Source organism: Triticum urartu, chromosome 1A (assembly GCF_056163025.1).
Source record: "Triticum urartu cultivar PI428250 chromosome 1A, HENAU_Tu73, whole genome shotgun sequence".
In the NCBI taxonomy this organism is placed as follows: Eukaryota; Viridiplantae; Streptophyta; class Magnoliopsida; order Poales; family Poaceae; genus Triticum; species Triticum urartu.
In genome coordinates this window covers 396,429,984-396,502,072 of record NC_141873.1, presented here as the reverse complement: position 1 = coordinate 396,502,072, position 72,089 = coordinate 396,429,984, and positions in this window count along the sequence as shown.

The window sequence follows — 72,089 nt, the reverse complement described above, 5'->3', positions numbered from 1 at the left end:
TGCGATTATGCAACTCCCGTTTACCAGAGGAACACTTTGTGTGCCACCAAACGTCACAACGTAACTAGGTGATTATAAAGGTACTCTACAGGTGTCTCCGAAGGTACTTGTTGGGTTGGCGTATTTCGAGATTAGGATTTGTCAATCCGATTGTCGGAGAGGTATCTCTGGGCCCTCTCGGTAAAGCACATCACCTAAAGCCTTGCAAGCATTGCAACTAATGAGTTAGTTGCGAGATGATGTATTACGGAACGAGTAAAGAGACTTGCCGGTAACGAGATTGAACTAGGTATTGAGATACCGACGATCGAATCTCGGGCAAGTAACATACCGATGACAAAGGGAACAACGTATGTTGTTATGCGGTCTGACCGATAAAGATCTTCGTAGAATATGTGGGAGCCAATATGAGCATCCAGGTTCCGCTATTGGTTATTGACCGTAGACGTGTCTCGGTCATGTCTACATTGTTCTCGAACCCGTAGGGTCCGCACGCTTAAGGTTTCGATGACAGTTATATTATGAGTTTATGAGTTTTGATGTACCGAAGGAGTTTGGAGTCCCGGATGAGATCGGGGACATGACGAGGAGTCTCGAAATGGTCGAGACATAAAGATCGATATATTAGATGACTATATTCGGACATTGGAAAGGTTCCGAGTGATTCGGGTATTTTTCGGAGTACTGGAGAGTTACGGGAATACGTATTGGGCCTTATTGGGCCATACGGGAAAGAAGGAAAAGGGCCTCAAGGGTGGCCGCACCCCTCCCCTTGGTCTGGTCCGAATTGGACTAGGGAAGGGGGGCACCCCCTTCCTTCCTTCTCCTTTTCCCTTCCCTTTCCTTCCCTCCTACTCCTACTACTTGGAAGGGCTCCTAGTTCTACTAGGAAAGGGGGAATCCTACTCCCGGTGGGATTAGGACTCCCCTAGGGCGCGGCATAGAGAGGGCCGGCCCCTCCCCTCCTCCACTCCTTTATATACGTGGCCAGGGGGCACCCCATAGACACACAAGTTGATCTTCGTGATCGTTCTCTTAGCCGTGTGCGGTGCCCCCCTCCACCATAATCCTCGATAATATTGTAGCGGTGCTTAGGCGAAGCCCTGCGACGGTAGAACATCAAGATCGTCACCACGCCGTCGTGCTGACGAAACTCTTCCCCAACACTTTGCTGGATCGGAGTCCGGGGATCGTCATCGAGCTGAACGTGTGCTAGAACTCGGAGGTGCCGTAGTTTCAGTGCTTGATCGGTCGGGCCGTGAAGACGTATGACTACATCAACCGCGTTGTGCTAACGCTTCCGCTTCCGGTCTATGAGGGTACGTAGACAACACTCTCCCCTCTCGTTGCTATGCATCACCATGATCTTGCGTGTGCGTAGGATTTTTTTTAAATTACTATGTTCCCCAATAGTGGCATCCGAGCCTAGGTTTTATGTGTTGATGTTATATGCACGAGTAGAACACAAGTGAGTTGTGGGCAATATAAGTCATACTGCTTACCAGCATGTCATACTTTGGTTCGGCGGTATTGTTGGATGAAGCGGCCCGAACCGACATTACGCGTACGCTTACGCGAGACTGGTTCTACCAACGTGCTTTGCACACAGGTGGCTGGCGGGTGTCAGTTTCTCCAACTTTAGTTGAACTGAGTGTGGCTACGCCCGGTCCTTGTGAAGGTTAAAACAGCACCAACTTGACAAACTATCATTGTGGTTTTGATGCGTAGGTAAGATTGGTTCTTGCTTAAGCCCGTAGCAGCCACGTAAAACTTGCAACAAACAAAGTAGAGGACGTCTAACTTGTTTTTGCAGGGCATGTTGTGATGTGATATGGTCAAGACATGATGCTAAATTTTATTGTATGAGATGATCATGTTTTGTAACCGAGTTATCGGCAACTGGCAGGAGCCATATGGTTGTCGCTTTATTGTATGCAATGCAATCACCCTGTAATGCTTTACTTTATCACTGAGCGGTAGCGATAGTCGTAGAAGCATAAGATTGGCGAGACGACAACGATGCTACAATGGAGATCATGGTGTCACACCGGTGACGATGGTAATCATGACGATGCTTCGGAGATGGAGATCACAAGCACAAGATGATGATGGCCATATCATATCACTTATATTGATTGCATGTGATGTTTATCTTTTATGCATCTTATCTTGCTTTGATTGATGGTAGCATTATAAGATGATCTCTCACTAAATTTCAAGATAAAAGTGTTCTCCCTAAGTATGCACCGTTGCCAAATTTCGTCATGCCCAGACACCACATGATGATCGAGTGTGATAAGTTCTACGTCCATCTACAATGGGTGCAAGCCAATTTTGCACACGCAGAATACTCAGGTTAAACTTGACGAGCCTAGCATATGCAGATATGGCCTCGGAACACTGAGACCGAAAGTTCGAGCGTGAATCATATAGTAGATATGATCAACATAATGATGTTCACCATTGAAAGCTACTCCATTTCAAGTGATGATCGGTTATGGTTTAGTTGATTTGGATCACGTGATCACTTAGATGATTAGAGGGATGTCTATCTAAGTGGGAGTTCTTAAGTAATATGATTAATTGAACTTTAATTTATCATGAACTTAGTCCTGGTAGTATTAGCATATCTATGTTGTAGATCAATAGCTCGCGTTTAGCTCCCCTGTTTTATTTTTGATATGTTCCTAGAGAAAACTAAGTTGAAAGATGTTAGTAGCAATGATGCGGATTGGATCCGTGATCTGAGGTTTATCCTCATTGCTGCATAGAAGAATTATGTCTTTGATGCACCGCTAGGTGACAAACCTATTGCAGGAGCAGATGCAGATGTTATGAACATTTGGCTAGCTCAATATGATGACTACTTGATAGTTTAGTGCACCCTGCTTAAACGGCTTAGAATCGGGACTTCAAAGACGTTTTGAACGTCATGGACCATATGAGATGTTCCAGGAGTTGAAGTTAATATTTCAAGCAAATACCCGAGTTGAGAGATATGAAGTCTCCAACAAGTTCTATAGCTAAAAGATGGAGGAGAATAGCTCAAGCAGTGAGCATGTGCTCAGATTGTCTGGGTACTACAATCGCTTGAATCAAGTGGGAGTTAATCTTCCAGATAAAATAGTGATTGACAGAATTCTCTAGTCACCATCACCAAGTTAGTAGAACTTCGTGATGAACTATAATATGCAAGGGATAACGGAAACGATTCCAAGCTCTTTGTGATGCTGAAATCAACGAAGGTAGAAATCAAGAAAAGCATCAAGTGTTGATGGTAAACAAAACCACTAGTTTCAAGTAAAGGGACAAAGGGAAGAAAGGGGATCTTCAAGAAGAACGACAAGCAAGTTGCTGCTCAAGTGAAAAACCCAAGTCTGGACCTAAGCCTGAAACTGAGTGCTTCTACTGCAAAGGGACTGGTCACTGGAAGCGGAACTACCCCAAGTAATTGGCGGATAAGAAGGATGGCAAAGTGAACATAGGTATATTTGATATACATGTTATTGATGTGTACTTTACTAGTGTTTATAGCAACCCCTCAGTATTTGATACTAGTTCAGTTGCTAAGAGTGGTAACTCAAAACGGGAGTTGCAGAATGAACAGAGACTAGTTAAGGGTGAAGTGATGATGTGTGTTGGAAGTGGTTCCAAGATTGATTTGATCATCATCGCATAGTCCCTATACTTTCGGGATTAGTGTTGAACCTAAATAAGTGTTATTTGGTGTTTGCGTTGAGCATACATATGATTGGATCATGTTTATTGCAATACGGTTATTCATGTAAGTTATAGAATAATTGTTGTTCTGTTTACATGAATAAAACCTTCTATGGTCATACACCCAATGAAAATGGTTTGTTGGATCTCGATCGTGGTGATACACATATTCATAATATTGAAGCCAAAAGATGCAAAGTTAATAATGATAGTGTAACTTATTTGTGGCACTGCCGTTTAGGTCATATTGGTGTAAAGCGCTTGAAGAAAATCCATGCTGATGGGTTTTTGGAATCACTTGATTATGAATCAGTTGATGCTTGCGAACCATGCCTCATGGGCAAGATGACTAAGACTCCGTTCTACAGAACAATGGAGCGAGCAACAAATTTGTTGGAAATCATACATACTGATGTATGTGGTCCGATGAATATTGAGGCTCGTGGCAGGTATCATTATTTTCTGATCTTCACAAATGATTTGAGCAGATATGAGTATATCTTCTTGATGAAACACAAGTCTGAAATATTTGAAAAGTTCAAAGAATTTCAGAGTGAAGTGGAGAATCATCGTAACAAAAATAAAAGTTTCTACGATAGGATCGCAGAAGTAAAATATTTGAGTTACGAGTTCGGCCTTTAGTTAAAACAATGTGAAATAGTTTCACTACTCACGCCACCTGGAACACCACAGTGTAATGGTGTGTCCGAACATCATAACCGTACTTTATTAGATATGGTGCGATCTATGATGTCTCTTACCGATCTACCACTATCATTTTAGGGTTATGCATTAGAGACAGCTGCATTCACGTTAAATAGGGCACCATCTAAATCCGTTGAGACGACACTGTATGAACTATGGTTTGGCAAGAAACCTAAGCCGTCGTTTCTTAAAGTTTGAGGTTGCAATGCTTATGTGAAAAAGTTTCAACCTGATAAGCTCTAACCCAAATCGGAGAAGTGCGTCTTCATAGGATACCCAAAAGAAAATGTTGGGTACACCTTCTATCACAGATCCGAAGGCAATATATTCGTTGCTTTGAACGGATCCTTTCTGGAAAAGGAGTTTCTCTCGAAAGAAGTGAGTGGGAGGAAAGTAGAACTTGATGAGGTAACTGTACCTGCTCCCTTATTGGAAAGTAGTTCATCACAGAAATCTGTTCCTGTGACTACTACACCGATTAGTGAAGAAGCTAATGATGATGATCATGTAACTTCAGATCAAGTTACTACCGAACCTTGTAGGTAAACCAGAGTGAGATCCACACCAGAGTGGTACGGTAATCCTGTTCTGGAGGTCATGTTACTTGACCATGACGAGCCTACGAACTATGAGGAAACGATGATGAGCCCAGATTCCGTGAAATGGCTTGAGGCCATGAAATCTGAGATGAGATCCATGTATGAGAACAATGTATGGACTTTGATTCACTTACCCATTGATCGGCGAGCCATTGAGATTAAATGGATCTTCAGAGGAAGACGGACGCTGATAGTAGTGTTACTATCTACAAAGCTAGAATTGTCGCAAAAAGGTTTTCGACAAGTTCAAGGTGTTGACTACGATGAGAGTTTCTCACTCGTATCTATGCTTAAGTCTGGCCGAATCATGTTAGCAATTGCCGCATTTTTTGAAATCTGGCAAATGGATAAACAAAACTGCATTCCTTAATGGATTTATTAAATAAGAGTTGTATATGATGCAACCAGAAGGTTTTGTCAATCCTAAAGGTACTAACAAAATATGCAAGCTCCAACGATCCATCTATGGACTGGTGCAAACATCTCAGAGTTGGAATATACGCTTTGATAAGTTGATCATGTTGGGGAACGTAGCAATAATTCAAAATTTTCCTACGTGTCACCAAGATCAATCTATGGACTCATCTAGCAACGAGGGAGGAGTGGATCTACATACCCTTGTAGATCGCGCGCGGAAGCGTTCAAGAGAACGGGGTTGATGGAGTCGTACTCGTCGTGATCCAAATCACCGATGATCCTAGCGCCGAACGGACGGCACCTCCGCGTTCAACACACGTACGGAGCAGCAACGTCTCCTCCTTCTTGATCCAGCAATGGGGGAGGAGAGGTTGATGGAGATCCAGCAGCACGACGGCGTGGTGGTGGAAGTAGCGGGATTCCAACAGGGCTTCGCCAAGCGCTACGGGAGGAGGGAGATGTGTCATGGGAGGGAGAGGGAGGCGCCAGGGCTTAGGTATGGTTGCCCTCCCTTCCCCCCACTATATATAGGGCCAAGGGAGAGGGGGGAGGCGCAGCCTTGGCCCTTCCTCCAAGGAAGGGTGCGGCCAGGGAGGAGTCCCTCCTCCCCAAGGCACCTCGGAGGTGCCTTCCCCCTTTAGGACTCTTCCTCTCCCTTGATTCTTGGCGCATGGGCCTCTTGGGGCTGGTGCCCTTGGCCCATATAGGCCAAGGCGCACCCCCTACAGCCCATGTGGCCCCCCGGGGCAGGTGGCCCCACCCGGTGGACCCCCGGGACCCTTCCGGTGGTCTCGGTACAATACCGGTGACCCCGAAACTTGTCCCGATGGCCGATACAGCACTTCCTATATATAATTCTTTACCTCCGGACCATTCCTAAACTCCTCGTGACGTCCGGGATCTCATCCGGGACTCCGAACAACTTTCGGGTTACCGCATACTAATATCTCTATAATCGTAGCGTCACCGAACCTTAAGTGTGTAGACCCTACGGGTTTGGGAGACATGCAGACATGACCGAGATGACTCTCCGGTCAATAACCAACAGCGGGATCTGGATACCCATGTTGGCTCCCAAATGTTCCACGATTATCTCATCGGATGAACCACGATGTCAAGGACTTAATCAATCCCGTATACAATTCCCTTTGTCTATCGGTACGACACTTGCCCGAGATTCGATCGTCGGTATCCCGATACCTTGTTCAATCTCGTTACCGGCAAGTCTCTTTACTCGTTTCGTAACACATCATCCCGTGATCAACTCCTTGATCACATTGTGCACATTATGATGATGTCTACCGAGTGGGCCCAGAGATACCTCTCCGTTTACACGGAGTGACAAATCCCAGTCTCGATTCGTGCCAACCCAACAGACACTTTCGGAGATACCTGTAGTGTACCTTTATAGCCACCCAGTTACGTTGTGACATTTGGCACACCCAAAGCACTCCTACGGTATCCGGGAGTTGCACAATCTCATGGTCTAAGGAAATGATACTTGACATTAGAAAAGCTTTAGCATACGAACTACACGATCTTGTGCTAGGCTTAGGATTGGGTCTTGTCCATCACATCATTCTCCTAATGATGTGATCCCGTTATCAATGACATCCAATGTCCATGGTCAGGAAACCGTAACCATCTATTGATCAACGAGCTAGTCAACTAGAGGCTTACTAGGGACATGGTGTTGTCTATGTATCCACACATGTATCTGAGTTTCCTATCAATACAATTCTAGCATGGATAATAAACGATTATCATGAACAAGGAAATATAATAATAACTAATTTATTATTGCCTCTAGGGCATATTTCCAACAGTCTCCCACTTGCACTAGAGTCAATAATCCAGTTCACATCGATATGTGATTAACACTCAAGGTCACATCCCCATGTGACTAACACCCAAAGAGTTTACTAGAGTCAATAATCTAGTTCACATTACCATGTGATTAACACTCGATGAGTTCTGGGTTTGAACATGTTATGCTTGTGAGAGATGTTATAGTCAACGGGTCTGAATCTTTCAGATCCGTATGTACTTCGCAAATCTCTATGTCATCTTGTAGATGCAGCTACTACGCTATATTTGGAGCCATTTCAAATAACTGTTCTACTTGGAGCTATTCTAAATTGTTGCTCCATTATACGTATCCGGTATCTCTACTCAGAGCTATCCGGATAGGTGTTAAGCTTGCATCGACGTAACCCTTTACGACGAACTCTTTTACCACCTCCATAATCAAGAAAATTCCTTATTCCTCTAAGGATAATTTAGACCGCTATCTGGTGATATACTCCTAGATTACCTTTGTACCCTCTTGCCAGATATGTGGCAAGGCGCACATCAGGTGCGGTACTCAGCATGGCATATCGTATAGAGCCTATGACAAAAGCATAGGGGACGACCTTCGTCCTTCCTCTTTCTTCTACCGTGGTCGAGCTTTAAGTCTTAACTTCATACCTTACAACTCAGGTAAGAACTCCTTATTTGACTGATCCATCTTGAACACCTTCAAGATCATGTCAAGGTATGTGCTCATTTGAAAGCACTATTAAGCGTTTTGATCTATCCTTATAAATCTTGATGCTCAATGTTCAAGTAGCTTAATCCAGGCTTTCCATTGAAAAACACTTTCAAATAACCCTATATGCTTTCCAGAAATTCTACGTCATTTATGATCCATAATATGTCAACAACATATACTCATCAGAAATTCTATAGTGCTCCCACTCACTTCTTTGGAAATACAAGTTTCTCATAAACTTTGTATACACCCAAAATCTTTGATCATCTCATCAAAGCATACATTCCAACTCCGAGATGCTTACTCCAGTCCTTAGAAGGATTGCTGGAGCTTTGCATACTTATTAGCATCTTTCAGGATTGACAAAACCTTCCGGTTGTATCACATACAACCTTTCCTCAAGAAAATCGTCGAGGAAACAATGTTTTGACATCCTATCTGCAAGATTTCATAAATAATGGAGTAATTGCTAATATAATTCCAACAGACTCTTAGCATCGCTACGAGTGATAAAGTCTCACGTAGTCAACTCCTTGAACTTGTCAGAAACTTCTTAACGACAAGTCGAGCTTTCTTAATGGTGATACTTACCATCATTGCCTGTCTTCCTTTTAAAATCCATATGTACCTAACAGCCTTACGACCATCAAGTAGTTCTTCCAAAGTCTACACTTTGTTTTCATACATGGATCCTCTCTCGGATTTTATGGCCTCGAGCCATTTATCAGAATCCGGGCCCACCATCGCTTCTCCATAGCTCGTAGGTTCATTGTTGTCTAGCAACATGACTTCCAAGACAGGATTACGTACCACTTTGAAGTAGTACGCATCCTTGTCGACCTACGAGGTTTGGTAGTGACTTGATCCGAAGTTTCATGATCACTATCATAAGCTTCCACTTCAGTTGGTGTAGGTGCCACAGGAACAACTTCCCATGCCCTGTCACACACTAATTGAAGAGACGGTTCAATAACCTCATCAAGTCTCCACCATCCTCCCACTCAATTCTTTCGAGAGAAACTTTTCCCCGAGAAAGAACCCGATTCTAGAAACAATCCCTTATTGCTTTCGAATCTGAGACAGGAGGTATACCCAACTGTTTTGGGTGTCCTATGAAGATGCATTTATCCGCTTTGGGTTCGAGCTTATCATCCTGTAACTTTTTCACATAAGCGTCGCAGCCCCAAACTTTTAAGAAATGACAGCTTAGGTTTCCCTAAACCATAGTTCATACGGTGTCATCTCATCGGAATTACGTGGTGCCCTATTTAAAGTGAATGTGGTTGTCTTTAATGCCTAACCCATAAACTATCATGGTAATTCGATAAGAGACATCATGGTTTGCATCATATCCAATAGGGTGCAGTTATGATGTTCGAACACACCATCACACTATGGTGTTCCAGGCTGTATTAGTTGTGAAACAATTTCCACAATGTCTTAATTCTGTGCCAAACTCGTAATTCAGATATTCATCTCTATGATCATATCATAGATATTTTATCCTCTTGTCACGACGATCTTTCAACTTCACCCTGAAATTACTTGAACCTTTCAATAATTCAGACTCATGATTCATCAAGTAAATATACTCAACATCTACTCAAATCAACTGTGAAGTAAGAACACAACGATATCCACTACACGCCTCAGCACTCATTGGACTGCACACATCAAAATGTATTACTTCCAACAAGTTGCTTTCTAGTTCCATTTTACTGAAAACGAGGCTTTCAGTCATCTTGCCCATGTGGTATGATTTGCATGTCTCAAGTGATTCAAAATCAAGTGAGTCCAAACAGTCCCTTTGCATGGAGTTTCTTCATGCATATACACCAATAGACATGGTTCGCATGTCTCAAACTTTTCAAAAACGAGTGAGTCCAAAGATCCATCAACATGGAGCTTCTTCATGCGTTTTATACCGATATGACTTACGTGGCAGTGCCACAAGTAGGTGGTACTATCATTACTATCTTTTGGTATGAACATGTGTATCATTACGATCGAGATTCAATAAACCATTCATTTTAGGTGTAAGACCATTGAAGGTATTATTCAAATAAACAGAGTAACCATTATTCTCTTTAAATGAATAACCGTATTGCGATAGACATAATCCAATCATGTCTATGCTCAACACAAACACCAAATAACAATTATTTAGGTTTTAATACCAATCTCGATGGTAGAGGGAGCGTGCGATGCTTGATCATATCAACCTTGGAAACACTTCCAACACATATCGTCAGCTCACCTTTAGCTAGTCTCCGTTTATTCCGTAGCCTTTTGTTTCGAGTTACTAACACTTAGCAACCGAACCGGTATCTAATACCCTGGTGCTACTAGGAGTACTAGTAAAGTACACATCAACACAATGTATATCCAATATACTTCTATCGACCTTGCCAGCCTTCTCATCTACCAAGTATCTAGGGTAATTCTGCTCCAGTGGCTGTTCCCCTTATTACAGAAACACTCAGTCTCGGGTTTGGGTTCAACCTTGGGTTTCTTCACTAGAGCAGCAGCTGAATTGTCATTTCATGAAGTATCCCTTTGTTCCCTTGCCCTTCTTGAAACTAGTGGTTTCACCAACCATCAACAATTGATGCTCCTTCTTGATTTCTACTTTCGCGGTGTCAAACATCACGAATATCTCAAGGATCATCATATATGTCCCTGATATCATAGTTCATCACGAAGCTCTAGCAGCTTGGTGGTAATGACTTCGGAGAACCATCACTATTTCATCTGGAAGATCAACTCCCACTCGATTCAAGCGATTGTTGTACTTAGACAATCTGAGCAAAATCTCAACAATTGAGCTTTTCTCCCTTAGTTTGCAGGCTAAGAAAATCGTCGGAGGTCTTATACCTCTTGACGTGGGCACGAGCCTGAAATCCCAATTTCAGCCCTCGAAACATCTCATATGTTTCGCGACGTTTCAAAACCGTCTTCGGTGCCTCAACTCTAAACCGTTTAACTGAACTATCACGTAGTTATCAAAATGTGTATGTCAGATGTTCGCAACATCCACAGACAACGTTCGAGGTTCAGCACACTGAGCGGTGCATTAAGGACATAAGCCTTCTATGAAGCAATGAGGACAATCCTCAGTTTACGGACCTAGTCCGCATAATTGCTACTATCAACTTTCAACTAAATTTTCTCTAGGAACATAACTAAACAGTAGAACTGAAGCTCAAGCTACGACATAATTTGCGAAGACCTTTTGACTATGTTCAGGATAATTAAGTTCATCTTATGAACTCCCACTCAGATAGACATCCCTCTAGTCATCTAAGTGATTACATGATCCGAGTCAACTAGGCCGTGTCCGATCATCACGTGAGACGGACTAGTCAACATCGGTGAACATCTTCATGTTGATCGTATCTACCATACGACTCATGCTCGACCTTTCGGTCTCTTGTGTTTCGAGGCCATGTCTGTACATGCTAGGCTCGTCAAGTCAACCTAAGTGTTTCGCGTGTGTAAATCTGGCTTACACCCGTTGTATGTGAACGTAAGAATCTATCACACCCGATCATCACATGGTGCTTCGAAACGACGAACTTTCGCAACCGTGCACAGTTAGGGGGAACACCTTCTTGAAATTTTAGTGAGGGATCATCTTATTTACTACCGTCGTTCTAAGTAAACAAGATGTATAAACATGATAAACATCACATGCAATCAAATAATAGTGACATGATATGGCCAATATCATATAGCTCCTTTGATCTCCATCTTGGGGCTCCATGATCATCTTGTCACCGGCATGACACCATGATCTCCATCATCATGATCTCTATCATCGTGTCTTCATGAAGTTGTCTCGTCAACTATTACTTCTACTACTATAGCTAACGGTTAGCAATAAAGTAAAGTAATTACATGACGTTTATGTTGACACGCAGGTCATAAATAAATTAAGACAACTCCTATGGCTCCTGCCGGTTGTCATACTCATCGACATGCAAGTCGTGATTCCTATTACAAGAACATGATCAATCTCATACATCACATATATCATTCATCACATCCTTTTGGCCATATCACATCACATAGCATACCCTGCAAAAACAAGTTAGACGTCCTCTAATTGTTGTTTGCATGTTTTACGTGGCTGCTATGGGTTTCTAGCAAGAACGTTTCTTACCTACGCAAAAACCACAACATGATATGCCAATTGCTATTTACCCTTCATAAGGACCCTTTTCATCGAATCCGATCCGACTAAAGTGGGAGAGACAGACACCCGCTAGCCACCTTATGCAACTAGTGCATGTCAGTCGGTGGAACCAGTCTCACGTAAGAGTACGTGTAAGGTCGGTCCAGGCCGCTTCATCCCACAATGCCGCCGAATCAAGATTGGACTAGTAATGGTAAGCATATTGAACAAAATCAACGCCCACAACTACTTTGTGTTCTACTCGTGCATAGAAACTACGCATAGACCTAGCTCATGATGCCACTGTTGGGGAACGTAGCAATAATTCAAAATTTTCCTACGTGTCACCAAGATCAATCTATGGAGTCATCTAGCAACGAGGGAGGAGTGGATCTACATACCCTTGTAGATTGCACGCGGAAGCGTTCAAGAGAACGGGGTTGATGGAGTCGTACTCGTCGTGATCCAAATCACCGATGATCCTAGCGCCGAACGGACGGCACCTCCGCGTTCAACACACGTACGGAGCAGCGACGTCTCCTCCTTCTTGATCCAGCAAGGGGGGAGGAGAGGTTGATGGAGATCCAGCAGCACGACGGCGTGGTGGTGGAAGTAGCGGGATTCCAACAGGGCTTCGCCAAGCGCTACGGGAGGAGGGATATGTGTCATGGGAGGGAGAGGGAGGCGCCAGGGCTTAGGTATGGTTGCCCTCCCTTCCCCCCACTATATATAGGGCCAAGGGAGAGGGGGGAGGCGCAGCCTTGGCCCTTCCTCCAAGGAAGGGTGCGGCCAGGGAGGAGTCCCTCCTCCCCAAGGCACCTCGGAGGTGCCTTCCCCCTTTAGGACTCTTCCTCTCCCTTGATTCTTGGCGCATGGGCCTCTTGGGGCTGGTGCCCTTGGCCCATATAGGCCAAGGCGCACCCCCTACAGCCCATGTGGCCCCCCAGGGCAGGTGGCCCCACTCGGTGGACCCCCGGGACCCTTCCGGTGGTCTCGGTACAATACCGGTGACCCCGAAACTTGTCCCGATGGCCGAAACAGCACTTCCTATATATAATTCTTTACCTTTGGACCATTCCGGAACTCCTCGTGACGTCTGGGATCTCATCCGGGACTCTGAACAACTTTCGGGTTACCGCATACTAATATCTCTATAATCCTAGTGTCACCGAACCTTAAGTGTGTAGACCCTACGGGTTCGGGAGACATGCAGACATGACCGAGATGACTCTTCGGTCAATAACCAACAGCGGGATCTGGATACCCATGTTGGCTCCCACATGTTCCACGATGATCTCATCGGATGAACCACGATGTCAAGGACTTAATCAATCCTGTATACAATTCCCTTTGTCTATCGGTACGACACTTGCCCGAGATTCGATCGTCGGTATCCCGATACCTTGTTCAATCTCGTTACCGGCAAGTCTCTTTACTCGTTTCGTAACACATCATCCCGTGATCAAATCCTTGATCACATTGTGCACATTATGATGATGTCTACCGAGTGGGCCCAGAGATACCTCTCCGTTTACACGGAGTGACAAATCTCAGTCTTGATTCGTGCCAACCCAATAGACACTTTCGGAGATACCTGTAGTGTACCTTTATAGCCACCCAGTTACGTTGTGACGTTTGGCACACCCAAAGCACTCCTACGGTATCCGAGAGTTGCCCAATCTCATGGTCTAAGGAAATGATACTTGACATTAGAAAAGCTTTAGCATACGAACTACACGATCTTGTGCTAGGCTTAGGATTGGGTCTTGTCCATCACATCATTCTCCTAATGATGTGATCCCGTTATCAATGACATCCAATGTCCATGGTCAGGAAACTGTAACCATCTATTGATCAACGAGCTAGTCAACTAGAGGCTTACTAGGGACATGGTGTTGTCTATGTATCCACACATGTATCTGAGTTTCCTATCAATACAATTCTAGCATGGATAATAAACGATTATCATGAACAAGGAAATATAATAATAACTAATTTATTATTGCCTCTAGGGCATATTTCCAACAGATCAAGCATATAGTTTTATACAGACTTGCGGTGAAGCCTGTATTTACAAGAAAGTGAGTGGGAGCACTACAACATTTCTGATAAGTATATGTGAATGACATATTATTGATCGGAGATAATGTAGAATTATTCTGCAAAGCATAAAGGAATGTTTGAAAGGAGTTTTTCAAAGAAAGACCTCGGTGAAGCTGCTTACATATTGAGCATCAAGATCTATAGAGATAGATCAAAACGCTTGATAAGTTTTTCAATGAGTACATACCTTGACAAGATTTTGAAGTAGTTCAAAATGGAACAGTCAAAGAAAGAGTTCTTGCCTGTGTTACAAGGTGTGAAACTGAGTAAGACTCAAAACCCGACCACAGCAGAAGATGGAGAGAGAATGAAAGTCATTCCCTATGCCTCAACCATAGGTTCTATAAAGTATGCCATGCTGTGTACCAGACCTATTGTATACCCTGCCCTGTGTTTGGCAAGGGAGTACAACAGTGATCTAGGAGTAGATCACTGGACATTGGTCAAAATTATCCTTAGTGGAATAAGGATATGTTTCTCGATTATGGAGGTGACAAAAGGTTCGTCGTAAAGGGTTACATCGATGCAAGTTTTGACACTGATCCAGATGACTCAAAGTCTCAATCTGGATACATATTGAAAGTGGGAGCAATTAGCTAGAGTAGCTCCGTGCAGAGCATTGTTAACATACAAATTTGCAAAATACTTACGGATCTGAATGTGGCAGACCCGTTGACTAAAATTCTCTCACAAGCAAAACATGATCACACCTCAGTACTCTTTGGGTGTTAATCACATAGCGATGTGAACTAGATTATTGACTCTAGTAGACCCTTTGGGTGTTGGTCACATGTCGATGTGAACTATGGGTGTTAATCACATGGTGATGTAAACTATTGATGTTAAATCACATGGTGATGTGAACTAGATTATTGACTCTACTGCAAGTGGGAGACTGAAGGAAATATGCCCTAGAGGCAATAAGAAAGTTATTATATATTTCCTTATATCATTATTGTTGGGGAACGTAGTAATTTCAAAAAATTTCCTACGCACACGCAAGATCATGGTGATGCATAGCAACGAGGGGAGAGTATGATCTACGTACCCTTGTAGATCGCAACGGAAGTGTTGACATAACGTAGAGGAAGTAGTCATACGTATTCTTCTCGATCCGACCGATCCAAGCACCGTTACTCCGGCACCTCCGAGTTCTTAGCACACGTACAGCTCGATGACGATCCCCGGGCTCCGATCCAGCAAAGCGTCGGGGAAGAGTTCCGTCAGCACGACGGCGTGGTGACGATCTTGATGTTCTACCGACGTAGGGCTTCGCCTAAGCACTACAACGATATGATCGAGGTGGAATATGGTGGCAGGGGGCACCGCACACGGCTAAGGAACGATCTCAATGATCAACTTGTGTGTCTATGGGGTGCCCCCTGCCCCGGTATATAAAGGAGTGGAGGAGGGGAGGGCCGTCCCTCTCTATGGCGCGCCCTAGGGGAGTCCTACTCCCACCGGGAGTAGGATTCCCCCTTTCCTAGTCCAACCAGGAGTCCTTCCATGTATTAGGAGTAGGAGTCAAGGCAAGGGAAAAGAGGAGAGAAGGAAGGAGGGGGCGCAGCCCTTCCCCCTAGTCCAATTCGGACTAGGCCTTGGGGGGCGCCCAACCTATCCTATCTCTTTCCCCTAAAGCCCAATAAGGCCCATATACTCCCCGGCGAATTCCCGTAACTCTCCGGTACTCCGAAAAATACTCGGATCACTCGGAACCTTTCCGATGTCCGAATATAGTCGTCCAATATATCGATTTTTACGTCTCGACCATTTCGAGACTCCTCGTCATGTCCCCGATCTCATCTGGGACTCCGAACTCCTTCGGTACATCAAAACTCATAAACTCATAATATAACTGTCATCGAAACCTTAAGCGTGCGGACCCTACGGTTCGAGAACAATGTAGACATGACCGAGACACGTCTCCGGTCAATAACCAATAGCGGGACCTGGATGCCCATATTGGCTCCTACATATTCTACGAAGATCTTTATCGGTCAGACCGCATAACAACATACGTTGTTCCCTTTGTCATCGGTATGTTACTTGCCCGAGATTCGATCGTTGGTATCCAATACCTAGTTCAATCTCGTTACCGGCAAGTCTCTTTACTCGTTCCGTAATACATCATCTCACAACTAACATCTTAGTTGCAATGCTTGCAAGGCTTATGTGATGTGCATTACCGAGAGGGCCCAGAGATACCTCTCCGACAATCGGAGTGACAAATCCTAATCTCGAAATACGCCAACCCAACATCTACCTTTGGAGACACCTGTAATGCTCCTTTATAATCACCCAGTTACGTTGTGACGTTTGGTAGCACCCAAAGTGTTCCTCCGGTAAACGGGAGTTGCATAATCTCATAGTTACAGGAACATGTATAAGTCATGAAGAAAGCAATAGCAACATACTGAACGATTGGGTGCTAAGCCAATGGAATGGGTCATGTCAATCAGATCATTCACCTAATGATGTGATCCCGCTAATCAAATAACAACTCATTGTTCATGGTTAGTAAACATAACCATCTTTGATTAACGGGCTAGTCAAGTAGAGGCATACTAGTGACACTTTGTTTGTCTATGTATTCACACATGTATTATGTTTCCGGTTAATACAATTCTAGCATGAATAATAAACATTTATCATGATATAAGGAAATAAATAATAACTTTATTATTGCCTCTAGGGCATATTTCCTTCAGTCTCCCACTTGCACTAGAGTCAATAATCTAGTTCACATCGCTATGTGATTAACACCAATAGTTCACATCTTTATGTGATTGGTTCACATCTCCATGTGACTAACACCCAAAGGGTTTACTAGATTCAATAATCTAGTTCACATCGCTATGTGATTAACACCCAAAGAGTGATCATGTTTTGCTTGTGAGAGAAATTTAGTCAGCGGGCCTGCCAAATTCAGATCCGTATGTATTTTGCAAAATTCTATGTCTACAATGCTCTGCACGGAGCTACTCTAGCTAATTGCTCCCACTTTCAATATGTATCCAGATTGAGACTTAGAATCATCTGGATTAGTGTCAAAAACTTGCATCGACGTAACCCTTTACGACGAACCTTTTTGTCACGTCCATAATCGAGAAACATATCCTTTATTTTACTAAGGATAATTCTGACCGTTGTCCAGTGATCTACTCCTAGATCACTATTGTACTCCCTTGCCAAATCAGTGCAGGGTATACAATAGATCTGGTATACAGTATGACATACTTTATAGAACCTATGGCCAAGGCATAGGGAATGACTTTCATTCTCTTTCTATCTTCTGCCGTGGTCGGGCTTTGAGTCTTACTCAACTTCACACCTTGTAATACAGGCAAGAACTCTTTCTTTGACTGCTCCATTTTGAACTACTTCAAAATCTTGTCAAGGTATGTACTCATTGAAAAAACTTATCAAGCGTCTTGATCTATCTCTATAGATCTTGAAGCTCAATATGTAAGCAGCTTTACCGAGGTCTTTCTTTGAAAAACTCCTTTCAAACACTCCTTTATGCTTTGCAGAATAATTCTACATTATTTCCGATCAACAATATGTCATACACATATACTTATCAGAAATGATGTAGTGCTCCGACTCACTTTCTTGTAAATACAGGCTTCACCGCAAGTCTGTATAAAACTATATGCTTTGATCAACTTATCAAAGTGTATATTCCAACTCCGAGATTCTTGCACCAGTCCATAGATGGATCGCTGGAGCTTGCATATTTAGTTAACACCTTTAGGATCGACAAAACCTTCTAGTTGCATCGTATACAACTCTTCTTTAATAAATCCATTAAGGAATGCAGTTTTGTTTATCCATTTGCCAGATTTCATAAAATGTGGCAATTGCTAACATGATTCGGACAGACTTAAGCATAGATACGAGTGAGAAAATCTCATCGTAGTCAACACCTTGAACTTGTCGAAAACCTTTTGCGACAATTCTAGCTTTGTAGATAGTAACACTACTATCAGCGTCCGTCTTCCTCTTGAAGATCCATTTATTTTCTATGGCTTGCCGATCATCGGGCAAGTCAACCAAAGTCCATACTTTGTTCTCATACATGGATCATATCTCAGATTTCATGGCCTCAAACCATTTCGCGGAATCTGGGCTCATCATCGCTTCCTCATAGTTCGCAAGTTTTCATGGTCTAGTAACATGACTTCCAGAACAGGATTACCGTACCACTCTGGTGCGGATCTCACTCTGGTTTACCTACGAGATTTGGTAGTAACTTGATCTGAAGTTACATGATCATCATCATTAGCTTCCTCACTAATTGGTGTAGTAGTCACAGGAACAGATTTCTATGATGAACTACTTTCCAATAAGGGAGCAGGTACAGTTACCTCATCAAGTTCTACTTTCCTCCCACTCACTTCTTTCGAGAGAAACTCCTTCTCTAGAAAAGCTCCGAATTTAGCAACAAAAGTTTTGCCTTCGGATTTGTGATAGAAGGTGTACCCAACAGTCTCCTTTGGGTATCCTATGAAGACATATTTCTCTGATTTGGGTTTGAGCTTATTAGGATGAAACCTTTTCATATAAGCATCACAACCCCAAACTTTAAGAAACGACAACTTTGGTTTCTTGCCAAACCACAGTTCAGATTGTGTCGTCTCAACGGACTTAGATGGTGCCCTATTTAACGTGAATGCAGCTGTCTCTAATGCATAACCCCAAAACGATAATGGTAGATCGGTAAGAGACATCATAGATCACACCATATCTAATAAAGTACGGTTATGACGTTCGGACACACCATTACATTGTGGTGTTCCAGGTGGCGTGAGTAGTGAAACTATTTCACATTGTTTTAACTGAAGGCCAAACTCGTAACTCAAATATTTTACCTCTGCGATCATATCGTAGAAACTTTTATTTTCTTGTTACGATTATTCTCCACTTCACTCTGAAATTCTTTGAACTTTTCAAATGTTTCAGACCTTTGTTTCATCAAGTAGATATACTCATATCTGCTCAAATCATCTGTGAAGATCAGAAAATAATGATATCTATCGCGAGCCTCAATATTCATCGGACCACATACATCAGTATGTATGATTTCCAACAAATCTGTTGCTTGCTTCATTGTTCCGGAGAACAGCGTTTTAGTCATCTTGCCCATGAGGCATGGTTCGCAAGCATCAAGTGATTCATAATCAAGTGATTCCAAAATCCCATCAGCATGGAGTTTCTTCATGCGCTTTACTCCAATATGACCTAAACGGCAGTGCTACAAATAAGTTGCACTATCATTATTAACTTTGCATCTTTTGGTTTCAATATTATGATTATGTGTATCACTACGATCGAGATCCAACGAACTATTTTCATTGGGTGTGTAACCATATAAGGTTTTATTCATGTAAACAGAACAACAATTTATTCTCTTACTTAAATGAATAACCGTATTACAATAAACATGATCAAATCATATTCATGCTTAACGCAAACACCAAATAACACTTATTCAGGTTCAACACTAATCCCGAAAGTATAGGGAGTGTGCGATGATGATCATATCAATCTTGGAACCACTTCCAACACACATCGTCACTTCACCCTTAACTAGTCTATGTTTATTCTGCAACTCCCGTTTTGAGTTACTAATCTTAGCAACTGATCCAGTATCAAATACTGTGGGGTTGCTGTAAACACTAGTAAACTACACATCAATAACATGTATATCAAATATACTTATGTTTACTTTGCCATCCTTCTTATCTGCCAATCACTTGGGGTAGTTCCGCTTCCAGTGACCAGTCCCTTTGAAGTAGAAGCACTTAGTCTCAGGCTTAGGATCAGACTTGGGCTTCTTCACTTGAGCAGCAACTTGCTTGCCGTTCTTCTTGAAGTTCCCCTTCTTCCCTTTGCCCTTTTCTTGAAACTAGTGGTCTTGTCAACCATCAACACTTGATGTTTTTCTTGATTTCTACCTTCATTGATTTCAGCATCACGAAGAGCTTGGGAGTTGTTTCCGTTATCCCTTGCATATTATAGTTCATCACGAAGTTCTACTAACTTGGTGATGGTGACTAGAGAATTCTGTCAATCACTATCTTATCTGGAAGATTAACTCCCACTTGATTCAAGCGATTGTTGTACTCAGAGAATCTAGGCACATGCTCACTAGTTGAGCGATTCTCCTCCATCTTTTAGCTATAGAACTTGTTGGAGACTTCATATCTCTCAACTCGGGTATTTGCTTGAAATATTAACTTCAACTCCAGGAACATCTCATATGGTCCATGACGTTCAAAACGTCTTTGAAGTCCCGATTCTAAGCTGTTAAGCATGGTGCACTAAACTATCAAGTAGTCATCATATTGAGCTAGCCAAACGTTCATAACGTCTGCATCTGCTCCTGTAATAGGTCTGTCACCTAGCGGTGCATCAAGGACATAATTCTTCTGTGCAGCAATGAGGATAAACCTCAGATCACGGATCCAATCCGCATCTTTGCTACTAACATCTTTCAACACAATTTTTTCTAGGAACATATCAAAATAAACACATGAAAGCAACAATGCGAGCTATTGATCCACAACATAGATATGCTAATACTACCAGGACTAAGTTCATGATAAATTAAAGTTCAATTAATCATATTACTTAAGAACTCCCACTTAGATAGACATCCCTCTAATCTTCTAAGTGATCACGTGATCCAAATCAACTAAACCATGTCCGATCATCACGTGAGATGGAGTAGTTTCATCGGTGAACATCATTATGTTGATCATATCTACTATATGATTCACGCTCGACCTTTCGGTCTCCGTGTTCCGAGGCCATATCTGCATATGCTAGGCTCATCAAGTATAACCCGAGTATTCTGCGTGTGCAAAACTGGCTTGCACCCGTTGTAAATGGACGTAGAGCTTATCACACCCGATCATCACGTGGTGTCTGGGCACGATGAACTTTGGCAACGGTGCATACTCACTAAATTTCAAGATAAAAGTGTTCTCCCTGAGTATGCACCGTAGCCAAAGTTCGTCATGCCCAGACACCACGTGATGATCGGGTGTGATAAGCTCTACGTCCATCTACAATGGGTGCAAGCCAGTTTTGCACACGCAGAATACTCAGGTTAAACTTGACGAGCCTAGCATATGCAGATATGGCCTCGGAACACTGAGACCGAAAGGTCGAGCGTGAATCATATAGTAGATATGATCAACATAATGATGTTCACCATTGAAAGCTGCTCCATTTCACGTGATGATCGGTTATGGTTTAGTTGATTTGGATCACGTGATCACTTAGATGATTAGAGGGATGTCTATCTAAGTGGGAGTTCTTAAGTAATATGATTAATTGAACTTTAATTTATCATGAACTTAGTCCTGGTAGTATTAGCATATCTATGTTGTAGATCAATAGCTCGCGTTTAGCTCCCCTGTTTTATTTTTGATATGTTCCTAGAGAAAACTAAGTTGAAAGATGTTAGTAGCAATGATGCGGATTGGATCCGTGATCTGAGGTTTATCCTCATTGCTGCATAGAAGAATTATGTCTTTGATGCACCGCTAGGTGACAAACCTATTGCAGGAGCAGATGCAGATGTTATGAACATTTGGCTAGCTCAATATGATGACTACTTGATAGTTTAGTGCACCCTGCTTAAACGGCTTAGAATCGGGACTTCAAAGACGTTTTGAACGTCATGGACCGTATGAGATGTTCCAGGAGTTGAAGTTAATATTTCAAGCAAATACCCGAGTTGAGAGATATGAAGTCTCCAACAAGTTAATATTTCAAGCAAATAGTTCTCCAACAAGTTGAGCAGATGCATTGCAACTAATGAGTTAGTTGCGAGATGATGTATTACGGAACGAGTAAAGAGACTTGCCGGTAACGAGATTGAACTAGGTATTGAGATACCGACGATCGAATCTCGGGCAAGTAACATACCGATGACAAAGGGAACAACGTATGTTGTTATGCGGTCTGACCGATAAAGATCTTCGTAGAATATGTGGGAGCCAATATGAGCATCCAGGTTCTGCTATTGGTTATTGACCGGAGACGTGTCTCAGTCATGTCTACATTGTTCTCGAACCCGTAGGGTCCGCACGCTTAAGGTTTGGATGACAGTTATATTATGAGTTTATGAGTTTTGATGTACCGAAGGAGTTTGGAGTCCCGAATGAGATCGGGGACATGACGAGGAGTCTCGAAATGGTCGAGTTGTGAAGATCGATATATTGGACGACTATATTCGGACATTGGAAAGGTTCCGAGTGATTCGGGTATTTTTCGGAGTACCGGAGAGTTACGGGAATACGTATTGGGCCTTATTGGGCCATACGGGAAAGAAGGAAAAGGGCCTCAAGGGTGGCCGCACACCTCCCCTTGTCTGGTCCGAATTGGACTAGGGAAGGGGGCGCCCCCTTCCTTCCTTCTCCTTTTCCCTTCCCTTTCCTTCCCTCCTACTCCTACTACTTGGAAGGGCTCCTAGTTCTACTAGGAAAGGGGGAATCCTACTCCCAGTGGGAGTAGGTGTGACACCCCGAGACCGATGTGCCAGGTGTCGTCCAGTTATTCACTGTCGTTGCCATGTCATTTTCTTGCGTGTTGCATTTCATCATGTCATTATGTGCATTGCATCATCATGTTTTCAAAACCTGCATCCGTCCGGGTTCCCCCAGTTCCTTCTGTTGTCTGTTCTGAGCCCAGCCACACTTGCACGCGCCCGCGGCACGTCCAAAATATTATTTTATAAGTGGTCGCAAAATGTTCTCGGAATGGGATGAAAGTTGGCATGCGGTGTTTTTATGTTGTAGGTAGGCCGCCTGCCAAGTTTCATCGCGTTCGGAGTCCGTTTGACGCCCCAACGGATAAGTATAGCGGTAGTATAGCCGGTCTAACGTCGGACGTTTTCGGTCTCCGAAAACTGTTGCCGGGCTTTCCCTCTCTTTCCTCTCTAGAACGTCTACACAGCCCACTACCTACCGCCATGTCCAACCTAACCTCTCTCGTCAGCCCGCGGCCCTCCTTGCGTGCGCGCCCGAAAGCTGTCCCGGACCCGACCCGGACTGTCGCTACCGTCACGTCCGGATCATCCCCAAACATCTACAGAACGTCTCCGTTTTGTTAATTGGACTTCCTAATATATTTTTCGTGATCATCCGATTACGATCGGAGGGACAAGTTAGCCCCTAACCCAAAACTCATTTGATATAAATATCAGATCAAACCCTAGCCTATCCTGTCCAATCCACCAATCCTCCTCGCGGCCGCCACTCTCTTCATCGGGATCCTCCCATATCCATCCACCCTTTCCCAGCCAATCCTGACCAACTCCCTCTTTTTCAGCACCGGTCCAACCTCCTCCTCTCGAGAGCCCCGACCAGAGCACCACCGAGCAGAGCATCGGCCAACCCCCGAGCGCCGCCCTCACCCAACCAGCTCTCAGCCGCCTCCCCTTCCCTGCTCCCGTGCGTGTCCAGCACCAAAGGAGAGGTGCTCCTCGAGCCCTCGATCCAGCGCGCAGGCGCCTGAGCGCCTCCTCACCTTGTCCCCGCACCGCTCGTCGGAAGATCCACCTGGTCTCCTGCCTCACCGGAGGTCGACTATGGTCGCCCAGGCCAGTGCTCTGCCGTTCCTCTCCGCCTTCTCCTCCCTTCCCTTTCCCCGTTCTCTTCCTCACGCCCTCTCTGTCTCCCTCGCAGGGAGTAACCCTGGCCGCCAGGGCTCGAACTCACACCGCCGGCGTCCTGCGCACCCCGTGCTCCGTTCCTCGCGCCATCGCTCGGATCCGGTGACCCTGCCCCGGATCCACCCGTCCCTGGCCTCGCCGCATGACGCCATGCCCTCGCCTTGCCGGAGTTCCAGCCAGCGCACCTCCAGGGCCTTGCCTCGCCGTGGCTCCCGCTGAACCTCCGCGTAGCTTGCGTTTTTCTTCAGAGACGAGCAGTGCAGCTCGCCCGATGCCTGTTGACGCGTCGCCCTCCCGTGTGGGCTGCCACATCGCTTGCAGGCCTCGCAGCACTCAAGGCCCATCTGAGATCCAGCAAGGCCCAGCTCCCTTGGCCCATGGTGAGGCGCCCCCAGCAGCGCCTCGTTTGTTTTGTTTTTTTCTTCTTCTACTCATTTGGCCCAACTTGCACCATATTTGGCCCATAGATGTTTTTTTAGTTCTGTGAATTTACTAATTTTCCTTCACATGCATAATTACAAAATATGCCATCATTTTAAAAATGCTCACACCTAAATAACCGTGCATCGGTTTCAAACAAACTTAACATGAAAGTTGCTTAGATTTTCGTCTAGTTTCATAATATGCAACTTTCATGCATGTTTGAAATGGTTAAAATGCTGTTTGGTTAAATTTGCTCCTATGCCATGTTAAAAAGATTTATTTCATAACTTATTAACCGTAGCTCCAAATTTAATAAACTTTATATGTAAATGGGGTAGAAAAATGCCTATATTATCATGATGGCTTTACTTTGCATGTTTAACAACTCTAAAATTATGTTTAGGGCAGAACAGTACCAAACCTAATATATGCATATGAGGAGTTTCCGGACTTGTTGTTTTGTTGTTTCGGCCTCATTTAAACTTGCCTAGATTAGATAGTTTCATCATGCTTCCCCTCTTGCCATTGTTTAACAACATTTAATATTGTTGGGTACATAAACGAGATCGAACTAAATAACTTGAATGTGGTGTTTCGTCAATATGCAGCGGAGTTGCATATTGAGCTCCACTTAATTTGTAGGGTTGTTTGTGCACTTTGCCATGCCATGCTTCATTAAACCGGACATGCATCATACTTGTTTGTGCATCATGCCATGATTATGTGGTGGTTGTTTACTATGTTGTTTGCTCTTTTCCGGTGTTGTTTCTTTGGGTTGGTTCCGATAACGTCGCGTTTGTGAGGACCCGTTCGACTACGCCCGTTTGTCTTTTTCATGGACTCGTTCTTCTTCCTTGCGGGATTTCAGGCAAGATGACCATACCCTCAAAATCACTTCTATCTTTGCTCGCTAGTTGCTCGATCTTTTGCTATGCCTATGCTACGATACCTACTACTTGCTTATCATGCCTCCCATATTGTTGAACCAAGCCTCTAACCCACCTTGTTCTAGCAATTGTTTGGCTATGTTACCGCTTTGCTCAGCCCCTCTTATAGCGTTGTTAGTTGCAGGTGAAAATTAAAGTTTGTTCCTTGTTGGAACATGGAGATGTTGTTCCTTGTTGGAACATGTTTACTTGTTGGGATATCACAATATCTCTTATTTAATTAATGCATCTATATACTTGGTAAAGGGTGGAAGGCTCGGCCTTATGCCTGGTGTTTTGTTCCACTCTTGCCGCCCTAGTTTCCGTCATATCGGTGTTATGTTCCCGGATTTTGCGTTCCTTACGCGGTTGGGTTATAATGGGAACCCCTTGACAGTTCGCCTTGAATAAAACTCCTCCAGCAATGCCCAACATTGGTTTTACCATTCGCCACCTAGACTTTTCTTTTCCCTTGGGAGTTGCGCTCCTGAGGGTCATCTTTATTTTAACCCCCCCGGGCCAGTGCTCCTCTGAGTGTTGGTCCGAACTGAGCTGCCTGCGGGGCCACCTCGGGGAAACTTGAGGGTTGGTTTTACTCGTAGCTAGTCTCATCTGAGTGTGCCCTGAGAACGAGATATGTGCAGCTCCTATCGGGATTTGTCGGCACATTCGGGCGGTGTTGCTGGACTTGTTTTACAATTTTTGAAATGTCTTGTAACCGGGATTCCGAGTCTGATCGGGTCTTCTCGCTAGAAGGAATATCCTTCGTTGATCGTGAGAGCTTGTGATGGGCTAAGTTGGGACACCCCTGCAGGGATTTGAACTTTCAAAAGCCGTGCCCGCGGTTATGGGCAGATGGGAATTTGTTAATGTCTGGTTGTAGAAAACCTGAAGTTGACCTTAATTAAAATACATCAACCGCGTGTGTAACCGTGATGGTCTCTTTCCGGCGGAGTCCGGGAAGTGAACACGGTGTTGAAGTTATGCTTGACGTAGGTTGTTCTAGGATCACTTCTTGATCATAGTTGTTCGATCGTGCTTTGCCTTCTCTTCTCGCTCTCTTTTGCGTATGTTAGCCACCATATATGCTAGTCGCTTGCTGCAGCTCCACCTCATACTTTTACCTTACCCTTAAGCTTAAATAGTCTTGATCGCGAGGGTGTGAGATTGCTGAGTCCCCGTGACTCATAGATACTTCCAAAACCAGCTTGCAGGTGCCGATGAGTCCGTGCAGATGACGCAACCAAGCCCAGGAGGAGCTCGATGAAGATCTTGTCCCTTGTGTTGTTTCGTTCTAGTTGATCGGTAGTGGAGCCCAGTTGGGGTCGATCGGGGATCTGTGTAGCATTTGGGGTAGTCTTCTTTTATTTTGGTTCCGTAGTCGGACCTTGATTGTATTTGGATGATGTAATGCTTTATTCATGTAATTGTGTGAAGTGGCGATTGTAAGCCAACTATGTATCTCTGTTCCTTATGTATTACATGGGTTGTGTGAAGATTACCTCACTTGCGACATTGCTTTCAATGCGGTTATGCCTCTAAGTCGTGCTTCGACACGTGGGAGATATAGCCGCATCGAGGGCGTTACAAGTTGGTATCAGAGCCTTCCCCGACCTTAGGATCCCCCTGGTTGATCGAATAGCTGGCGTTGTTGAGTCGAGAAAAAAATGTTTTGAGTCATTTAGGATTATATATGTCGGAGAGTTAGGAATTCTTTTTACTCCTCAGTCCCTTCGTCGCTCTGGTGAGGCATCCCGACGTAGAGTTTTGACTCTTCTCTTCTCAAATTTCACTAAATTTTTTTTAGGATCACGCGGGTATCTTGTAATCGTTCCGATGGTTTTGTGACGAGAACATTGTTCTTGGTGCCTCCTAACATTTAGGGGTTGTGGCAGTGTCCCGGGGAGTTGAGCTCCGAGGTGTTGTCGTCACAATTTTATCGTTGCAGTTCTGGAATACCTGAGTTCGCCAACATCGAAAATCTCTTTTATGCAGTTGTTGGTGAGATAACCTCGACGCCACCCAGTACTGGGGCGGGAGTTCGGGAGTATTGCCATAACTCGTATAACGGATGCTTTTCGAAGGTTGAGGTAGACGATTTCCGAAGGTTTCTTGGTTATGTGTTGAATGATGGATACAGCTGGATGTAGGATTTGCTAGATTTGGGTGAGATATTATGCTTCCCCTGTATCCCCAACACCTGATTGCATAACCGGAAAATTTCGGGAGTTTATAAGTGGTATTCAAGTAGATCTTAGGATATCTTTCCGACAGATGTATGATATGAAATTGGGGTTCGACGTCTAGTGGCCCGCCTATCCACGGTTGGTTTAAAGTGGTCTCGTTGTGTCTTAAAGAGTCCTTGGCTATGCCGACTCGGGGATGCTTCATATGTCATGTGCACTGCCTTGTACATGATGGTGCTGTACGATCGAGCCCGTGTAGGCCCCACCACGAAAACTTCGGACGAAATCTCTATCATATGTTTGTTCCGGCTTATTCTGCAAGCCAATCCTTTGTTTTGTTTTCAGTTGTGGTATTCGAGTTGCTTCAATGTCAAATGTTGATTCCATACCTTTCCTAAGTGGTGTTCTCGTACTCCGATGCGAATACTAATCCTCCTTGATAATCGAGATTGTTATGCCAATCTTGTTCAACAGGTGTGCTTCTCTTCAAGTGGATCCGATCATTTCAACATCCGCAAGATCAATTCTAAGTTTCTCAACGGTGTTCGTTTCTTCCATTCCAAATTGTCTTTGTTTTTCCCACCCTCCATCCCTTTGTTTTTCTTCAAGGACCCATATTTCTTATTCAAGTATCCTTTTATTGTTGTGAAGTCTTTCCATTCTTTTCCGTCAATGTTCTTATCCGGTGATTCTCATGAAGATGCACCACAAGTTCACCATTCTTTATTCTTTTCATCTCCGATGGATTCAAGTCAAGATTTGTCGATTATATCCTTTTATCGTTTCTAATACCTTCTCTTGCCGGTGCACCTCTAAATCATTAACTTTTCGTTATTCATTTGTTCCAGAGTGCCGAAGATATCTCGAAGATTCGTGTTTCCACTCTTCTTTCATTCAAGCTATTTCGAGGATGTTATATCATTCAAGCCTTTTAATTCAACCGGTGCAATCTATCTTCCAAGCGACCTTTTCAACGGTGTTTCTTTCAGTGGGCCCTAACCCACGGTCTTTTTCCAGGATCTTATCTGACTCTTCTCATTTTTCCCGGAGTATTCTCCAAGTTTGACGTAAGAATGACTCATCATCAGTCATATGTATTTCTCCAAGATCTTTCAAATTCTTTTCATCATTGGTTCAACTTTTCTATTCTTCTTATTCCGGAGTATCTCAACGATTCATGGTGTTGTTTCTCGTCATCATTCTCGGATTTGAAGACCGAAGAATAGTTTTCCTCCATACCTTGCTCCATTTCTCTTCAAGATTCGTGATTCTAGCTTTTTGCCATCCTCTCATAATTGTTTTTGATGTGAGAATTCTTTTCACCCATCCGGAGCATGTCATGAGTTGTTTTTCCATTTCTTTTCCCCGAAGGCCATCTTTTCAAATATTATTCATTCCTCAGCTTTCAGCTCTCGTTCTCCAATTTTACCGGTGCATCATTCAAGTATATATATTCTCTAATTAGCTCGTGATCTTTTGTTCTCGTGGATCTAATTTTCCTCAAGTATTTTCATTCGTTCTCTAATCCTTTCCGGTGATTTATCCCTTTACTTCATTCTTTGTCAATGCTTACGGTGGTTCGTTCAAGATTTTTCCTTCTCTCTTATCATATCAATTTATTCGTTATTTCAATTCTACCGGTGGTTCGTTGAAGACCTTCCCAAGTTTGACGCTATATCTATCTTAATCTTTTCAACGAGAATAAGTTGTATGCGAAACCCGCTGTTTGTCATCAATTTAATTGGTGAAGGATAAGCATAATGTAATTCTTATTCTTTGTTTCATTGTGTAAATTCAATTTGTTATTCCGGAGGCGCATCAAATTCTCGGTTTCACTTGTTTCATCTTTTCTTTTCCGGAGTTCCAAGCTCTCTCAATTTATTTCATCGTGAGGGTCCATCTAATCATTACAAGGTTTCACCTTGTGTTTTTCAATTTCTCTTTCCTTTTGCTTGATCATCCTTTTATTACCGGAGGTTCTACATGATGGTTTCATCAAGGATTTAATTTCCTTCTCAAAGTGTTCATCAACATTCTTTTCTAAGGAACTCAAGTATTCTTCTTCGTGTAATCCGGAGTGCAATTCTTTCTACCATATTATTGGAGGTGATATTATGTCATTCTTGATAACGTGAACTCATGTTTCATGATTCACATGTTGTTAAGAATGAGGTATTTTAAATCCATCAACCTTTTCGTTGGAGTTATCTTGTGTCATGTTTCACCTAAAGCCTTTCCTAAGGACTGTTGCTATTTATGGTGCTCATAAATGACCCAAGTTCTTCATCTATCCTCCCGGTGTAATAGCTTTCTCGTCTCCTTGTTCATACCAATCCAATTCTTTTCCCGTGAGTGGCAGGTTGTCACCTCATAATTTGAGATGTATTCCATAAGACCATATCAAGCGTATTCTTTTCGTTGTTGGTGTTCCAACAACTCCGTTCGACCCTTCTCCTAAAGATGCCTTTTCAAGCTCTTTTGTGGCAGAAGTTGACATTTTCTTCTCCATTCTCCTATTTCAATTATCTATCTTCTATTCTTTCATTCCGGAGGCATTACGATGTTGTTCTTTTCACCCATCATCTCATTTGGTCAAAGATCATGTTCTTTTCATGCCTATACATTTAACCGGAGTGTTGTGCCCTTTTGCTCAAGTTCTTTTCGCCTTATCAAGTCTTGCATCTCTTTTAACCGGAGTGCCATACGAATTTGTTCTTCCTTGTTCCTCTTCCCTACCGGAGTGCTTTCAACTTTGTTCTACTTCGTTGCATTCTTACTTTCAAGTTGTTCAACTTCTCAAGATTCTTTGGTTTCACTCATTTATTAAAGAAGCAACTTAGTTTTACCTCTTGTCCTTCTCTTCTTTTTCCCTCCGGTGCCATTCTAGATCTCGGGACGAGATCCTCTCGTAGTGGTGGAGTGTTGTGACGCCCCGAGACTTATGTGCCAGGTGTCGTCCAGTTATTCGCTGTCGTTGCCATGTCATTTGCTTGCGTGTTGCATTTCATCATGTCATTATGTGCATTGCATCATCATGTTTTCAAAACCTGCATCCGTCCGGGTTCCCCCAGTTCCTTCTGTTGTCTGTTCTGAGCCCAGCCACACTTGCACGCGCCCGTGGCACGTCCGAAATATTATTTTATAAGTGGCCGGAAAATGTTCTCGGAATGGGATGAAAGTTGGCATGCGGTGTTTTTATGTTGTAGGTAGGCCGCCTGCCAAGTTTCATCGCGTTCGGAGTCCGTTTGACGCCCCAACGGATAACTATAGCGGCAGTATAGCCGGTCTAACGTCGGACGTTTTCGGTCTCCGAAAACTGTTGCCGGGCTTTCCCTCTCTTTCCTGTCTAGAATGTCTACACAGCCCACTACCTACCGCCATGTCCAACCTAACCTCTCTCGTCAGGCCGCGGCCTCCTCGCGCGCACGCCCGAAAGCTGTCCCGGACCCGACCCGGACTGTCGGTACCGTCGTGTCCGGATCATCCCCAAACATCTACAAAACGTCTCCGTTTTGTTAATTGGACTTCCTAATATATTTTTTCGCGATCGTCCGATTGCGATCGGAGGGACAAGTTAGCCCCTAACCCAAAACTCATCTGATATAAATATCAGATCAAACCCTAGCCTATCCTATCCAATCCACCAATCCTCCTCGCAGCCGCCACTCTCTTCATCGGGATCCTCCCATATCCATCCACCCTTTCCCAGCCGATCCTGACCAACTCCCTCTTTTTCAGCACCGGTCCAACCTCCTCCTCCCGAGAGCCCCGACCAGAGCACCACCGAGCAGAGCATCGGCCAACCCCCGAGCGCCGCCCTCACCCAACGAGCTCTCAGCCGCCTCCCCTTCCCTGCTCCCGTGCATGTCCAGCACCAAAGGAGAGGTGCTCCTCTTGCCCTCGATCCAGCGCGCAGGCGCCTGAGCGCCTCCTCACCTCGTCCCCGCGCCGCTCGTCGGAAGATCCACCAGGTCTCCTGCCTCGCCGGAGGTCGACTACGGTCGCCCAGGCCAGTGCTCTGCCGTTCCTCTCTCCCTTCTCCTCCCTTCCCTTTCCCCGTTCTCTTCCTCACGCCCTCTCTGTCTCCCTCGCAGGGAGTAACCCTGGCCGCCAGGGCTCAAACTCACGCCGCCGGCGTCTTGCGCCCCCCGTGCTCCGTTCCTCACGCCATCGCTTGGATCCGGTGACCCTGCCCCGGATCCACCCGTCCCTGGCCTTGCCGCATGACGCCATGCCCTCGCCTTGCCGGAGTTCCAACCAACGCACCTCCAGGGCCTTGCCTCGCCGTGGCTCTCGCTGAACCTCCCCGTCGCTGGCGTTTTTCTTCAGAGACGAGCAGTGCAGCTCGCCCGATGCCTGTTGACGCGTCGCCCTCCCGTGTGAGCTGCCACATCGCCTGCAGGCCTCCCAGCGCTCAAGGCCCATCTGAGCTCCAGCAAGGCCCAGCTCCCTTGGCCCATGGTGAGGCGCCCCCAGCAGCGCCTCGTCTGTTTTGTTTTTTTTCTTCTTCTACTCATTTGGCCCAACTTGCACCAGATTTGGCCCATAGATGTTTTTTTAGTTCTATGAATTTACTAATTTTCCTTCACATGCATAATTACAAAATATGCCATCATTTTAAAAATGCTCACACCTAAATAACCGTGCATCGGTTTCAAACAAACTTAACATGAAAGTTGCTTAGATTTTCGTCTAGTTTCATAATATGCAACTTTCATGCATGTTTGAAATGGTTAAAATGCTGTTTGGTTAAATTTGCTCCTATGCCATGTTAAAATGATTTATTTCATAACTTATTAACCGTAGCTCCAAATTTAATAAACTTTATATGTAAATGGGGTAGAAAAATGCCTAGATTATCATGATGGCTTTACTTTGCATTTTTAACAACTCTAAAATTATGTTTAGGGCAGAACAGTACCAAACCTAATATATGCATATGAGGAGTTTCCAGACTTGTTGTTTTGTTGTTCCGGCCTCATTTAAACTTGCCTAGATTAGATAGTTTCATCATGCTTCCCCTCTTGCCATTGTTTAACAACATTTAATATTGTTGGGTACATAAACGAGATCGAACTAAATAACTTGAATGTGGTGTTTCGTCAATATGCAACGGAGTTGCATATTGAGCTCCACTTAATTTGTAGGGTTGTTTGTGCACTTTGCCATGCCATGCTTCATTAAACCGGAGATGCATCATACTTGTTTGTGCATCATGCCATGATTATGTGGTGGTTGTTTACTATGTTGTTTGCTCTTTTCCGGTGTTGCTTCTTCGGGTTGGTTCCAATAACGTCGCGTTTGTGAGGACCCGTTCGACTATGCCCGTTTGTCTTCTTCATGGACTCGTTCTTCTTCCTTGTGGGATTTCAGGCAAGATGACCATACCCTTGAAATCACTTCTATCTTTGCTTGCTAGTTGCTCGCTCTTTTGCTATGCCTATGCTGCGATACCTACTACTTGCTTATCATGCCTCCCATATTGTTGAACCAAGCCTCTAACCCACCTTGTCCTAGCAAACCGTTGTTTGGCTATGTTACCGCTTTGCTCAGCCCCTCTTATAGCGTTGTTAGTTGCAGGTGAAGATTAAAGTTTGTTCCTTGTTGGAAAATGGAGATGTTGTTCCTTGTTGGAACATGTTTACTTGTTGGGATATCACAATATCTCTTATTTAATTAATGCATCTATATACTTGGTAAAGGGTGGAAGGCTCGACCTTATGCCTGGTGTTTTGTTCCACTCTTGCCGCCCTAGTTTCCGTCATATCGGTGTTATGTTCCCGGATTTTGCGTTCCTTACGCGGTTGGGTTATAATGGGAACCCCTTGACAGTTCGCCTTGAATAAAACTCCTCCAGCAATGCCCAACATTGGTTTTACCATTCGCCACCTAGCCTTTTCTTTTCCCTTGGGAGTCGCGCTCCTGAGGGTCATCTTTATTTTAACCCCCCCGGTCCAGTGCTCCTCTGAGTGTTGGTCCGAACTGAGCTGCCTGCGGGGCCACCTCGGGGAAACTTGAGGGTTGGTTTTACTCGTAGCTAGTCTCATCTGAGTGTGCCCTGAGAACGAGATATGTGCAACTCCTATCGGGATTTGTCGGCACATTCGGGCGGTGTTGCTGGACTTGTTTTACCATTGTTGAAATGTCTTGTAACCGGGATTTCGAGTCTGATCGGGTCTTCCCGCTAGAAGGAATATCCTTCGTTGACCGTGAGAGCTTGTGATGGGCTAAGTTGGGACACCCCTGCAGGGATTTGAACTTTTGAAAGCCGTGCCCGCGGTTATGGGCAGATGGGAATTTGTTAATGTCCGGTTGTAGAAAACCTGAAGTTGACCTTAATTAAAATACATCAACCGCGTGTGTAACCGTGATGGTCTCTTTCCGGCGGAGTCCGGGAAGTGAACACGGTGTTGGAGTTATGCTTACGTAGGTTGTTCTAGGATCACTTCTTGATCATAGTTGTTCGATCGTGCTTTGCCTTCTCTTCTCGCTCTCTTTTGCGTATGTTAGCCACCATATATGCTAGTCACTTGCTGCAGCTCCACCTCATACTTTTACCTTACCCTTAAGCTTAAATAGTCTTGATCGCGAGGGTGTGAGATTGCTGAGTCCCCGTGACTCACAGATACTTCCAAAATCAGCTTGCAGGTGCCGATGAGTCCGTGCAGATGATGCAACCAAGCCCAGGAGGAGCTCGATGAAGATCTTGTCCCTTGTGTTGTTTTGTTCTAGTTGATCGGTAGTGGAGCCCAGTTGGGGTCGATCGGGGATCTGTGTAGCATTTGGGGTAGTCTTCTTTTATTTTGGTTCCATAGTCGGACCTTGATTGTATTTGGATGATGTAATGCTTTATTCACGTAATTGTGTGAAGTGGCGATTGTAAGCCAACTATGTATTTCTGTCCCTTATGTATTACATGGGTTGTGTGAAGATTACCTCACTTGCGACATTGCTTTCAATGCGGTTATTCCTCTAAGTCGTGCTTCGACACGTGGGAGATATAGCCGCATCGAGGGCGTTACAGTAGGACTCCCCTAGGGCGCGCCATAGAGAGGGCCGGCCCCTCCCCTCCTCCACTCCTTTATATACGTGGCCAGGGGGCACCCCATAGACACACAAGTTGATCTTCGTGATCGTTCTCTTAGCCGTGTGTGGTGCCCCCCTGCACCATAATCCTCGATAATATTGTAGCGGTGCTTAGGCGAAGCCCTGCGATGGTAGAACATCAAGATCGTCACCACGCCGTCGTGCTGACGGAACTCTTCCCCGACACTTTGCTGGATCAGAGTCTGGGGATCGTCATCGAGCTGAATGTGTGCTAGAACTCGGAGGTGCCGTAGTTTCGGTGCTTGATCGGTCGGGCCGTGAAGACGTATGACTACATCAACCGCGTTGTGCTAACGCTTCCGCTTCCGGTCTACGAGGGTACGTAGACAACACTCTCCCCTCTCGTTGCTATGCATCACCATGATCTTGCGTGTGCGTAGGAATTTTTTTGAAATTACCATGTTCCCCAACATGATGCTGGTTCATGAATATCTCATTGCTCCATACGCAGAAAGGGTCGAAGTGTGGATCTTTGGCAATGATATATGTACCTAAAAGCACCAAGTTAATATTAGAAGCTAAACAACAATTGAAAATGATGTAGTACAATACTCCATCCATCCCATTATATAAGATTTTATTACATGTATATCTAGACATCATCAGAACATTAAGGTAACACTCTTCCTTGTTGCTATGTAGCCTGGGATTGCATATTTAGTCATTCAGTACAATGCATGTTGCTAAACAACAACTGAAAAACGAAAAGGCATGTTAACTGCAATATCCTTAACAGCAACCAAATATCGTAATTCATAGTGGTATTGTTGAAACTGTTATTGATGAAATTGAACTGCACGGCAAATAGTTGCACATATAGAGCATCACATTGCGAAGAACTGAAATGAACAAGTCATAAGGACATCTCTAGGCGATCCTTAAAAAGTTAAAGGACTAAAACCCTTAGTGGATATATATACTCCAGCAATTTTTGGCCTTTGCTAGTCGATCCCCTAAACTTAAGGTTGTAAACTTCAATTTGATCAAGTTCAAAGCAGGTTCAACCGAAAGTAGCATGCATTCAAACATAAACATAGATAGTTTTGCATAACCGAACATAAAACATAAATTAAACTAAGCTAAACTACTTTCAGTTGAAGTAGAGGTCGAGCCAATCCTTCCTCGTCATGTACGGTGTGCTGCGAGCTGGGTCCGGGCCAGTACCGTCGTCGGGGTCATTGGGGAAGGCACTCCTCCACTCGTTGAAGTCGATCTCCTCGTCCTCGGGGCCCACCTCGACGCCCTCCGCGTCACTGTCGCCGCCGCCTTCGACCTCGTCATCAGAGGAGAGCGCGATAACCTCGCCGCCGTCCTCGCCGCCTTCGACCTCGTCATCAGAGGAGAGCCCGATAACCTCACCGCCCTCCATGCCGGCAAAGATCGCCCGCTCCACCTCCATGAGCTTCGGGTGCTGCAGGCGGAGCTCTTGCATGTAGGCCTCATCGACGGCCTCGGCCTCGAGATGCTCCCATGCCTCGCGGTCCTCCCGCGCCATAGCCGAGCTCACCACCCCTGGCTCCGACGGAACGAGGTGGACCAGACGTGTGCTGAAGGGGAAATTGAGCCTAGCCACCGCGCCGTGGTAGCGGACCTGCCAGCGGTCGTACTCCATGGCCGCGAGCTCGGCCGTGTGGAAGCTACCGAGCCACCGACGGATGTGGGTCTCTCGATCTGTAATCTCAGCGACCCATGTCCCCCACCGCCGCTGCCGGACCCCGAGGTAGGACTTCATTGGCTGTCGGGTCCGGGGGAGGACGGGGAAGTTCTTGAACCGGCATAGGGGCGCGGCGGCGGGCGGATCGGGGGACCGGCGATGGCGGATTGGGCCTGCGGAGGACGACGGGGACACCTCGGCGGCCACCTCGCCAGCGTTGGGCGAAAAGGCCGCAATAAACCTCTTTTTGGCCATTGGCTACTCGAGCTCCCCGGCACATAGGCAGAGGTTGAGGATGGAGGCGCCGGCGATGGCGGCAACCTACCAATGGTTTCGAGGGTTGTGTGTGTCTGTGCAAGCGGAGGTTGTGTTAGGAAATACCGCGGCAACTGAAAATTTTACTAGGCGGGAGTAACAAGGCGGGGCTATTGAAAATTTGGATCAAGGGCGAGCAGATATTTTTGAGATTGCGAGGGATGCAGAGGCGGGAGTAAAATGCCGGGGCTACTGAAAATTTGAATCAAGAGATTGAAGCAGAGCGGGAGTAACAAACATCGCACACGGTCCGCACATACTAATCATGTTCTATCGAACATTAAAACCTTCCAGGCAGTAGATAGTTTCGAGATTGCGAGGGATGCAGAGACGGGAGTTTTGGGGGAGCGAGCTAGTGTGCTTGACACACCGGTTGTGGACTGTAGCTGACGCACCTTCTCGCGTAAGCCATAAGCATACTATACACCGACGGTGCTCCAAGATATTTTGTACTACATCTCACACGGTTGGTGAGAATAAACTATGTGGGGTCTACTTGATTTGAATTACAAAATGGGGTCACAGCGGCAATGGACGCTGTTTGAATTGCTAGACCTTTTATCTGCAATGAACATGCAGCTATATGTGTGTCGTAAAAGAATTGGAATTATCCAAGGTTTGTTTGGAAATTTCATACATTAAACTGGTTTTCTAGCCATTTCAGGTGCACAATTCAAAATTAAACTACATGCACATGCTCCGGTGCATACAAATTGGCTGTAAAATCAAATCTGTGTCCTTCAGTGCATGCTTAGGTCCCATGGAAGAAATGGGAATGAATTTTTCGGGGTTCGTTTGGCCTTTTTTATACATTAACTGGGTTTTCTAGGCATTTTATGTGCATAATTCAAATTTGAACTACAAGCACATGCTCCAATGCACTAAAGTTGGTTGAAAAATCACATGTGTGTCCTTGGGTGAATTTATAGGTCCCATGCAAGAGATGGGAATGAATTTCAAACACCAGGGCACTGTTGATTGCTAGCAAAACATTGAGATACCTGGTTTTTAAATTCTAGTAAATCCAAAACTCGTCTAAATTTCATGAAACTTGGCATGCTATCATGGAGCGGCATCAACATGCCGTGGTGAATATTTGGTCCCATTTGGGGTATGTTCGGGTATAAGCTTCTCACAAACCATAGCTTCTCACAACAAGTCTGATGGTTTCGATAGGGAACGTACCACCTTTGGGGATGGGACGATATCTGTTGCCTCTTATTGCTTTCAAAAAATTTCTAGTGTCAACATAGAACAACAGGAGTGTTGTGTTCAATCTTGGAATTTTTCGGGGTTCGTTTGGCCTTTTTTATACATTAACTGGGTTTTCTAGGCATTTTATGTGCATAATTCAAATTTGAACTACAAGCACATGGTCCAATGCACCAAAGTTGGTTTAAAAATCACATGTGTGTCCTTGGGTGAATTTCTAGGTCCCATGCAAGAGATGGGAATGAAATTCAAACACCATGGCATAGTTGATTGCCGACAAAATGTTGATATGCCTGGTTTTTAAATTCTAGTAAGTCCAAAACTCATCTGAAATTCATGAAACTTGGCATGCTATCATGGAGCGGCATCAACATGCCTTGGTGAAAATTTTGTCCCATTTGGGGCAGGTTCGGGTATAAGCTTCTGACAAACTAGAGCTTCTCAGAACAAGCATGATGGTTTCGATAGGGAACGTACCACCTTTGGTGACGGGATGATATCCGTTGCCTCTTATTGCTTTCTAAATTTTTCTAGTGTCAACATAGAACAACAGGAGTGTTGCGTTCAATCTTGGAATTTTTCGGGGTTCGTTTGGCCTTTTTATACATTAACTGGGTTTTCTTTTTTTTGACCAAAGAACAGTAGGGTAAATCCCCTACTGTGAGTCATTTTCATTTATAAAGAGAGTATCCAAATTACATAATAAATTGGTTGTTGGGGGGACAACCAAGAAGATACAATCTAGGGGGAGGAAAGTAAGGAAATTATTGAAAAATTAAATATTGTCTATCCATGAAGACATGCCCTCTTTTAGAGTGGGTTTAGCCCTCAGCATGGTCATTTTGAAATATCTGACAAAGTCAATCTTGCAATCATTTATTGAGCAAGGTATCCCTTCAAAGATCATCCCATTCCTTTGGTTCCATATGCTCCAGCAACCAAGAATCATGATTTCCATGAAGTGGTCAATTTTATATCTGTGTTTAGCATCAATAATCATATTGTTGATATCCATATCCGAATTCCATTCAAATCCAATGTTCCACCCGAAACCTTGACTAAATGGACAAGTGAATAGAAGATGAGTCCTGTCTTCATTGTTGCATAGAACACATACAGTGGAATCCAGGTGCATGCCTTTTCTGGTCAAAAGATCACATGTATTTATTCTGTCATTTAGCATGAGCCAACAGAAAAATTTATGTCTTGGAAGACAACATGATTTCCATATCCATTTAAATGTGTCAGCTGCATCTTCACCATTCATAAGGTATCCATAGATCTTCTTTGTAATGTTCTTATTGTTACCCCAGTTGAAGGTCCATGTGTCCTTATCATCTGAGTTTCTGATATTGTTTAGTTCTCCTGATAGTAAGTGGAATTGTTGATGGGCTTGAATGGAGAGTGGAAGTTGGAACAGACTGTAAAGGTTATCCAGTTTCTTGGCTTCTTTGATTGATATGATTTCCTTTTGGGTAAAAGAGTGAAGCTCAAGGTATTTAGTTTTCCTAATATCAGCATTCCATATGCCATCCCATAGCAGATTAGTGCAACCAGATTTGATGTCACAAGTAGTCATTTCCTTGAAAAAGTCATACATTTTCATGCAATCTTTCCACCAAAAGGATCCTTTGCTCCTGTTGTAATGAGGGACCTCATTGTTGTGGTAGTGAGCTTCCCAGATTAATTTTACCCATGGGACATCCACTTTGTTATAGAACTTGAACAAGTGCTTTATGGGAAGAGCTTTATTTTGTTCTCTAAGATTCAAAACCCCTAGTCCTCCTTGCTGTTTGGGTTTACATATCATCTCCCAGCTAGCCAGGCATTTACCACCTTTATTGATTTCATTTCCATACCAGAGGAAATTTCTGCTTGATTTATCCACATGGTCCAGAATGGTGACATGGACTTTAAGAGAACACATGGCAAATATAGGCATTGAAGCAACAACAGAGTTGACATAAGTGAGTCTCCCAGAATGGTTCATGAACCTGGCAACCCCTGATAATCTCTTATCAATTCTAGATATAACTGGGATGAGGTCATGAACAGAGGGTTTGGTGGTGCCCATAGGTAGTCCAAGATAGTTGAATGGAAGGCTTTCAACTTTACAACCAAAAGAGTTTGCAAGATTGTTGATTGATTGTTGATCCATATTTATTGGAATCATGGATGATTTGCTATAATTAACAAACAATCCAGTGGACATACTGAATAGATTAAGCAGGTATTTGAGATGGCTGAGTTGCTCTTCATCAGCAGGCATGATCAATAAAGTATCATCGGCATATTGAATAATGGGGTAGTCAAGGCCATATGCCTGATTTGTGGGGAGAGTGATTTCACCATTTGCCCAAGCAGCATTAATAATAGACTGAAGAAGATCAGCAACAATGATATATAGAAGTGGAGAGTGAGGATCTCCTTGTCTGACTCCTCTTTTACATATAATTTTTTTCCCAGCAACACCATTTAACAGGACAAATGTTGATGCAGTATTGAGTATATTGGTTACCCAATTTATCCATCTTGGACCAAATCACTTAGCTTTCAACATGGCAATAATTGCATTGTATTCAATCTTGTCAAAAGCTTTCTCAAAATCAAGTTTGAGTATGATGATAGGTTTTCTAGACTGATGGCATAGATGATTGTATTCAAATGCAAACCCCAAGCAGTCCTGGATATTTCTCCCTTTTATGAAACCATATTGATTCTGATGAATGACAGAGGTAATGATTTTCTGAGCTCTATTGGCCATTAGTTTTGTGATGATTTTGAGAGGAAGGCTGACCAAGGAAATGGGTCTGAAATCATTCATGTCAATAGGGTTTGTAATCTTTGGGATGAGAGTAATAAAAGCAGTATTAATGCTCTGAATATTAATGTTCCCTTCAAAAAAAAAATCCCAGATCATAGTGTAAATATCTTGTTTGATGATATCCCAACATTTCTGCAGAAATAAGCCATTAAACCCATCAGGTCCTGGTGCTCTGTCAGAGTGGATGTCTTTAATAACTTGGTCAATTTCATCCATGGAAAAAGGGGCCTCAAGTTCAGATAGATCTTTAGGCTGAATAAGTTCCTCAAGGTTGAGTAACATAGGGGGGTTGATAGCTTTTCCCAATCTATCTTTGTATGATTTCCAAATAATGGCAGCCTTGTGATCATGATTTTGAAACGGAGTACCATATTCATCTTGTAGAGAAGTTATGAAATAATTCTTCCTGTAGCTTTGGGTAGCCATGGCATGAAAAAATTCAGTATTTTCATCATCAAGCTGAATACTCCTCATCTTAGACCTGGATTTCCAATATAATCTTTTGACTTCCAATAACTTGGCTATGTGATTCTTGATAATAGTTCTGAAGTTTGTTTCAATAGTGCTCAGATTCCTTTGATCCTCAATGCCATCAACCATAGATAGAACATAGTTACAAGCAGAAATATTAGTGTTAAGTTTTGATAGATTTTTGCTCCATTTCTTTAAACCCATTCTGAGACATTTGACCTGGCAGCAGTATCCTTGGCAGAGTTTGGCAATTGTTGATTTCTGTTCCAACATTGAATAACAGTCTCATAGAACCCATCAAATTCAAGCCAATAATTTTCAAATCTGAATATAGAGGATTTTGGAATATCATAGCCTATCTGAATGTGAATAGGAATATGATCTGATGTGACTCTAGCAAGTGGGTGTGCTAAAGTATTTGGGAATGTTAGGGTCCAGTTGGCAGAAGTAAAAATCCAGTCAAGCTTTTCCAGTAGTGGAGAGTCCTACATGTTAGACCATGTTAACTGGGTTTTCTAGGCATTTTATGTGCATAATTCAAATTTGAACTACAAGCACATGCTCCAATGCACTAAAGTTGGTTGAAAAATCACATGTGTGTCCTTGGGTGAATTTCTAGGTTCCATGCAATAGATGGGAATGAAATTCAAACACCAGCGCATTGTTGATTGTCGGCAAAACGTTGAGATGCCTGGTTTTTAAATTCTAGTAAATCCAAAACTCGTATGAAATTCATGAAACTTGGCATGCTATCATGGAGCGACATCAACATGCCATGGTAAAAAATTTGTCCCATTTGGGGCAGGTTTGGGTATAAACTTCTCACAAACCAGAGCTTCTCACAACAAGCATCATGGTTTCGGTAGGGAACATCCCACCTTTGGGGACGAAACGATATCCGCTGCCTCTTATTGCTTCCAATTTTTTTCTCGTGTCAACATAGAACAACAGGAGTGTTGTGTCAATTTTATTGATTTTTGGGGGTTTGTTTGGACATTTTTATGCATTAACTGAGTTTTCAATGCATTTATGTGCATAATTCAAATTTGAACTACATGCACATGCTCCAGTGCATATAAATTGGTTGAAAAATCAAATCTGTGTCCTTGGGTGCATGCTTAGGTCCCATGCAAGAAATGGGAATGAATTTCAAACACCAGGGCACCGTTGATTGCCGGCAAAACATTGAGATGCCTGTTTTTAAATTCTAGTAAATCCAAAACTCGTCTGAAATTCATGAAACTTGGCATGCTTTCATGGAGCAGCATCAACATGCCGTGGTAAAAAATTTGTCCCGTTTGGGGCAGGTTTGGGTATATGCTTCTCACAAACCAGAGCTTCTTACAACAAGCATCATGGTTTCGGTAGGGAACGTCCCACCTTTGGGGACGAAATGATATCCACTGCCTCTTATTGCTTCCAAATTTTTTCTCGTGTCAACATAGAACAACAGGAGTGTTGTGTCAATTTTAGTGATTTTTTGGGGTTTGTTTGGACATTTTATGCATCAATTGAGTTTTCAATGCATTTATGTGCATAATTCAAATTTGAACTGCATGCACATGCTCCAGTGCATATAAATTGGTTGAAAAATCAAATCTGTGTCCTTGGGTGCATGCTTAGGTCCCATGCAAGAAATGGGAATGAATTTGAAACACCAGGGCACCGTTGATTGTCGGAAAAACATTGAGATGCCTAGTTTTTAAATTCTAGTAAATCCAAAACTTGTCTGAAATTCATGAAACTTGGCATGCTTTCATGGAATGGCACCCGACATGACGTGGTATTTTTTGTGTCCTTTTTGAGAGAAGGCGCACTCGAATAATGTCTGCCAACAAAGGCATTTTGAAAAAATAGCTGCCACTTTAATATCTTAAATGTTTGTATAATTCACACCATGTGCGTTCTGTTAACCATTCACGTGTCTTGGTTTTAATGGCTGTAGGAGGTGCCGTGCAGATAGTTGCTTGACCGTGACTGAACGGGAGGCGTGCGAGCGCAGTCCGGTGCGCAGGCTGACCGAGAGGCATGCAAGCTGTCCTCCAATGCGCAGGCTCACCGGGAAGCGTGCGAGTTGTACGCTGCGCAGGCTCACTGGGAAGCAAGCCCTTTGGCTTCCATGGCCGCCTGCCTTCCTCTCCATTAATGGCGCCCGAGCCACTGTTTAATACGGGCGGCCTTACTGTTCGCCTCCCATTCCCCCCGCTGACCTCCACCGCCATGGCACAGAATGATCATCTGCCACTAGTCTTCAAGTTTGGTTAAGTCGACTCTGAGCTAGAGGAGATAGAAAATAAGGAGGAATGGGGCCTCATGGACATGGCCCAGAACAAGCTGGCCGCGGTAGTTGTTGCCCCCGCTCCCGTCCCAGTTCCCATCCCCGCGCCTGCACCAGCGACCATCCCCGTATTAGTAACGGGCAGGTCACCGAGCACTATCGCAGAGCTGGAAGCCGTGGGCGTCAGCGAGGTCTCCGTGAACCCGCGTGAGCTCGTGTACATGCCAGCGCTAGTGCCCGTGCCTGTGCCTGTGCGTGCACCTCCATCCACCGTGGCGCCGACCCCCGTGCGTTTGGCTGCACCCGCTGCGCCCGTGCGCGCCCCTCCACCCACCGCGGGGCCGGTCCCCGTGCGTTTGGCTGCACCCTCGCGCTCGTGCCGCCCTCAGCGGCATGGGACGCTGCCATCGACCGCTACCTCTCAGCGGTGCCAGTTGTCATCCTCCCGCGCCCCGCCCGTCTATCGCGCGACGACATGATGTTTGATTTACAAGTGAAGAACATTTTGTGCTGCCTTGAAGACTTCAACAACGGCGTCCCGGAGGACGACAACGACGGCGCGGCACGCCGCCTCCGCCGCCACCGAAAATTGTTTTTTGGGGTTTAATACTGTATCTCAAATTCTCGATCATATGAATATAAATTCGCAGTGTGACTGAATGAAAGATATGGTTTGAACGAACTTGCGTTTTTCTCTCTTAATGTACATACTTATCAAATGATTTTCTTTTAAAAAACGTCAATGGTTTTTAAATATAAAACACTCATCGCAAACGTTTTAGTTAGAACACCCGTATGCAAAACGACAGCTTCCCCAGGAAGCCAAGGGAAAATGTGCCGAGCAGGATTTCTGCATCCCTTCAACGCAAACAGTTGTTTTGCATGACCCGTGTGCAACCACGTACAAACAATTGGGTAAGAGTTGCTTATCTGTCATTTTGGGTATGTTGCCATTTCTCAAACTGGAAACATTGACATTTGTTTATCTAGTAACATTGCCATTTGTCAACCTTGTAACACTGCGATTTGTCAAAACATGCAGCTACAAGTCACTAGCATCATCTAATTTTTGCAACTAAAATCACTAGCACTGTTCATATGGACACCACTAGCAGGCGTGAGTTCATGGACGCATATGCAAATGTACCATTGATTACATACAACAAGTCATCAACCCACAATGACAACGAGGATACACGTTGGATTATAGATCATTTCCAACAAAACATTTTAGTAAAGTTTTTCTCACACAAAAAATAATAAAGCGATGAAATGAACTTCAGCTCAACGACTCGTCGGTGTTGGAAATGCTTGCTTTGAACCAGAAGTGATTCTCTGGGAAGGGCCAGCTACTGTCAATCTCGAGACCAACACAAGACTAATCATCGAGGCTGAAGCGGCCTATGTCAGGACCCATATTGGGACGGTAGGGAAGCATATTAATGTCTGAGGTATAGATACAGTTGCTTCTCATAAATGGTAGTAACGTTGTGTCAACAGTAGTTGGATCGCCTTCCACCATCATTGGATAGTTTTGTCCAAGGAAGAGCGAGTTTCCTCCAAGACTTTCAATACTGAACCAGGGAGAAGGTGTTGGCGCTAGTACACTAGTATCCATCCCAAATACCCTGCAACGGATGTTGGAATAGGTCCGGTGAGTGCGACCATACGAGACAACACCTTCTTCCTTAGTAACATCAGCAGTGTCCTGTATACAGACAAGAAGAGGTGATCCGCCAGGTGCCACTGAGTATATGGGTCCTGCTCGTCCTCATGCTCGTGAATAAAATTTTCAAGTATAGGTGGTGGAATGTTCACATGACCTTGGAAACACAAGAAGGTTAATTAGTAAAGGGAAACTAGCTAACCCGCATGCATGTGGATGAAACAATTATAATTATGGTGGAAGACAGACGTACCGAAATCATAAGGATTCCATGCAAAAACAGTGCCACAAGTGGTGGCAACAAACACAAGACCCTCGTATTGAATTGCATCACAGTACTCATCCGTGTATAGAAACTGATTTTTGAACAATATCCATCAAGTCAAACCATGAAGGATGGCAACAAGCTTGTCGAAGATAGAGACAACACAAGCATTCCTATGACCCCAAGAGCGGTTGGGAACTCGACAAATTGCTATCTTCCGTGGACAACAATCAGCATGATCGTATTTGAACTCACGTAGAATACCGGTGTACTCAACCTCTGGGCAGTCGTCTGAGATTTTTCGAAGTGGAACCCGGTGATGAGTGTACACATTCACAAGTTCCCACTCGCAGTTGTACCCAATATAAACAACCCAATCTCCATTTGCGCCTGCCCAAGCCTTGCCCTCAAGCGATGGCATCTTAACATCATACGTATCATTATCAAGCAGCATCAACTTACACAAGGCGAGGCTTCCCTCGTCCCCGCGCTAGTCAGCAGGGTCACGGCGAAGAAGATAGGGGATATCAAACCGCTCCTGGACCCTTGGGTTCCTTGTAATGATGTTATTAGTTGAGTCGAGAATGGTCTTGAACGAACCTGCCAAGCTAGCCGAGGTGATGACGTCGCACCGATCAAATGAGTTCCTCCACAGCCTCATCATTCAGATTGGGGCAAGAATAATGGGGTCGTTTCCGGCTTGTTCCCTCCATGGAGAAGACAATCAAACAATGGCAGAAGGAAGGGTGAAGGCAAATGGAGGAGGGAGGAAGAGCTAGCGTGCGACAACAGTTCCAAATCGAGAGGGAAAGGCAAAGAGTCGGTGGATGATACGTCTCCATCGTATCTACTTTTCAAACACTTTTGACCCTGTTTTGGACTCTAACTTGCATGATTTGAATGGAACTAACCTGGACTGACGCTGTTTTTAGCGGAATTGCCGTGATGTTATTTCTGTGCAAAAATAAAAGTTCTCGGAATGACCTGAAACTTCACGGAGAATATTTTTGGAATTTATAAAAATACTGGTGAAAGAATCAACATCAGGGGGCCCACACCCTGTCCATGAGGGTGGGGGGCGCGCCCCCTGTCTCATGGGCCCCCTGAGGCTCCACCAACCTCAACTCCAACTCTATATATTCACGTTCGGGGAGAAAAAATCAGAGAGAAGGATTCATCACGTTTTACGATACGGAGCCGCCGCCAAGCCATAATCTCTCTCGGGAGGGCTGACCTGGAGTCCGTTCGGGGCTCCGGAGAGGGGAATCCATCGCCATCGTCATCATCAACCTTCCTCCATCACCAATTTCATGATGCTCATTGCCGTGCTGAGTAATTCCATCGTAGGCTTGCTGGACGGTGATGGGTTGGATGAGATTTATCATGTAATCGAGTTAGTTTTGTTAGGGTTTGATCCCTAGTATCCATTATGTTCTGAGATTGATGTTGCTATGACTTTGCTACGCTTAATGCTTGTCACTAGGGCCTGAGTGCCATGATTTCATATCTGAACCTATTATGTTTCCATGAATATATGTGAGTTCTTGATCCTATTTTGCAATTCAATAGTCACCTACTATGTGTTATGATCCGGTAACCCCGAAGTGATAATAATTGGGACCACTCCCGGTGATGACTATAGTTTGAGGAGTTCATGTCTTCACTAAGTGTTAATGCTTTGTTCTGGTACTCTATTAAAAGGAGGCCTTAATATCCCTTAGTTTCCGATAGGACCCCACTGCCACGGGAGGGTAAGACAAAAGATGCCATGCAAGTTCTTTTCCATAAGCACATATGACTATATTCGGAATACATGCCTACATTACATTGATGAACTAGAGCTAGTTCTGTGTCACCCTATGTTATAACTGTTACATGAGGAATCGCATCCGACATAATTATCCATCACTGATCCATTGCCTACGAGATTTTCACATATTGATCCTTGCTTAGTTACTTTTTCGTTGCCACTATTACAATCACTACAAAACCAATACTGTTACTTTTGCCACCGTTACTGTTACTTCCATATTACTTTGCTACTAAATACTTTGCTGCAGATATTAAGTCTTTCAGGTGCGGTTGAATTGACAACTCAACTGTTAATACTTGAGAATATTCTTTGGCTCCCCTTGTGTCGAATCGATAAATTTGGGTTGAATACTCTACCCTCGAAAACTGTTGCGATCCCCTATACTTGTGGGTTATCAAGACTTTTCTGGCGCCATTGCCAGGGAGCATAGCTCTATTCTTTGAGTCACTTGGGATTTATATCTGTTGATCACTATGAGGAACTTGAAAGATGAAAGAACCAAGATTTATCCCTCAACTACGAGGGGAGGTATGGAACTGCCATCTAGCTCTGCACTTGATCCAGCTTCTGTTTTGAGTAAACTTGTGACACCTACTCCTGCTATTTATTCTGATATGTCGCATGTTATTGATGATGCCACTTCTGCTTTACATGATGCTTATGATGAAACTACTTCTATGCTTGATAATACTGTGCCATTAGGTGAATTTCTTGATGAACAACTTGCTAGGGTTAGAGAGAATGAAATTATTGAAACTAATAATAATGATGAAAGTAATGATGAAGATTCTCCTCCTAGATATGAATTGCCTGTTGTGCCTGAAGGTTATGTTATGGATGAAGAAACTGCTAGAGACTTTTTAGCTTGCAATGATGGATATGGTCTTACGAAATTGTTAGCTAAGCTGAAAGAAAAATCCTTGAATGCTAGAATGAAATATGACCCTGCTTTTGCTACTTCACCTATCTGTATCACTGATAAGGATTATGATTTCTCTGTCGATCCCGAGTTAATTACTTTGGTTGAATCCGATCCTTTTTATGGCTATGAATCTAAAACTGTTGTGGCACATCTTACTAAATTAAATGATATAGCCACCCTGTTCACTAATGAGGAAAAAATCCGTTACTACTATATCCTTAAGTTATTTCCGTTCTCATTAAAGGGTGATGGTAAAACATGGTTTAATTCTCTTGATCCTGGTTGTGTGCGTAGCCCCGAGGATATGATTTATTACTTCTCTGCTAAATATTTCCCCATTCATAAGAAACAAGCAGCCTTAAGGGAAATATATAATTTTGTGCAAATTGAAGAAGAGAGTCTCCCACAAGATTGGGGGAGGCTTCTCCGATTACTTAATGCTTTTCCTGATCATCCTCTCAAGAAAAATGAAATACTTGATATCTTTTATAATGGACAAACCGATGCTTCCAGATACCACCTGGATAGTTGTGCTGGTTGTGTTTTCATGGAAAGAACCGTTGATCAAGCTGAATTGCTATTCAATAATATGTTTTAGTAATGATAATGATTGGACACTTCCTGAACCAACTCCTAAGCCAACTCCAAAGAAAAGGGGTATTCTATTTCTCAGTCCTGAAGATATGCAAGAGGCAATGAAATCTATGAAAGAAAAAGGTATTAAAGCTGAAGATGTTAAGAATTTACCACCTATTGAAGAAATACATGGTCTTGATAACCCGACACTGGTAGTAAAGGTAAATTCTCCCTATAGATTTGATAAGGGTGAAATCCCATCTACTAAGTTTGCTAGCCAATGCTTGGATGAGTTTGACAATTTTATTGTTAAACAAGAAGACTTCAATGCTTATGTTGGTAGACAATTGAAACGTAATGCTTATATGATTGAACACTTGAGTGATTATATGTCTAGAGTTAAAGGTGAACTTAAACTCATTAGTAAACATGCTTCTATGGTTACCACTCAAGTAGAACAAGTACTTAAGCTCAGAATGATTTGCTCAATGAATTAAATAATAAGAAAAATGAAAATGTTGTTAGAGTTGTGACAAGAGGGGGTAAAATGACTCAGGAACCTTTGTATCCTGAAGGCCACCCTAAGAGAATTGAGCAATATTCTCAGAGAACTAATGTTGATGCACCTAGTTCTTCTAAGAAGAAGAAAACTAAAAATGATAGGACTTTGCATGCTTCTAGTGAACTTGTTGCTGACACACCTGAGAATCCTAATGATATTTCTATTTCTGATGCTGAAACACAATCTGGTAAGGAACATGAACCTAGTGATAATGTTAATGATGATGATCATATTGATGCTCAACCTAGCAATGACAATGATGTAGAGATTGAACCTGCTGTTGATCTTGATAACCCACAATCAAAGAATCAACGTTATGATAAGAGAGACTTCGTTGCTTAGAAGCACAGTAAAGAAAAAGAACCATGGGTTCAGAAACTTGCTACCTCTTGAGCACTGCTTTGGTTTTTCCCCGAAGAGGAAGGGATGATGCAGCAAAGTAGCACAAGTATTTCCCTCAGTTTTTGAGAACCAAGGTATCAATCCAGTAGGAGGCTACGCGCGAGTCCCTCGCACCTTCACAAAACAAATAAATCCTCGCAACCAACGCGATAAGGGGTTGTCAATCCCTACACGGCCACTTACGAGAGTGAGATCTGATAGATATGATAAGATAATATTTTTGGTATTTTTATGATAAAGATGCAAAGTAAAATAAAAGCAAAGCAAAAAGCAAAGTGAATAACTAAGTATTGGAAGATTAATATGATGAAGATAGACCCGGGGGCCATAGGTTTCACTAGTGGCTTCTCTCAAGAGCATAAGTATTCTACGGTGGGTGAACGAATTACTGTTGAGCAATTGACAGAATTGAGCATAGTTATGAGAATATCTAGGCATGATCATGCACTACAAAAAAATACACTTCCGTGATGATACATGTTTGTCATAGTAGGTCACATTTTTTGTCATGCATGTACATCCATGACGATTTTATGACAGAATCAAGATAGTCATACCTGTGCTGTCGTAGAAGTGTTCCATGACATTACCAAAATTATCATCATGGAAGTGTCCACTTCCATGACGATAAATCGCGCGTCACAGAAGTGCTTTCGTCAAGGGTGGCCGACATGTGGCATCCACCATAACGGAACGCCGCTAAGCTATCGGGTCGGATTTTGGATCCGATAACCCGTTAATAGCCCTGACCAATGGGAAATTTCCACGTGTAAAATTCTGATTGGCCGAAGGGAACACCTGTCAGCTCGTCAGTGGGCTAGATGTCGCTCGTCCATTGGAGGAGACATGCCTATGATACGTCGACACGTGGCTGGGCCCAACAGAGGCCCATATAGGTTAAAAAGGCCGGCCCAGTCAAAGGCCCGTAGAACTTAATCAGGTACTAGTGGGCTAGCCCAATAACGACCTTTTTAATAAAGGCCCATTTACGGCCCGAAGCCAGATCTGGCCCGTTAATTGTTCGCCCAATATTTGGGCCCATTTATGGCCCGAAGCCAGATCTGGCCTGTTAATTGTTCACCCAATATTTGGGCCCATTTGCGGGCTGAAGCCAGATCTGGCCCATTAATTGTTCGCCGAATATTTGGGCCGAACTACAGCCTAGTGACTTTCGGCCTGTTAGAGGCCTGATGTAGACATGGGCCCATTTCAGCCTGGTGTGACTTTCGGCCTGGGAATGGCCCGTGCTGCCCATGGGCCATATATGGTCCGACGGGACATCGGGCCCACTAATGGCCCGTCCTAAAGGTGGCAATAGTTAAGCCCAACGTGACTTTGGGCCTGTTAAAGGCCTGTCACGTAATTCGGCCCGTTGATGCCTGTGCTAAGCTTTCAGCCTCTTAAAGGCCCATGATATCAGTGGGCCAACTAAGGCCCGAGATATGTTTCGACCTGGTAACGGCCCGTGAGCTAACTGGGCCCAAAACGGACCGGTCTACATTTCGGCCTGCTGAAGGCCCGTCGACGACTAGTGAAAATTGAGGCCCAACATGCATTTTGGCCTGCGAAAGGCCAGTGGTTTCATCTCGGCCGTAACAGGTCAGTACAATATTCAGCCTATTAATGGCCCAAACACTACCTGGGCCAAACTAAGCACCGGGTCGACAAAAGGCCCAACTAAAATATAGGCCGGTGTAAGTTTGGGCCTGGCGCAATGTGTGAAGGCCCCAATCATTCAGGCCCAAGAAAGACGCAGGCCGGCCCAATTGTGGCCCGCTAAAAACCTGGCCCGTTAGAGTCGAATGTTTCGGTCCGGTCGACTACATCTATTTTTTTTTTCAGTTAGCGAATGATGGCAGTAACTAGTAGGAATTAAGAACAAACCTACTCTATACAATAAAGAAATTACAGCATAGTAACTAAGAATAAACCTACACTATACAATAAAGGATTTAAGGTATATTACATCCACTGGGCATCGAAGTTCGCCACTAGTGATCATAAAGCGCAACGAAGAAGCAGATTACAAAAAATGGGCACCATTACAGCGTAACAAAATAATACTAAACTGAGACCACTTCCAAGACAGTTCAAGAAAGGTTAGCCTTGCGGGGGAACTGCTGCGCAAGCTACTGAGCAAGGCTGTGAGACCGGCCTAGCATGTCGGTCATAGCTTCTAGGTGTAGCTGTTTAGCGATGAGGTTCTCATTGGTGTTCTCCGCAATCTTTCTTAGAGATAGGACTTCAAGTCGAAGTTGAGTTGCAGAATGCCTTTCTGCTAGAACTTGGGACTGAAGAAGTCAAACTGATTCAGACAACGAATTCTGTGAGCTTGTCTGACTGTTAGTCTCAAGTAACTTGAACACTGCATCAAGACAAGACTTTGGGGTTGTCTCGCTATCTTCAAGATGTTTTGCCTTCTTTGCTGCAATATATGTTGGGTTTGTCTCACAGCCTTCAGCAGACTTGTGCATGCCATCAGGCATATCACCCTGAAACAAAGCAGAGAGATGACAGGTTTTGCACGTGTATAAACAAAGATGATAACTGTTCTGTCAATTCTATCCAATTTCAAATTAGAAAATAAAGAGTAAGTTCAAAATATCAATATCATAATTTGGCATTGTTCATAATGCGGGGAGCTTCACCACACTACTGGATTACCATGTCAACATAACAAGCATAGAAGAAGGGAAAAAAATCATTGTATCTATTTTGGATAATGTGCATGGCATGTTGTTCATATCATCAGCCACATCAGTAAGATAAAACAGGAGATGATATGACAAGGTGCAAACGTGGGCTGCTTCGCCACACACTGGATTATAGATCCACAAAAACAAGCATACATATAGGGAGTATTAAGTAATGTGCATGGTATGAATAAGGAATTTGGTTTTACAAGTAAAACTTAGAACTTACGGTTCTTACGAACATGCATTTTGGTAGAAACAGCAAACTAAACAGCAGTAAACGATAGGGAGTATGAGCAAATTAAACAGCAGTTGAGCATAAAGGCTTTAGAAGGACTGACTTACATTAACAGTTAACATCGGCTTTATAATGCCCTTCTCCGTGTCAAGGGAAGGATAACTCAAGAATTTCAGCACATAATCTTCTTCATAGGCATTGCCTGTACTCTACATTTTGTAGAGAGTAATTATAGATATGATAATACTGGAAGGGTTAGAGGATAATGAAGATAAGATGCAGATTGATGCTACATAATAAACTACCAATCCCTGGAAGTACAAGCGTTACAGGACAAAATGTACTGACAAGAGCAATGAGCTACACTTCTGCACTGGCATTGTCTGTGTATTCTACTTGTTGGTAAGATTAAATATAGATCTGATCTTTTTTAGTAAATGGTGGGCGAGGGAGATAAGATGCAGAATGCTACAAAAGGAACCAATCCCTCTTACCATAATACAAGAGTGTTTTGAACACTGGTGTACTGTACAAAACGTTCTTATATTATGGGACGGAGGGAGTAGCTATTAATGTAAGTACAATGATAGACCACGTTCAGTCCTTACAAGAGGACTGCAGAGCTAAACCTCTTCAAAAGCATTGGGTTGATTCTAAATTTATGTAAGAGTCCATACGGATCTTATAATGTCCACCAAATGGACGATTACGAGGCTAACATGTGTAGTGATGCTACATAATCAAACAGCTATGAAAGTAAGTATGGTCATACAGGGCAAGAGGTACTCACAAGAGCAATGCAGTGTGCAATGTAGTTGCGAGATTCTATGGTCCCTTGAGAACGAATGTTCTTCTGCTAACAGTTTTCGTACAAGTGAGACATTAAGGCAAATGCAGAAATGTAGTTCAAATTGTGATGTGATATCATAGACTGTACCTTACGCTGCAGCCGAGACCAATGTGTAACAAGATTATTCCAGGTACCGTCGGATAAATGTAGCACCAGAGACTTTACAGAAATTTCGTTTAGAGGCTTGCCATCGAAGTGCCCTTGCCTCAGGTAGGAATGATACTTCATCAGCGAGTGCTTGAAAAGCGCAACCAACCCTTGCTCGTCATCACATTCCAGTTTGCTCCTCGCCTATTTAAAAGAATGAAATCTTGTGTCTTCTGTCAGCAGAAACATATGAAGTAATGACCATGAATAACATTAGTACATTACTTACGTGTAAGTTGCGGAGGAAGACTGGAAATTGTTCTGTGTCTGTGGTATAATCTTTCCATGAAGGAAAGATGCGCACAAAGTTCCTGACAACAACATAAGCTTCCTCTTCTAAACTGGGAAGAAATGGAATAGGGATCCTATTTGCTGCAATTGGGGCTCTCTCTGGTTCGAAAAGGGATTTGGCAACTGGATTTGGTGTACTCTTTGCTAGAATGGGGGTTTTGCGTCGTACAACTGGTGCTATGTCAACTGGCATAATCATACTGTTTGCTGCAGTTGGGGTCTGCTGAGTTGGGGCATCAGAAATGACCAGTGTAGTAGGGCTAGAGTCTGCTAGAGTTGGGGTATTTTGTGGGTCAGGTGATATTGCAACTACACCTAATGGGCTATTTGATTTATCAGGTGCCACTACCTTTTCCAAATACTTTGCTTGTGCTCCTCCATGATCAGCAATCACCCTCTTCCTTTTGAACGTCTGATACACAAGAACAGCATTTGAATGGATAAATATGGTATGATGACAGATGGAACATGCACTGAAAATGGATACGCAGGGCGTATTCACATACATGATGTGTAAACTAAGCTAATGGCAGTTCAACAAAGTAGAAGCAATGCAAAGCATTAGTTGCAAGATATGTGCGAGCAATGTAACCTTGGAAAGTTAGAGCAAGTACCTTGATGGGTGAATAAGATAGGGCATCTTACTCTGACTCCTCCACTAGGGAGCTACATTGACTTAGGTCTCCCTCTAGCTCAGAATCACTGTTAGGATCATATTCTGAGCATGAATCTGTAGGTGGAGAGCGTTTGCATTGCATTGCATCCAGACTTGATTTCAGTCCCTTAATGCCAAGTTTGACAGCCATGGCATTGTTCTGCTTTATTCTTTTAATGTGCGCAAGCTCATAATCATTATGATGCTGTTCAGAATCTGAGATTCATGAAAACATAAAAAGTAGTCAGATTATCTATGGAATGCATTGCGGATTCAACTCGGAGAGTGTCTCCCTATAAACCCCTGCATATGCAAAGTTCACCTCCCCAACCGTGCTGACCAGACCACACACAGAAATACAAACCCCTTATGTCTCTATAATAGGCAGGCACACATTTCAAAACTGAAGTAGGAACATTAGAATCATATGAAATTCGTATTTGAACAAATAAACTAAGCAATTATGAGTGGCGTAATGTTTAGCTTCAAGGGTGGAGTTTTGGTAGTGCGACACAAAGCAAGTAGGCAGATTGTATTCCATGTAAAAGATCGAAACCTATGTAAAAGCTGGAAATGACACTTTCTTTCTATACAATGTAGTGTTTGTTACCCACACATGATGGAAGAGATCACATAGAGAAATACTATTCACTCATGTCTACGGTTCCAGTATTTAGAAACAGGGTGGTCCACCCTAAAAGAATATTGACAACAAATATGACAAGGCAAGCATAGATGTAGTGAATCAATCATTTACTTGTGAGCTTACTAGGACAAGTATGCAGAATTGTAACTGCAGTAAGAGACCGTCCAAAATCTGAATGAAGAAGTTTGTCTAGCACTTATTGTTTGCAACTAACCGACTTGAATAATTGGATATTATATCGAATGAGTAAGAAAGACAAGTAAAATTGTCAACAAACCTGGCTTGCAGTAGTAATTTGGGTCAATGTCACTATGACCAACAATCCAAAATGACTAGTTTCTGTTCCGAGGGCCGGAATTTTGAAAACCCTGTGAACTTTAGAGGTACTAAAGATTACCAAAATACATCTGAACCATTAAGTGTAGGTAGCACTGAGCACACAACAAACCCTAATGACAGTCCTGCCTAATGAGTAATGAATCAATTAGAAAATGGGTGATGAGGAGTGTCTGCTGAGTGTTGAGGACGTATCTCAGGATAAATCGGGTTGGCTTGGTGGGTGCTGCACGCCTGAGCCCTGAACGGACTGGGAAGGCAGGCACGGTGGCATGCCCAGGCAGCGGTGACGCTGTTGGGAGAGCGGCTCCTGGCCTCCTGTTAGTCCGGCGTCTCCTCCTAGAGTCATGCCGTCCGGGGACGGCAAGTCGCCGGCGAGGCAGGCGGCTGGGGGCGAGTAGAGATCGGAAGCGCAGCAGAACAGAGGGGAATCGGGGCCTGGGACGACCCAAAATCCCAGGGTGGGCACCCTGTAGAGATACACACCCGAGCGGCGAACATGCATTTTTGAAACTAATTTAGGAACATTTAGCTGACCAATTAAACAACTCTAGTTTAATAATATCAGATTCATATTTGAACAACTAAGCTTGTTTAGCTTGATGGGTGGAGCAGTGTTATTATGACACGAAGCACGTATTCTGATCGTATAGTGATCATAAAAGGGGGAAACTCTAAGCATATTTTTTTTAGCAAAAGAGGGTTTCCCCTCCGGTTTCTATTAAACAAACCACCATGGAACCAACATGATCAATTAAACCCTAAGCATGATCAATTAAACCGTATTATGGCTGTGCCATGGCAGATTTGAAGCTGCAAACCGGAGAAATGATATTTAGCATCCATTGTTTGCTTTGAACTAAGAACTAAATTCTAAGAGCTGAAAAGAAAGTAGAGTAACCAAGTTAAGATCTATTTTCTGGTTGAGATCAAAAAGTCGAGGAGATATGAAGTACCACCTCTCTTGCGGCGCCGTGTAGGCATCGGGGGTGCGATGGCTGTCGGTGGCGTTGAAGCAGATCTGCGATGGTAGATGGGTGCATCAGGGGATAAGTCCCGTTGCGGTGGAAGAGAAGGTCGTGTGAGCGGCCCCGGCAAAGAGGACGAAGGAGCCGATGAAGCGAGAGGACGCATGCAAGGCTATTGGTCTGTCGCCATGGATGAGAAACGTCCATCTCTAGCAGTGGACGACGCGGTCTTGGTAGGCGCTCCGGCATGGTGGAGGACGGTGGCGATGGATGTGGTGGAGGACGGCGGCGATGGATGGGGTGGCGGACGGAGGCTGGTGTGGGGATGGGGTGTTCTAGCGCGAACGGTGTATGAATGGGAAAATGGAGGGAGAGGTACGGGGAACCATGTTTTTGGGACGCACCTATCTGAAATATGGGAAAGTTATGAACTTAGCCTCCGTTTAAAATTTGGACGTCTCGTCGGTTGGGGATAGGACGGTAATCTCGCATCTCGCCAATATTTTCCCAGAGCGATTTCGGGCGAGGAGAGGGTGGTTGGCGCCCACGGTATATGAACGGGGTCGACAGGTAGGGCGGTTGTGTCACGTCTGAGTGAAGTTAAAAACCTGCCCCTATTGAAAATATTTGCCTACATCAATTTCGGCCAAGTCGAGTTTGTTTTGCCGCCCACCATGTATGAATGGGGAATGGAGGGAGAAACAGAGGTCTTTCGGACGAGCTTGAATCAAATGAGTTTTGCCGCCCATGTTGGACGCCCACCGTGACAGAATGGGCTCAGAGGCGGTCGTGTCACGTCTAATTGAAGTTACTAACCTACCCCTATTTAGAGCAGTGGAAATCGGGCCGATGGATTGTCCGTGTAATGGGTAGACAGTAATTTCCATCTCCCAAACACTTGGCTTCGGGCAGCCGTCGTGGGAGTGGACATTTTGCTGCTTCTTTTGAATTTTGGGACAATAAGCATCCACGTTTACCCTGGCAACTAAATTCGAATCCATTTTGTATTGCTATATGAATCTTTATAAATCATTCTATGTGTTTTTATATATCTTCAAAAGGACGACAAAGATGTATTCCACTGTCATATATGAATATGGTTTACAAATGCCGATACTCAAATTCAGAAACTAGAATCCAGTTTAAGGTGAATTCAAATATTTGGAACACTTCATGTCCAACTCAAATGTCACACACATCATAATGTGTACTCCCATTTAGATATGTACACAAGCGATGTATCAAGATTCAAATACCGAGTCAATCAACCAAGAATGTATATAACTAACAGACATATAAACACTTATAGAGTATATGGATCAATAATATCAACTAACATACATAAGCCAGGCCGCTGTACTTTTTTTTGGCTACAACAACATCCTTTTTTAGCCAGCATCATGGCCCTTTCCGATGCGTGCCACTTATGGTCCATCTATACTACTACTATTGCTGAATGCACATTCAGCCCGATTGGCATATTTGTAGGTCTGGCATAGCAATCCAAATGAAATGTCTCCGAGTCTTATCAATTAATACAGACTTGTGCTCAAATAAAATTACAAACCAAAAAACAAAAAAAACAATTATTACATGATCTCTAAAACAAATGGTTTGATTGATTACATGAACAGACAACACAAAGGTTATTCAACTATGGAAAGAACATTTCACCTATGATTTACCAAGTAGGAATTTAATTTCCTTTTTTCCTTTAGGACCTTAATAATCTGGTCAGTCTCAGCTTGTTTCGTTTTGAAATCCACCAAATATTTAATGGTTGTCTTGAGTACTGCTTGTGATTGTGTTGTTTGCTTCCTCAACATGTCAACTTCATCTCTAAGTGCAGAAGCAGAATCTCTTTCTACCACTAGTTTAGCCTCTAGAGCATCAGCAGTTGGCAATTCATAATGCACGATTTGGCCGGTGCCACTGCTGTGGGATGATGCAACGTCCATGGGGACCTCGCTCTTTGATCTTGGGCTAACCTGTTTTGCCATTAAAGTTCCGATTGGATTCAGAAAAGTTGAAGTTAGCAAAACATCTCAACTGGGAGTTATAACAGCAAACCAGTTAAACAAACAAGGAATTAAAGAGTTTCAATTGGATGCTGAAAAATAGTTATTAACAGCATTGTAACCCGCTATTGCAGCAGAAAAGCAGTTAAACAAACAAGTAGATATTTAAGTTAAGGCAAACAGGTAATTCTTAACAGTAAGTATCAAACACATAGATAGGCGCAGTCTACAATATGATTAACAGGCTGTGCCATTATGTAATCAGTAGCAAACTAAATTAAGCCAAGCAACGTAATTGAACAATTTTGCAATAAGTGGCTAACTAAAATTCCGAGAAGCAGGTAACTGAACTTATGCTAGTTCTTTGTACAGGCACACTGCAACTTCTTTTTCGCTTACAAGGTTGTACGAAGGAGTCCATGGCATCAATTGCTTGGATACGCAGTCCTAATACTTCTTTCTTCCCACACTGCATGGGTAAGTCGAATGGTTAATCTGGTAAGATGGTGCGTCCTTGATATGTTATATGAGGACGTGTAGTCAGACTAGTTGTAGCCAAACACATCACACTGGCTTTTACTGTATATTTCATGCGATTACTTTTGGCATATCGAGATCTAAGCAATCTACAATAGGATGAAAAGACTGGCATCCTTCACATTATTGGCGAACTCAGTTCATAGAAACAAGCAATTCAACCATTCTGTGGGTAAATCAAAAGCGCCATTGGAATATTTTTCACTATCCAATCATACACGCAAAAAGGGGCGACGCCACCATAGGGGCTGGTATGGGCGGCCGCCTCAGGTGGCTGGAAAGTGTGCACCTAGTTTGAGTCGTCCAGGTTGGCCCATGCTAATTTTGTTCGTCCCAACGCACGAGCAGGCAATGTAAAAAATGAAGAAAAATGTTTCAATTTGGATGGGCCAATAACATAAGTGCAAGGCAGGCCCTATAGCAGGCTCGCGGCCCAAACGAGCGCCTCCCGTATCGATCGACAACAGGAAAAATCCCAATTCATTTGCTCCAGCCTCCAGTCTGGTTCGCTCCTAACCTAGCCGCCGCTGGACAGACCGACACATCACTTCCTCGCGCCCTCGTTGGAGGGCGGTCGCCGGGCTTCAAGTGAACAGAAGGACAAGAAGATGACGATCCAACCCTGGGTGTAGCCTGCGTGGGAGGCAGCGGTGGTAGCACGGGCATGGCATCGAGCTTGCGCAAATGGACAGTCGCAGCTTGCAAGAGTAGCATGCGCAATGAGCAAGTACATCACATCCCTGATTATATCTAATTCAACTGTTCAATTTCTGGCCAATAGTTAAACCTGACGGTGTTGTAAAACTGCTTGTATGTAGGGAATCTATGAGAAAATGGAACCAATTTCTACTTATTTTATAACTCCCCCAATCAATACTGAACTGACTGAATCTGATGTATCTAATCAAGTTTCCAGTGCAAACATACAAGCTCATGTTGTTCTTGAGCCTGAAATGTCTAATGAACAGACTGCTAATGAAGGATTTGATGCAAACATTTTACATGCTCCTGGTGATGAACATATAGTGTCTAATGAGGGATCTAATGCAAGCATTTTGCAAGCTCATTGAAGGATTTAGTGTCCAATGATGATCTACTATGTTGAGAGAGATAGAGATTTGTAGGCATTGATGACAAGCAAATTATAGTGCATTTTCATAGCTTGAGGGAACATCGAGGCCATCTACCAGAAAGTCCCCGTATCATGACAACATAGCATAAATACTTTTCTAATCTGTTGTTTGAAACTATTGGCATATTTGTGCATGATAGATATATTGATATGCAGTTTGCGCACTGGTTATACGTGCAATTATACTTCGATATTTTCAGCCAGAGAACGAATAATTCAAGCAGGCATAGACCATGCTTGTAGTCCTTGTACACCATGTTGCATTTTGTGTTTTTTGGTGCTTGCATCATTTAGTGTTTATAATCTGAACTACTTTGGATCATTAGCTGGTTTTCAAAGTGCATGTAGCTTCACATTTCTCAAGTTATGTTGATTTCCGGAGTGCAACTGCCTTCGTATTTTTTAAGTTAAATGTTCGCCCCTGGTAACTTGAATTCGTGGATCAACCACTGCACACAAATCATGCATGAATGCCAGTACGAATTAAATGAAATGCAGGGACTTACGCTAGCTCGTTGTACAGGCTCACTGCAGCTCTGCTTGCGCTTGGGATGTTCCATGTACAAGTCCATGTTACCACTTGCTTGGATGTGCAGGCCTTGTGCTCCTTGCATCCCCCTCTGCATTTTTGACACGGCGAATGGTTGATCAAATAAGAGGAATCGACCTTGATGTTGTACCGGAGGACAGATACTTACAAGGTTATACGGGTGTGCAGGATGTGTACTAGATCCCGTAGCATCGTCATGCTTCGCTAAGAAATGGATTTGCTTGTTTCAGATGATATCTCCAGAAGAAATAAGAGTTAAAGTCAGAGTTGCATAGGCGTGTAAGCTAAGAGAGCAGTGAAAGGATATCCAAACATCGTCGGAACAGTGCACAAGGGAGTGATATGTGGATACCTAGTTCGGGTCGACGTTTGGGCATGCTCGCCTAGCTAGAGTGCGGGTCACTTCAGAGCCGTTGAGGGTGATGCGCTGGCGTTGGCTGGCCGCGCACGGATGGAGATCTTGAGTGGCAGCGGAGCGCTACGATGCGGTGGACGAGACCATTGGTGAAGCCCCAACGGCCTCGGGGGGCGGAGGTGCGACGATGTGCTCGGTGAAGTAGCCCCGGTGAGCCGGGAGACGGCGTCGGTGAAGCGCACCTGATGCGGTGGAACTCGATGTCTGTGAGGCACGTCGGTTGCGGCGGCCGACATTGTCGGTGGACCACCCGGTGCGGTGGACGAGGGCGTAGATGAGGTAGCTCCGGTGCGGTGGTGAAGCGCGACCGTCGTCTTCGTCATTGTCGTCCGGCACAGAGGTGGGGAACGGTGGGGAAAGAGATGAGACGAGGGGCGATTCGAGGGTTAGCGGCGAATTAGGGATTTGAGCAATTTGGGCGCGGAAGGGGACGGTGGAGAAGAGAGATTTTGCAGGGCTGGAATTGGGGCCGCCAGATATTTCAATCCGAAACGTGGAAGCGCGAACTTATATTGTCGTTGTCCTTTTTTGGGGGGAGGGGGGTGGGTGGCTGGGTGCTACGCGTCCGTCCGACACACGCGACCACCCCGATAGGACTATGCTTCGGTGCCTTAAGGCACCTGCCTTTGTGTCCATGACATGTGGGCCCAACAGGTGGCTGGCCCACATGTCAGTGACCCAAAGGCAGTTGCCTTTAAGGCACCGAAGCAGCGTCCACCCCGACACGACCCTGGTCTGCCTGGTGCGCCTACATTTGAGAATGCAAACGAATCTTCTTTCATTTGCAAACGAATCTGTATGTATTACCATGCCCGTGTTTTCCTTTCAATAATTAGTCATTCGAAACGAGATACTCCATCCATTCACTTTTGTAAGTCGTTTCAGACAACTTAAAATGAACTGTTTTGCACATTGTCCAAAATGTCTTCAAGGTCTTATAAAAGTGAACAGATGGAGTACTATAAATTAATTAATGAGGAGTTATTTGAAAAAAAATCGAAACGGTACCCACGCTAACGTGGATTAGAGTGTGTGTCACATAATTAGTTATTTGAATTAGAGTGTGTGTCACGTAGTTAGTTATTTGAATTAGAGTGTGTGTCACGTAGCGATCTCCAATTCTAACGTGGATTTCGCATTTCACTGTATCCACGCTACTTTTTTAATACAAATTCATATGTATATGATGAACACCATGGTAGTGAGAAAACTTTTGGATGGATTCAAACATATGACCTACGAAATAGCACAACAAACTGAGTCAATGTCAACTTTTCGAAACTTAGTATGGCACGAATTCGAAATAATTACCCGTATGCCTGGTCCTCGCTTCAAATCTTACAATGTACACCGAATTGAAACATTGATATTAAGTCTCATACTATGTACATTCAAATGTTGTTTTTAGCCCCCCCACAAACGCTACATACTTCCTGTATCGGTCAATCTTCCTCTCCTAACCACCTTAGGAAGCTATCGGTTTCCAACACACATTCATTCTTTCTCTCCATGTTTCGATCTCTAAGTCTCTCAACTACACAACCCCTTTTTCCACTCTGTTACCAAATGTGTTTACCTCACACACCCGCCATTGCACCCCATGCCGAGCTCTCTCCCCTCCTCTCCCTCTCACCCTCTCGCGCTAAATACATGCATTGCCTATCTAGCCCCCCAACCTCTCGTGTGCACACACGCACGTTGTATATCTAGGTCACTCCATCGAGACTGTCTCACTCTTTCTTCTGCACGGCGGGCCACACTCGCTCAATCTCGCTCTCTTTATCTGAGTCTCGTTTAACCTCGTTTTCTTTCACACACAAATGATATATCTCCCTGTTCGGTCCTCGATCGACACACTCTATACTCTCTCACGCAGATTATCTATCTAGGTCAGTCCATCCAAGCCGCTGCCACTCTTTCGACCTCATGGTGGGCCACACTCACTCATTCTCTCTCTCTCTCTCCGTATGTCTCGATTGACCTCGCTCTTTCTCGGACAAAAATGATATATCACCATGTTTGAGCCCAATTCGACCTATTCACATTGTATACTCTCTCACGCACATCGTCTATCTAGGTCACTCTCTCCAACCCGTCTCACTCTTTCGATCGCACAACGACCCTATGTGATTGGTTGACCTTGCTTCCTCCCACGCACAAAATATATCTACACGTCTGTGACTGGATCATCTCTCAAGCTCTATCTTACAACCCTCACCCTTGCCAAAAAGCTCAATCGGACAATATCTCTCTAGAGCATATATATTTGTTCAATGAATGTCGGACCACACTCACTTTGTCTCTCTATCTATATGTCTCTCGACTGACCTCGCTTTCTCACACCATATCTTCCACGCATTGAAGCTACTACCTCTCCAACCCTTGCAAAGCCGGAGCTATTTACATTGTGAGGGGCACTCCAACCTTGGATTAATTTGTGTAGGCATTTATTCCGGTCGGTTTAGATTATATTTTCATAGCATTCGGCCCACAACTAGTCCAAACACCGTTGCAACCCAGGCAACTGCCCTAGTTGATTTCCCTCTGGCTCGGTCATCGCTCTCTCGCACATCCTTTCTCACCTTCAACGTTGCACCATGGTATTATTGAAAAAACTATGTTGTTCTCTTTAATTATTATAAATAAGCTACAAAACTACACACTGATAGTCCACTTGGAATGGAACAAATTTCGACCCACAAATTAAAGTGCTACAAACTACACATCGAGGGGCCCACACATCATGAAACAAATTTGGACCCATATACAAATTAAAAAATAAAGGACGAGGATCGAACATGCGACCGGGCCTTCAAGCCGCACATCAATAGGCAACATACGTAGAATAGCAATGTTTGTTGTACCCCCTTTGTTCACATAATGTTTTTATATTACCACAACCGAATTAATGGATAACATGTAATATTATTTTTAGTACTATTCACCTTCACTTACTGGTGGGTTCCATGTGTGCTCTCTCTCTCCTCCCCTTCTGCATTTAGACGCATGGGCAAACAGGAAGAACTCGCGGGCGATGCTGCTGTTGACCATATCTGGACGCGTTCACAAGTCACGGCACCAGTTTCACGTACTAGCAGCACTAGTCAATGTGTACGTGCTATGCACGTTAATTTGGAAGTATATTAAGTGCAAGCGGATATTAACTACTAGGATATTATTTGCGTGTTGTCATGTGATTAGCACTATTTTTGGCATGAAATTAACTGCACGCTAAACATGTTGAGCGCTTGACATTGAAGCAGTCTAGGTCGTTGGATGACAAGGAATACATGTGGCTTGATGACGTTTTACATTTATTTTGATACGGCTCTAGCAGAACATTCAATCGATCAAACCATACATTTCGTTCAGTCTGACTCCGACTTTAAACTATACGACGATCGATATAAAATAAACGGAAATGATAAACGTTCGGATTTTAAGCATGGCAATCCGAATGTTTTTCATGGCAAATTTAGATTATGCGGCGGCGGCGGGGGCGTCTCGCGGTGGGAAGCGGCTCCTCTGCCGTGCTCTGTGTGTCGTCGGGCCACTGACCGACGGCGACAGCGGCGTCTTGCGCCGTTGTTGGCGTACTCCTGGACGTTGGCCTAGCTTCAAGGAAGGCCAAAATGTTCTGGACTTCGGAGCGAGTCAACTGGCGGGAGGAGGCGACTGGCGTTGGTGCAAGGAAGCGGTCGACGGCGGCCATCCATGCCGCTGAGGGGGGCACTGGCACCCGCGCGGGGACAGGCGCTGTCAACGGCGCAGCGGAGACATTTGTGTGCACGGGCATCGGCACGGGCACGCACGTCAGTGCACGCACAGGCGCATGCGCTGGCAGGTGCACGGGCACCGGCACGAGCGTGCGCATCAGTGCACGTGCTGGCAGGTGCACGGGCACGTGAAAGTCGGCGGGGACCTCGTGGAACCCCGTGGGATCAAGCTCGGCGACAATGTGCGGCTCCCATCCCATCAATGCCATGGGGATGGGCGCTGGCGCAGTCGGGGCAACGGGAGCCGGAACGGGAGCGGGGACAGGCGCGGCGTCTTCCCGCAAGGCCAGTTCAAGCTCATCCCAAAGCGCCTTATGTTCTTGAGACTCCGGCTGGGTGTCTTCCTCAGGAAACTGGAACACTAAGGGCAGACCATCGTGATGCGGCATGGCATACGTTTAGGTCAGGCTAGTTGGAGGTAGACGACAGGAGAATCGGAGAGGAAGAGAGAGGATTGTAGCGATACCTTGTAGTGCGGGGTTGATTTTAAACTGCGGCGCCAGCGACATTAAAAGTGGGAGCAGTTGGGACGACAGTGGGCGGCGGAGCCTGGTCAAAGGGCTCGCCTCCCGGTGAGCCTACACAGCGGTTTGCTCGCACGCCTCCCGTCGACTCACACGCTTGCTCGGACGGCACCTGCTGATGAGAAGTGGGCACTCGTGGCGGCACGTAAATGCCCACGGTTTCAATAGTGAAAGCGTTTGCCTTAACGTGATAGGTCTTTGTTCCAAAATACCTTGGCTCTTCATCTGTGCAAGTTGTCATAAGCAGCTTGTCTCAAATTGAAGAAAAAACTTACGAAGTAATATTTGTGCCATATCACGTGACCATGCTTAGTTTCAAGAATTTATGCTCACTTTTGGATTTTTTGAAATTTAAGATCCAGGATTCGAAACAATATCATAACCTGCATCATGCAATAAATTTTCAAGCCGTACATCTGTCCTATTGTATTTCTTAAGAAATGATTTGGTCAAACATTTTGCTTAGTTAGACTTCAAACAAGTTATATATGCAGAGTAAAAGGATAATCCCTCCGTACTAGTGCATTGCCTGATATATTAACTCAAGTACTAGGCACAAACAAACAGGCTCAATTATGTGCTCATCCTGGTGTAGTAGTAGTAGTACTAGGCAATGCAGTTGACGGGTGACCTTGACGAGCGGCGACCGAGGGAATTGAACCGTGCTCGACACGTTAGGCAACATTGTCTAGTTACTAAAGCATCCCTCCGTTGTTCATCGGTAGTCATTATGGACTAGGGACATGAGGGGAATTTCCTAGGGATGGAATTCTGGCCGCCAGATATTTCGACTTGAAACGCTGAGGCTCGACTGGTCAGGGTTTCCTAATGTGCGTACCACGCACGCCACCGAAGGACACGGGCCTGGTTTTTTTTAAGATCAACACGAGCCAAGGTCTGGCTGGTACGCCATTGGGTCCTACCATTCGAGAATACGAAAGGAACCTTTTAAATTGCCGAACGAATCTATGTGTATTACAATACCCGTATTTTCCTTGCAAATACTAATCTGAACGTGGTAATTGATTTATGACGAGTTGTTGAATTAGAGTGAGTTTGTGATATAGTGATCTCAATGTGGATTTCACATTTCATGCTATCCCTAGTAAGTTTTCCAATGCAAATTCAAATTTAAAAGATGAAAAATATGGAGGTGAGAAAATTTTGTATGTATCAAGCATATGACCACACACACACACAAAGAGAGACACACACACATGAACACAACAATCCAATAAGTATAGTGCATCTATTTTTCCAAACCATGCATGTATGACTCGAATTCAAAAATACTCCTTCTATTCCTAAATATTAGTATTTTAGAGAGTTCAACAAGTGACTACATACGGAGCAAAATGAGTGAATCTAGACTCTAAAATATGTCTATATACATCCGTATGTGCCAGTCCATTTGAAGCCTTTAAAAAGACTAATATTTAGGAACGAAGGGAGTAAAATGTAAGACATCCATGGTCCTCAGTTCAATATTTAAAATGAACATGAAACTGAAACATGAATATTAAGTCTAGTACTACAGTACATGCAAATGTTGTGTTTAGGCGGAGCCATGATTGTCGGGGGTCAACCCCTTGACCTTAGATAAAATTGTGGAGCTCTGTTTAGGGTTGTTTAGATTATATTTGTCCCCACCCTCCCAACCACCGATTGGTTGTGCACCCCCACCCCTCCTCCCTGGGAGAATATCATGTGCCCCCATACCTTAGATGCTATATGCCGATACGAGTTGCTTGGAGCTTGTAGATCTGAGATATAGCAACTCACATGATGTGTCTTAATATTTTTGCAGGAAACCTTGATGAGTTTGAGAATTGCACACAATTTGTACAAAAACTACTTAGATGCCCTTTGATCCCATATCCAACGACCTCGAAGCTCGTATCACCGTAGCATCTAAGATGAAGGAGGACATCATATTCTCCTGTATGTAAGAATATCATGTGCTACCACACCTTAGATGCTTTGGTGATACAAGCTCTTCAGAGGCGTTGGATTTGTGACCCAACACCTCCACGGTGGTTCGAATGGTTTTTTGCAGAAAAGCTCCAAAAGAGTTCGGCCAGTGCTTACAAGCACAAAGACTGCTCAGATGCCATTGGATCTCAGATCAAACGACCTCCAAGCTCGTATCACCGTAGCATCCAAGCTGTGATAGCACCTTATGTTTTCTCGCACGGGAGAGTATGAGGTGCTCCCGCACCGTAGATTCTATGGTGATACGAGTTCACTGAGATCTAACGGCCCAGAGTAGGAGGTTTGAATGTTTTTGCAATATACGCCCGATAGAGTTTGGGAAATGCGCAGAAAGTACAAGTACTATGCATGTGCCATCTAATCACTGATCATATGACCTAGATGCTCATATCACCGTAGCGGGTAATTAAGCTACGGGGAGCACCTAATATGAGCACCGGGGAGCCGTTGGATCGAAGATGCAGCGGCACACACGAGGCTTGAATGTTTTATTTGCAAAAAAACCTTTGGAGAGTTTGGAAATTGCGCATAATTACAAAGACTACTCCCAAGCCATTGGATCTCACTTCCAACGGTGTAAAAACTCGTATCACCATAGTATCTAAGCTGCGGGGTGGATGTGATATTCTATGCTGCTGTCATTTTTGTTCGTAAACGTGCAAAATACGTGTAACTCGTGCCGTTACTTTTCTAACCGCGCAAAGTGTTTGTTCAAGAAAACCATCCTACACTGAAATATCGGAACAACACACGGGGGTCCCACTTGTCATTAATCAAATTTGGACCTAAAACTAACAAATCTGAAAGATGAGATTCGAACTGGCAACCTAGACTACAAAGCGTAAGTCGATAGCCTGAAAAAATGAATGGTTGTTGGCTTTGTCCCATAACTTGATTTTATATAGTACTTGCATTGAGTAGAGTAGAGGTAGTGCCTCATCAACACGTGCATGACCGTTGTCTCACTTACTGGTGGGTCCCAGGTCCGTGATCTCAATCTCTCTTCTCTCCATCGTCTAACCTTTGCACGGGCACACACAAAGAGCGGCGCTAGCTTGCTATGGTGTTATTACAACTAAAAAAAGATTGGAAAATAGAAGAATCACCTAGAATAAGAGACGTTGTGGCTGGTCGAGACGGAGCTAACCACATCTATCCTCCGTGCCATGTTTGTATGATGAAGCCGTGTGGCTAGTGGAGTGTTTTCGACCGACTGGCTGGGTCCCGAGGTCGAACCATAGGTACTACGTCTGATACAGTATATTTTTACACGCACATTTTTCCTCCGTGCCGAGACGTGGCACACCCTACCGCGCGGTTTCGGGGTCCTCTCGGGTGGTGCACGCATATATTCTTCCTGACGTGGGATGCCCTACCGCGCGTTTTCTAGGTCCTCCTCGGTCATAGCACCGAAGCAAGTAAATGAGTCATCAAATCATGAAAGACCACCTTTCCCGCCGAGTACATCAGTGAAGCACGGTGGCTAGCTAGTTGGGCTAGTTCGACCGATTAGCTAGGCCGCCGCCACATTTGTCTTTTCACCCCTTTTTTTATCTACTTGCCGGCAGGTAAATTTAAATATCCACCGCGGCATTGCTCTGGTGTTTGGGTGCGGCAGGATTTTTAATTTTTTGATTGACGGGAGCAGGTGCAGCAGCAATTAGTCATGGTGACTCCGCCTGTAAAAACCCACTGCTCCCTGATGTGAGAAGTCGTCGACTGGTGTTTTACCGTGGTGAAAACCAAAAGATTCCCCGCTCCCTCCGCCTTCCTGTAGATTGCATTGCCTTTCAGCCGTTTCGCCCCCTTTGCTTCCTCTCCCCATTGCTTCTACCTGGTGCCATGGTGGCGCAACAGATCACAGAGTCCGAGGTGAGGCGCCTGACATAGGAGCTCCATGCCAAGGATGCGGAGCTTAGGGCCAAGGACGTGGAACTCCGTGAGCTCAAGGAGGAGAGGAGTGCCATGCTCCTCCGTTATGTGCGGGAGTTCACGGAGCTTCAAAAGCAGCAGGCGTCCACCACAAAGATGCTCGCAGCGTCGGCGGCGTTGCTGCAGAAAGCGAGAGATACGATAGGCCGTCAGGGGAGCCGACTGGAGCACGAGCGGGCCGATCGTGCCGAGGTCTAGGATCGCCTCAGCCACTTGGTGAACCAAGTTGCCACGCACGTGTTGCGGCTGCGCGATGCCTACCGTCGTGCCAGCGCGACGATGCCAGCCGTCGGGCTAAACCCGTTCGACCACCCGGTCGACTTCAACGAGCTGCGGCTTCCTGACCTGGTCTCCTTCTTCACCTATATCTCCGAGGAGCTGAGCCGTCTCCGCGTGATGGTGGGAGCTGAGCTGGACAAGGAGGGGTTGCGGGATGCCCTCGCCGTTGCCGGGCGAATCCTTTCAGGGCTCCGTCACCAGAATCCATTCGTGCCATTGGACGCCGTCTTTGATCAGCTGGCTCCCGTCGACCGGGAGCGGGCTCTATGGGCGGTTGCACCCTGCATCACCAACGTCGTGCGCCTCGAGAAGCAGAGGGACTTCGGTGGTGTTTAGGCGCCCTCTGCATGGGCATGTCCATGTCTCGGCGCAACATGACCGTTGGATCAAACTCAGACGGTGCAGATCGGTCACTGTAGCACAAAGCGTGTGGGTGTGTTTGGTTGCATTCTCATCTCAATATAGTTGTTTCCTCTTTGTGTATTTTTGTCAACCTACTAGTGTGGACTCATGCACCCTTCATGCACTCTGCCAAACACCCAAAAGTGGGTCGAGAAGGGAACTTTTGCTCCCATCCCGTGCACCCTTCATACACCCTGCCTAACACTATTCGTGCTTCATATGGTTCATGTTTCGTGGAGTACTATAGCACCGTACTCTCCGTGCGCTGTGGACCTAGTTCTGTTAACATTGATGTCACCGTTCATTCTCGACCGGACAGTCGAAAAAGCGGTACTATGTTACATATAGGAGTAGTTGACATGCGCACAACATCATTTGTTATCGTCATATCTTACTACACTAGCATCAAGATTGTGTAGTACTGACGTATGAACCACTGCACATGCCTAGTAGTAGGAGCACTATGTATGTTCAAGTGGATGCTGTGTTTCACACTCCTCCGTCGTAAGAGTGGAAACGCTTGCTGTAATCATTTTTTTCTTCAGAAAAACAGTGGACACGCTCTACCGTGCGGATCCTCCTCCAGCCATGCACTAAATTACTCACTTTCGCCGACGTGTGGGACAGCCAGCACCTGGGCCACCAGCCATGCACTAAATTACTCCATAGTAGAGTGACGGTAGACTACCCCGATCGAACTACCGCAGTAATGCCCAATGAGCCGTCAAATCACAAAACCCCCTCCTTTCCAGCAGTAAGTTGGACGGACAAAGCAACGATCATTTAACTCTTCTCTCTCAGCTTCCTGCCTTGAAGAAAACCCCCACTCGCTTCGCTTCTCCCTCATCTCGTTCCTCCTTTCACTCTTCTCTCTCTGCTTCCTCTCTTGGATGGACGCCGGAGCACCGGCCGACGTGATGTCTATGGCTCTGGCCAAAACCGTCGATGCTCATGGTATGAAGAAGCGCAAGCACCCCGCCGAGACTATCGCAGACAAGCTCAAAGCCATTGCCCTGTCCAAGCCCCCCTCTTCGGGATCCCTCATTAAGCAAGTCCAGGTAATGTCTCTTGTTGACGATCTTTTTCTCGATCTTGATCGTGTTTTTTCATCTAACACGCAGTACTAGTACTGGTAGTACAACTTTCTAGGTGATCTTGCATGTGATTTTAGTGTGCCAAATGACGGTTCTAAATTCCTCTTTTGACCAAAACATGCGAGAGGTTGACACTAATTTCTTATAGATTAATTTCAACTACTTCCTCTGTCCCAAATTTATTGTCTTAGATTTGTCTAGATACGGATGTATCTGATACTAAAATGTGACTTGATACATCCGTATCTAGACAAATCTAAGACAAGAATTTTGGGATGGAGGGAGTACTTTATGAACATCAATGCAACCTTTTAAGAGGGTATATTTGCCTCAGTAACTTGTGTTATGGATATTGCATGTAATCCATCTGCTCTCATGCCTTTGAAGACATGTTCTAGTGTCTTTGTTCACTCATTTCTGTGCGTATATGTAGTCATATATGGAGTATAATATCGAAAATCATCTTATATTTCTGAACGGAGGTAGTAATAAAATATGGTTTCTGTTTGAATTAGAACCAGGTCCGCAGTGGAGATGAAGTTCTCAAAGTCATGTCGTGTGAACTGGAAGACCTGATGATGAGTTCTACTGCTGAACTATCCAGCTGCTGTGTCCTTGTCGCCACGTGTCCTGAACTAGTGTTTTCCTGTAGCATTGTTGTCAGGCGTGTTCTCGAGGCTGTACTTGACCACAACAATTTCCTGGCCGTGCCTTCGATTATGAAGGGTGTGGTTCTTGTAAAGCTTCCCAACAAATTTGATGCGGCCTGTCTTCATCATCATGTTTATGAGTAGAAATACCACTCTGTTAGGTTCTCCAAGGTTGACAAGATGGTGATGGTGCATGTAGACATCTCACACAAAGTCCATGGCCTAGTCAGTTATGCGGGGTTCATCCTGTAGGTCGGTGGCAAGAAATAGTCTACAGAGTTTAGTTAGTGCAAGTTTGCTTGTCTGTAGTAAGTACTATTGTTCAGTACTTGATTTGTGTTTGTGAACCCTGTATTGTTTATTAGTACTGCCGCTTTTGGTGTGTGGTCAGTCCTGAGAACGGTCTATGTTAATGTCTGTCCACTC